We start from the raw sequence: 69672 nt of genomic DNA, 5'->3' as shown, positions 1-69672 counted from the left end.
CAGCTAGTGTCACCAGGACTCCAGAGGCTGGGGGAGGCCACACAGTGGTGGGAAGAGAGGTTGGTGGGGAACCTGGCTTCTCCCTTCCCACTTGGCACTCCAACATGCCCTGGCTGATGGTGGCTCATGATTCACCACCTTTAACCCTGGTTTCATCAGTAATCAGGAAACGCATCACGAGAGAGCTTGGGGCATTTTCTGGAGGGCCCAGTGCCCTCCCAGAAACTGGGGAGCAGTGCAGGGGAGAGGAGAAGGAAGAGGTCCAGCCTCAGAAAATTTGCATAATGTGTTCTTTTCTTTGAGGAGACTGCGAAAGCTTCAGGACCTGACATCCCTGGAAACCATTCACTCATTCATTCTAGTTTACTGAACCCCTTACACTGCGCCAGTTACCACAGACCCAGAGAAATAAAGCGAAGTTATCCAGAAGCTTCTGATATGGAGATTACTGTATTATCGGCTAATTCCTGCACAATGCAGTGAGGCGCAGGTTTACCAAATTCAGAATCCACAGAGGAGAGAGCCATTAATCTGGGGTTGGGTGGTTGTGGCATGGATCGGGGAGCAGGGTGAGATATTGGCAGTTCTGAGGCCCACATCGGGGAAATGACAATGTGGGCTGCAATCAGATGCTTCTGCCACTTCTGAATGGTTCTTCTCCCATCTGGGCCTCAGTTTTCCCAGCTATGAACTGGACACAGTGATGGAGCCTTTCTCCTTGGGCTGTTATAAGAGTTAAAGGATTTCACTCATGTAAAGTACTTAGAACAGCCCCTGGTGTGTGGTCAGCACATGGGTCACAGCGTGCCTGGCATACAGGGAGAGGGATTTCCAGTGAAGGAGCCTGTCTATGCATGGGCCCAGGAGTGTGCTGCACATGGGTGTGACGGACATCGGTTGGGTGGAGTGAGAGGTAGGAAGGATCACTGGAAGTAGTGTCCTTTCCTGTGGACACTTTCCTTAGGGCAGTGGGGAGCTACAGACAGTTTTTGAGCAGAGGACGGACGTTTGCAGACCTGAGCACCAAGGCTACACACTGGTGATAAGCTGGAAGGCCAGACTGGGGCAGGGAGACCAGTGAGGAGGTGATACCAGGGTCTTGGTGAGACACATGGAGGCCTGAATGAGTAGCTGTGGGATGGAAAAACCTGGAGATGAGGACCAGTGTCAGGGGGACACATAGCTGAATGGATGCGATGACATTGGGTTGGCCAGGAAGTTCATTTGGTTTTTCCATGACATCTAACATCATCAGTCTTCCCTGGTGGCTTAGAAGATAAGGAATCTGCTTGCAATGCAGGAGACCCAGGTTTGGTCCCTGGGTTGGGAAGATCCCCTGGAGAAGGAAATGACAATCCACTCCAGCATTTTTGCCTGGGAAATCCCAAGGACAGAGGAGCCTGGTGGGCTACAGTCTACAGGGTCACAAAGAGTCAGACATGACTGAGCGAGTAGCATGAACAACATCAACAATACAATGAGTGAATAGACACCACCCAGTGGGCTGGGGGGAATGGAGGAGTCCAGGTGTGTTGGGAGATGCTGATTCAGAATATACCAATATTCTTAGGAGAGGGTATCAGGATAGGCCTTAAGGGGTGTATAGGAGTTGTCCAGGGGGCCCATGAGGGAAGGGCTGCCCGGACAGATGGAACCAAAAGCAGAAGATGCTTTCACAGTGGGCTTGGGGAGGAAAGAGTGGGGTTCAGGAGTTGGGGGGCCTTGGGTGTCATCTGTAGGCCACTGGGGTTGGGGGGAAGTTCAGCAGACAGAGCAGTGGGAAGAGAATTTCAACGTCTCTGTTAGCTTCTCATGGCTGTTGAAACAAATGAGGTACCGCCTGGGTACCTTAAGGCATTCTGCTTTAAAGCAGTGGTGATTTATTCTCTCACCGCAATGTGGGCAAGGCTGTGCTCCCTCACAAGGCGTCCAGCTTCCAGTGGCTCAAGGTGTTCCCTACCTGTGGCTGTAAAAGTTCAAACTCTGCTTCTGTTTCCACATGGCCTTCTCTGAGTCAGCATCTTTTCCTATGAGGACGCTTGCGACTGGACTCAGGGCCCACCTGGATAATCCAGGATAATCTCACCTCAAGACCCTTATCTGAATTACACCTACAAGGACTCTTTTTCCGAATAAAGTCACCCACAGGTTCCAGGTGAACCTATCTTTTGGGGAGTGGGGGTTACCATTCAACACACCACAAGGTCCTAAACTCTAATCCCAGCGCTTCATCCCAGATGGAGAGTCTTTCCTCTTTCCCCTTCTTCAGGACTCCCGGTCCCTCCAGTCGTGCCTCAGGCAGGACGCCCCACTGTTCACCCTTTCATTCCCAGGGCCCAGAAGTTACGGACACGTGTGCAGAAGTAGCTCCTGCCCCGCCTCCCTTCTTCCAGCAGCCAACGCCCTGAGGCGGGGACCTGGCTAAACCTGTTGGGGTGAGCGCCACCTTGTGTTCATTTGTAGCGCTGCAGTCCGAGGCTCCAGCCCGGTCCTTGCCCTGCGGACAAGTGGAGCCGTGCGTCCACAGAGTTCCGGCTGTTCCCCGGCTCCACACAGGTGGGTTCTGCTGGCCTCGATGTGAAGTGGGGGACATAGCCCCCAGACCAGGAGACCTCGGCTCAGAGAGGCAGTGACTTGCTAAGGTCTCACAACTTCGACTCCCGTCTGACTCCAAAGCCGCACCGCACAAACTAGACTAGTGCACCGGGCTAGGGGCGGGACCTGTCCACTCTGGCCGCTGCGAGGCTTTTCCGGGTCTACGTTTGCCCACATGAAAGAGGAGCAGGGATGCACATGAGCACCCCTGGGCAGCCCCTTGTAGAGAAACCCGAAGAACCCAGAATTTAGTCTTTCACTGAAATGGTCTGTGGACCTCATTGCTTCTCCATACTTTCCAAACATTGGTCTTAAAAAACAAAACAAAGCAATTAGGTGTTTATTGTTTTTCTCTAAACATTTTCATGTGTGTGAACTATTTAATAACTTAAAAAACATACTTACTTGGATTAGAAACTTTATGCAGGCTTCCAGTTCTCCTCTGAAAGGCAATAAGCTGAGCTGTTTCTTCCATATTCTTCCAGGAATGATCCCTGCATGATTATATATAGGTATGTATATATGCACATATACACACCCTTGCATGTATATTCCGGAGAAGGCAGTGGCACTCCACTCCAGTACTCTTGCCTGGAAAATCCAATGGACAGAGGAGCCTGGTGGGCTGTAGTCCATGGGGTCGCAGAGTCAGACACGACTGAAGCGACTTAGCAGAAGCAGCAGCAGCAGCATGTATATTCACACACTCCCATTTAAAAAACAGTGGCAAGCAATCAACATTCTACATTTGCTCTGTCACTTAATGACACTTTTACATTTGATCCATATGATTTTGTGTGTGTGTGTGTGTGTGTGTGTGTGTGTGTGTGAATGAGTCATTCAGTTATGTCTGACTCTTTGCCACCCCATGGACTGTAATTCACTAGGTATGAATACTGGAATGGGTATCCATTCTATTCTCCAGGGGATCTTCCTGACCCAGGGATCGAACCAGGGTCTCCACCGTTGCAGGCAGATTCTTTACCATCTGAACCACCAGGTATCTATATCTATATCATAAGTGTATACAGGGTGAACACAACAGGCAGCCAGCACCCAGATAAATACATGAGCACACACACACACAAAACACACGAACACAACCAGCTCCCCGAGTCTCCTCAGTGCCTCTTCCAACTCCCCACGAATGGCACTAACTGTCCTGACCGCTGAGGTTTTGATGTCTTTGTTCCCCATGTAAATGGCATCATGTCCTCTTTTGTAGGCAGCTCCTTTCACTCAGCCTTTTGTTTGTGGGATCCAGTCACATTGTTGCCCGTGGTTGTACATTATTTATCCTCACGGCTTGTGATGCCCCACTGTGTGACTACACCACACTTTATTTCATCTGTTTTACTATTAATGGACATTTGGGTAGTTTCCAGGTTTTGCCCATTACAAACAGTGTGCTATGAATATTCTAGCTGAGTATGTGTCTTTTTGGTGAAAGTGTTGGATCTACACCTAGAGGCAGAATTTCTAGGTCAAAGGCCTACACGCGTTCTGTTTTGGCTTCCCAGGTGGCTCAGTGGTGAAAGAATCCACCTGCAGACGCAGGAGACCCTGCAGACACAGGGTCGGGAAGATCCCCTGGAGAAGGGAATGGATACCCATTCCAGAGACTTGAACCTGAGTTTGATCCCTAGGTCAGGAAGATCCCTTGGAGGAGGAAATGGCAACCCACTCCAGTATTCTTGCTTGGAAAAAATCCCATGAACAGAGGAGCCCGGTGGGCTACAGTCCATGGGATAGCAAAGAGTTGGACACGACTGAGCGACTGAAGCACGCACCCACGCACTTTCTGTTTTAGCAGAAGCTGCCAAAAGGTTTTCCAAAGTGATGGTAACAGTTGACATTCCCACCAGTTTGGATTACTCCATATCTTCACTCACCCTTGATATTTTTGCCTTTTTCATTTTAGCCTGTGTATTGTGCTATGGCATTGTGGTTTTAATTTGCATTTCTCTGATTACTGATGAAGCCGAACACCTTTTCATGTATTTATTGGCCGTTTGGGTATCCACTTCGATCTGTTCAAGTCTTGCCTATTTTTCTTTTTAAAAAGTTTTGTTGGTGTATAGTTGATTTATTTTGCTATTAGGATGTCATGTTGGGTGTTTTTGTATTGATTTGTAAGAGTTCTATGTATATTTCAAGCAGAGGTTTTTTTGCTGTATATGTTCATTACAAACATCCTTTCCCATTTTGTGGGTCATCTTTTAACTCTTCAAAATGTATTTTTTGTTAAAGGAGAGTTCTTAGTTCTGACATACTCTGCTAAAAAATTATTAGCTCCTTTGTTTTTTGTTTAAGAAAACCCTGCCTCTTTCAAGGTCATGAAGATGTTCTCTTAATGCTTTCTTCTAAGTCTTTATTATTTCACTCTTTCACATTTAGGTATGGAATTTATTTCTGTTTATGGTGTGAGGTAGGGGTTACGTTAGGCTGAAAAAATGGTCTCCCAATGATGCGTACCTCCTAATTCCTGGAACTGTTACCATCTATAACAAAGTGTGTGCAGAGTGATTAAATTAAAGGTTTTGAGTGAGAAAGATTATCCTGAATTATCTAGTTGGGTCCTAAATGCAACCATGTGCATTCTTGTAAGAGGAAAGCAGAGGGAGATTTCACACACACACACACACACACACACACACAAACACACGGAAGCCCCTATGAAGATGGAGCAGACAGAGATAGATTTGAAGTTGCTTGCCTTGTGACTAGATTGATATAACCAGGAACCAAGCAATGCCTGCAACTCCAGAGATGGGAAGAGGCAAATAACATTCTCTCTGACAGCCTCCAAGGTGTTGGCTCTGCTAATACCTTAATTTTGGCCCAGTGATACTGATTCTAAACTTCTGATCTCTAGGACTGTGAAGGTATAAAGTTCTATGGTTTTAAGCTACAAGTTTCTGGTAATTTTTTTTACAGCAGCTACAGGAAGCCATTAGAGGAATCAAGATGCATTTTCCCCACAATATTCTATCTAGTTGACCCAGCACCATTTCCTGAAAAGATCATCCTTCTCCCATTGCACTGCTATGTCATATGTGCCACATGTGTGGGTTGTTTCTAGACTGTAGTGGTGATGATTGTACAATTTTGTAAATATACTTTTTAAAAATCCCACATTTTTCGTTTGCCACGCCACATGGCTCATGGGATCCTATTTCCCCAACCAGGCACTTGAACCCAAGCCCTCAGCAGTTAAAATGCATGATCCCAACCACTGGACGAACAGGGAATTCTGTTTGTCTGCTCTTGAACCAATGCCACACTGTTTAAATTCTCGTTTCTACAGTAGTTCTTGATGTCTGGTACAGTAAGTTCTGTGGTTTTGTTCTTTATTTTTTTTATGTCAATGGCTTTTCCTTTGCATCTCCATATACGTTTTAGAATCAATTTGTTTAATTTCAGGGGGAAAACTCTGGGATTTTTGAATTGGGATTGTGTTGAATCTTGCAATTAATTTAAGAAGAACTGATATGTTTAAAATATGGAGGCTTCTAGTCCATGAAAATGATATAGCTCTCGGTTTATTTAGATCATATTTAATCTCAAATAATGATGTTATTAAAAAATAAAAAATTGAGATGCAGTTCAACATACCATACAATTCATTCATTTAAAGTAGACAGAGTGGGAATTCCCTGTGTGGCTAAGAATCTGCCTTCTGATGCAAAGGATGCAGGTTCAATCCCTGGTCAGGGAATAAAGACCCCACAGACAACAAAGAGCCTACACACTGTAACAAAGACCTAGTGCTGCCAAAAAAAAAAAAGAAGCATACAAGGAATTCCCTGTTCGTCCAGTGGTTGGGATCATGCATTTCAACTGCTGAGGGCTTGGGTTCAAGTGCCTGGTTGGGGAAATAGGATCCCATGAGCCATGTGGCGTGGCAAATGAAAAATGTGTACAATTCAGTAGGTTTTTTAAAAAGTATATTTACAAAATTGTACAAACATCACCACTACCTAATTCCAGAATATTTTTTATCACTCCCCAAAGAAACTCCGTCCCCATTGGCAGTCATTCTGTACACTCCCCTTCCCCCAACTCGGCAACCACGAATTTCTTTTTGTCTCTACTGGATGTGCCTATTCTGAACTTTAAATATATAGAAGTGGAATCATAAAAATGTGACCTTTTGTGTTTAGCTTCTTTCACTTAACATCCTGTTTTCTAGGTTCATTTATGTTGAAACATTTATCAGCACTTTCTCTCTTTTATGGCTGAATAATATTCCATTATTCAGGCAATGCCAAAGAATATTCAAACTACTGCACAATTGCACTCATCTCACATGCTAGCAAAGTAATACTCAAAATTCTCCAAGCCAGGCTTCAATAGTATGTAAACCGTGAACTTCCAGATGTTCAAGCTGGATTTAGAAAAGGCAGAGGAACCAGAGATCAAATTGCCAACATCCGCTGGATCATGGAAAAAGCAAGAGAGTTCCAGAAAAACATCTATTTCTGCTTGATTGACTATGCTTTATTGACTGTGTGGATCACAGTAAACTGTGGAAAATTCTTAAAGAGATGGAAATACCAGACAACCTTACCTGCCTCCTGAGAATTCTGTATGCAGATCAAGAAGCAACAGTTAGAACCAGACATGGAACAACAAACTGGTTCCAAATTGGGAAAGGGGTACACGAAGGCTGTATATTGTCACCTTGCTTGTTTAACTTATATGCAGAGTACATCATACGGAACGCTGGGCTGGATGAAGCACAAGCTGGAATCAAGATTGCTGGGAGAAATATCAATAATCTCAGATATGCAGATGGCACCACACTTATGGCACAAAGCGAAGAAGAACTAAAGAGCCTCTTGATGAAAGTGAAAGAGGAGAGTGAAAAAACTGGCTTAAAACTCAACATTCAGAAAATTAAGATCATGGCATCTGATCCCATCACTTCATGGAAAATAAATGGCAAAACAATGGAAAAAGTGACAGACTTTATTTCTTTGGGCTCCAAAATCACTGTAGATGGTGACTGCAGTCATGAAATTAAACGATGCTTGCTCCTTGGAAGAAAAGCTATGACCAACCTAGATGGCATGTTAAAAAGCAGAGACATTACTTTTCCAACAAAGGTACATCTAGTCAAGGCTATGGTTTTTCCAGTAGTCATGTATGGATGTGAGAGTTGGACTATAAAGAAAGCTGAGCACCAAAGAATTGATGCTTTCAAACTGTGGTGTTGGAGAAGACTCTTGAGAATCCCTTGGACTGCAAGGAGATCCAACCAGTCCATCCTAAAGGAAATCAGTCCTGAATATGCATTGGGAGGACTGGCGCTGAAGCCGGAATTCCAATACATTGGCCACCTGATGCAAAGAATTGACTCACTGGCAAAGACTCTGGGAAAGATTGAAGGCAGGAGGAGAAGGGGATGACAGAGGATGAGATGGTTGGGTGGCATCACTGACTCTATGGACATGAATTGAGCAAGCTCCAGGAGTTGGTGATGGACAAGGAAGCCTGGCGTGCTGCAGTCCATGGGGTCGCAAAGAGTTGGACACGACTGAGTGACTGAACTGAATATTCCGTTGTCTAGATATACATTGTTTGTTCATCCATCCATCAGTTGATGGATATTTGGGTTATTTCCACTTTGGGGCTATTATTAATATGAGTAAAGCTGCGAACATCATGTATACGTTTTAATGCGGGCATATATTTTCAATTCTCTTGGGTATTGTATATCTAGGAGTGAAACTGCTGAGTCATAGGGCACCTCTATGTTTAACTGTTTGAGGAGCTGCTAAACTGTTTTCCAAAGCAGCTGCACCATTTTACAATCCTACTAGCAATGTGACAGGGTTCTAATCTCGCCACATCCTGGCCAACACTTGTTACTGGTTGTCATTTTGATTATAGTCATCCCACTCGGTGTGAAATGGGACCTCACTATGGTCTTTATCTCGTTTTCCTAATGACTAACACATAATAATATTTTGTCTTTTTCAGGGTAGTGGTCTTGCATACCTTTTGTTTGATTTCTTCCTAGGAAATTGATATTTTGGATGCTCTTATAGATGGCTTCATTTCTTAAAAATAGAATTTTATTATTTTCCAGCAATTTTAGGTTCACAGAAAAATTGAGAAAAAGTACTGAGAATTCTCATCTATTCCTTGCCTTCATATGCATAGCTTCCCCCACTATCAACATCTCATTGTTTTAATCAATGAAACTATGGTACATCATCACCCAAAGTCTGTAGTTTACATAAGGGTTCACTCGGTGTTGTACATTCTGTGGGTTTTGACAAATGCATAATGACATCCATCCATCATTATAGTGCCACACAGAATAATCTCACTGCCCTAGAAATCCTCTGCGCTCCATTTACCGTCCTTCCTTCCCCCAACCACTAACCATTCTGCTATCGCCATAGTCTTGCCTTTTCTAGAATGTCATAAAGTTGGAATCCCACAGTATGTAGCCTTTCCAGATTGGTTTCTTTCACTTAGTAATATGCACTTAACTTTCCTCCATGTCTTTTCATGGCTTGAGAGCTCGTTTCTTTTTGGCACTGAATAATATTCCCTTGTCTGGATGCAACACAATTATCTAACTGTTCACCTACTGAAGGACTTCTTGGTTGCTTCTAAATTTTGCCAGCTATGAATAAAGCTGCCATAAATATCCAGGTGCAAATATTTGTGTGCACTTAAGTTCTCAGCACTTTTGGGTAAATATTAAGAAGTAAAGGATTGCTGAATCATATGGTATAAGAGTATGTTTAATTTATAAGAAACTGTTTTATGAAAAAACCATCTCCCAAAGTGACTGTGCCCTTTTGCATTCCCATCAGCCAAGAGAGAAAGTTCTTGCTGCTCACCAGCACTTGGTGTTTTCATCGTTTTGGATTTTGGCCATTTTAGTAGGTGCACAGCAGTGTTTCATTGTTGTTTCAATTTGCAAACCCCTACTAACACGTGATGTTGAGTGCCTTTTCATATGCTTGTTTGCCATCTGTAGATATTTCCTGGAGGTGTCTGTTCAGATATTTTGCTACTTTTTTTTTCAGTTATGTTGTTCATCTTCTTATTCTTTGTATTTTAAGAGTTTTGTATATTTTGGGTAACAGTCCTGTATCAAATATGTCTTTTAGCATATTTTCTCCCAGCCCTTGGCTTGTCTGCTCATTCTCTTAACAGTGTCTTTTACAAGTTTTCAATTTTAATGAAGTCCAGCTTATCAATGATTTCATCACTTATGTCTTTATGTTTTATCAAAAAAGTCATCACTGAACTCCAGGTCATCTAAATTTTCTCTTATATTATCTTTTAGGACTTCAGTAGCTTCAGTTTTGGAGAAGGCAATGGCACCCCACTCCAGTACTCTTGCCTGGAAAATCCCATGGATGGAGGAGACTGGTAGGCTGCAAAAGGAGTCACTAAGAGTCGGACATGACTGAGCGACTTCACTTTCACTTTTCACTTTCATGAATTGAAGGAAACGGCAACCCACTCCAGTGTTCTTGCCTGGAGAATCCCAGGGACGCGGGAGCCTGGTGGGCTGCCATCTATGGGGTTGCACAGAGTCGGACCCGACTGAAGCGACTTAGCAGCAGTTTCAGTTTTATTTTTGTGGTCAGTGGAGAGAAATATAGTTGATTTTGACCCTATTTCTAGTTTTGCTAAATTCACACAAATTGTTGAAAGATGTGTGTTAAAGTCTCCTACCATGATTATAGACATCTCTTTCTCCTAGTTTTGCTTGCATTTTTTTAAACCACGTACTCTTTTTCTTTTTTTTTTTCTAATTAGTTATTTGGCTGCACTGGGTTTTCACTACAGCATGTGGGATCTTTAGTTATGGCATACAAACTCTGCAATATATGGTATCTATTTCTCTAAGCAGGGATCAAACCCCTGGCCCCCTGCATTGGGAGCACAGAGTCTTAGCCACTGGACCACCAGGGAATTCCTCTTCACTTGGTTAATTATAATCCACTACCAAAGTGGATTCCATGCTCATCTCAGTACTCCATTTTTGAGTTCCTTTATTTATTTTTAAAAATTTATTTCTTTGGCTGCACTGTGCAGCATGTGGGATCTCAGTTCCCCCACCAGGGATTGAACCCTGGTCCCTGGCATTTAGAGCATGAAGTCTTAACCCCTGGACCACCAGGCAAATCCCAAGTTCCTTTATTTAGCATTGCCTCTTTGCTGCTTGCACTCTAGCAGGAAGGGCTTCGTAGTTTTTTTTCAAGGGCACATATATGCTTTAAGTTTAAATTTAACAATACGTAATTACCTCTAAAATATAAACATATAAAATAAAGCAAAACCAACTAAAACAATAGCAAGATATTCCAGTAGACTCCCCCTTGTACATAGTATTGGCTTTCATTACATCTCACCTTTGATCTGTCTTAGAAACGATGACCTGTACTGAGATTTCATTCCAGAAAAATGGTTTCCACTTCACCTCCGATAGACTGAGTAAAATGAGATTGCCTGCATCAAGTGTTGGGAAGCATGTGGGCCTCTCACAAACCACCAGTTGGAGTGCAAAATGGTCAAGCACGTGGCAGGACTGCTTGGCACATCTACTGAGATTGTACATATGCCAACCCGATGACCAAGCCAGGCGACTCTTGGCTGTGAATCCAACAGAGGTGCGTAAACATGTGTATTAGAAGGGCATATGAATAGTCATAGCAGCGGCATCTGTAATAGCTCCCAACAGGAACTACCCAGCTGCCCATTCAGTTCAGTTCAGTCGCTCAGTCGTGTCCGGCTCTTTGCGACCCCATGAATCGCAGCACGCCAGGCCTCCCTGTCATTCACCAACTCCTGGAATTCACTCAGACTCACGTCCATCAAGTCCGTGATGCCATCCAGCCATCTCATCCTCGGTGGTCCCCTTCTCCTCCTGCCCCCCAATCCCTCCCAGAATCAGAGTCTTTTCCAATGAGTCAACTCTTCGCATGAGGTGGCCAAAGTACTGGAGTTTCAGCTTTAGCATCATTCCTTCCAAAGAAATCCCAGGGCTGATCTCCTTTAGAATGGACTGGTTGGATCTCCTTGCAGTCCAAGGGACTCTCAAGAGTCTTCTCCAACACCACAGTTCAAAACCATCAATTCTTCGGTGCTCAGCCTTCTTCACAGTCCAACTCTCACATCCATACATGACCACTGGAAAAACCACAGCCTTGACTAGACGGACCTTAGTCAGCAAAGTAATGTCTCTGCTTTTTAATATGCTATCTAGATTGGTCATGACTTTTCTTCCAAGGAGTAAGCGTCTTTTAATTTCATGGCTGCAATCACCATCTGCAGTGATTTTGGAGCCCCCAAAATAAAGTCTGTCACTGTTTCCACTGTTTCCCCATCTATTTCCCATGAAGTGATGGGACCAGATGCCATGATCTTCATTTTCTGAATGTTGAGCTTCAAGCCAGTGTTTTCACTCTCCCCTTTCACTTCCATCAAGAGGCTTTTTAGCTCCTCTTCACTTTCTGCCATAAGGGTGGTGTCATCTGCATATCTGAGGTTATTGATATTTCTCCTGGCAATATTGATTCCAGCTTGTGTTTCTTCCAGCCCAGCATTTCTCATGATGTGCTCTGCATAGGAGTTAAATAAGCTGGGTGACAATATACAGCCTTGACGCACTCCTTTTCCTATTTGGAACCAGTCTGTTGTTCCATGTCCAGTTCTAACTGTTGCTTCCTGACCTGCATATAGGTTTCTCAAGAGGCAGGTCAGGTGGTCTGGTATTCCCATCTCTTTCAGAATTTTCCACAGTTTATTGTGATCCACATAGTCAAAGGCTTTGGCCCATTACACAGTATATTTACAAAACAGAACGCTATTCAGTGACAAGACCGGATAATCTACAAATACACAACAGTCTACAAATTTAAGTACCTACTACAAATATGGTGTTGTATCTATCACCTACTACAACTATATGTACCTACTCCAACTGTGGTGTTGGAGAAGACTCTTGAGAGTCCCTTGGGCCATGAGGAGATCAAGCCAGTCAATCCTAAAGGAAATCAGTCCTGAATATTCATTGGAAGGACTGATGCTGAAGTTGAAGCTCCAATGCTTTGGCCACCTAATGCAAAGAACTGGCTCATTGGAAATGACCCTGATGCTGGAAAAGACTGAAGGCAGGAGAAGAGGGAGATAACAGAGGATGAGATGGTTAGATGGCATCACTGACTCGATGGACATGAGTTTGAGCAAGCTCCAGGAGTTGGTGATGGACAGGGAAGCCTGGTGTGCTGCAGTCCATGGGATCGCAAAGAGTCGGACATGCCTGAGCAACTGAACTGAACTGAACTACACATATATGTACCTATGTGGAAGAACCTCATTTCCACGTGGTGAATGTGGTGAATGAAAGACTCCAGAGACAAAGGAGCACAAGTTGGACAATTCCATTTCTATGAAGAACAAAAATAGATGAAACTAATCTGTGGCGACAGAAGACAGAAGGGTAGTTGCCTCTTTTTGTGTTATTTTTTAATTGGAGGATAATTGCTTACAACGTTGTGCTGTTTTCTGCCATACGACAACATGAATCAGCCATAGGTATACATATGTCCCTCCCTGTCAAACCATCCTCCCACCCCATCCCACCCCTATAGAGCACTGGGTTGAGCTCCCTGTGTCATACAGCAAATTCCAACCGGTTATCTATTTTACGTATGGTTATCTGTTTTAGCTATGGCAATGTATAGGTTTCAGTGCTACTCTCTCAGTTCATCCCACCTTTTCCTCCCCCAGCTGTGCCCACAAGTCTGTACTCTATATATCTGAATCTCTATTCCTATGCTGCAAATAGATTAATCAGTATCAGTTTTCTAGACTTCATATATGTATGTTGCTGTTATTGTTTAGACATTAAGTCTTGTCTGACTCTGCAGCCCGCCAGGCTCCTCTCTCCATGCAATTCTCCAGGCAAGAATACTAGAGTGGGTTGCTGTTTCCTTCTCCAGGGGATCTTCCCGACCCAGGGATCAAACCTATGTCTGTTATGTCTCCTGAATTGGCAGGTAGGTTCTTTATCACTAGCACCACCTGGGAAGCTATATATACAGTAATATACTCTATTCTTCTGTTTTCCAAAAATATGGACTACTTCACAAATTTGCCTGTCATCCTTGCAGAAGGGCCACATTAATATTCTTTATATTGTTCCAGTTTTTTAGTATATGTGCTGCTGAAGCAAGCACGAGTAGTCGCCTCTTGATTGGGCAACGGAAATGGTCAGTGTCTTGATCTGGATGGTGATCCCCCAAGCGGAGACATAGGTCAAAGTCTTTTAAGTGCCCACGTAAGATCTGTGCACCTTATCATGTTTCATACCTAGGTAAATATTTTTTAAAAGCTTTGAAAAACGTTTTGAGGCATACAGTCACTTGACCCAGGACTTGGAGACTGAGTCTGCCACGCACAGGCAGAGCAGGCTCCACGGCTGACACCTTGCTCCAGCCCCAGTCACCTCCTGTGACAATACATTTTTAAAGATGTCTGGCGTGGTATTTGTCACCCCACACAGGCTCTGCCAGAAATCTGCCGCTCCCCCATCAAAAGGTACTGTCTAGGCCCTGCCCTGCCCTGGCACCCTCAGTCTGGGCGAGCCAGTGACTGTTTTGACCAACAGAGTGTGACAGCATTGACACTGGCTGACCTCCAAGGCCAGGTCATAAAGGGCGATGGACTCCTCGGGCTCTCTTTGGACATGCCATGTTGGAAGCTGGCCGCCCCAAGGCCGTGATGCTTAGAGACCATGTGGTAAGCCTGCTGAGAGGCAGAGCGAGGTGCCTGAGGAGCCCCAGCTGTCCAGCCTCTAGCTGCTTTTTGATCCCCACTGATGTCACATGAGCAAAGATGAGAAGCCCGAGTGCAGACTCATGGGCTACAAAAATGGTGGCTGTCCTTTGTTGTAGGCTATCTTTTGGGGTGGACTGACATGCACCAGTAGGTAACTGGAACATCTGGTAACTTTACTCTGCAGGGCTTTTCCAGGCCCCCTCTCTGCCACTCATCCAGGCACATCTGGGTACACTCAGTTCCTTATGGCACAAAGGCGTTCTCCTGCCTGTGGTGCAAGAATCTTCTCCCCCCCGGTTCCAGACCCAGCTTCTGCTCTGTCTCCTCCAGGAAGCCTTCCTGTTTGTTTATAAGCAAGCTGATGGCGGGCTTCCCAGGTGGCTCTTGCAGTAAAGAACCCACCTACTAATGCAGAAGACAGACATAAGAAACGCGGGTTCGATCCCTGGGTCAGGAAGATCCCCTGGAGGCGGAAATGGCAACCCACTCTAGTATTCTTGCCTGGAGAATCGCATGGACAGAGGAGCCTGGCAGTCTACAGTCCATGGGGACACAAAGAGTTGAACATGAGTGAAGTGATTTAGCACAGTGCAAGCTGATGGTGGGGGATGGTGATCATGAGGGTGGCTACACCTGTACAGAGGCAGAGGGTATATGGGAACTATCTGTGCACCAGACTGTGTCTGAGTTCAAATTCTAGAGTTCCCACTTCCCAGCTGGGTGCCCTTGGGCGAGGTACTTAACTGGAGCCTCAGTATTCTCATCCATAGAATGGGAGTAATAATTGTGCCTACTTCCCAGGTCTGTCCTGAGGATTAAAGGGATTAATCTATGGAAAGCACTCAGTGTGGCCTGGCAAACAACAAGCACGCTGGAATATTCATTGTCAAAACAACCCTATTTGATAGGTTCTATTCTCCCCATTTTACAGATAAGGAGACTGAGGCACTGAGAGGTGTTTAAATGCAGGCTCCAGAGCTTGTGCCATGCTGCAGGTTCATTTTATCAGGCTACATTTACTGCAGGGGAGTTGGAAAATGAGGTCAAGAAAGGAGGTTCCTGCTCCCCAAAGTACAGTAACAAATGAGAGGCCAAGTAAGAGTTAAACCTGGTTTTCTCATCCACACTGAGGTTGCTCATTCTCCCAAAAGCGTGTAGAAGTCAACATGTTCCTGGCTGGGGCGGGAAGCTCAGCCTTTGGCCTTACCTAAGCCTAGGGCAGTGACCGAGAGCGCCAGGCTACAATGGCACAGGAGCGGCTGAGAGGAGCTACCCCACATCCAAGCTCAGGGGCAACGGCCGAGAGGAGCAACCCCATGTCCAGGAGTGGCGGTTGCATGGGGAGGGCTGAGAGGAGCTACTCCATGTTCAAGGTCAGGAGGGGTGACCTCCTCCAAGGTAAGAAGCAGCAGCTGCACTTTGCTGGAGCAGCCGTGAAGAGATACCCCACGTCCAAGGTAAGAGAAAACAAAGAAAGACAGTAGGTGTTGTGAGAGGGCATCAGAGGGCAGGCAGTCTGAAACCATAATCACAGAAAACTAGCCAATCTGATCACATGGACCACAGCCTTGTCTAACTCGGTGAAACTAAGCCATGCCATGTGGGGCCACCCAAGACGAATGGGTCATGGTGGAGAGGTCTGACAGAATGTGGTCCACTGGAGAAGGGAATGGTAAACCACTTCAGTATTCTTGCCTTGCAAACCTCATGAACAGAATGAAAAGGCAAAATGATAGGATACTGAAAGAGGAACTCCCCAGGTCGGTAGGTGCCCAATATATAACTCCAGAAAGAATGAAGGGATGGAGCCAAAGCAAAAACAATACCCAGCTGTGGATGTGACTGGTGATAGAAGCAAGGTCCAATGCTGTAAAAAGCAATATTGCATAGGAACCTGGAATGTCAGTTCCATGAATCAAGGCAAATTGGAAGTGGTCTAACAGGAGATGGCAAGAGGGAACGTCGACATTCTAGGAATCAGTGAACTGAAATGGACCGGAATGGGTGAATTTAACTCAGATGACCATTATATCTACTACTGTGGGCAGGAATCCTTCAGAAGAAATGGAGCAGCCATCATGGTCAACAAAAGAGTCCGAAATGTAGTACTTGGATGCAATCTCAAAAACAACAGAATGATCTCTGTCCATTTCCAAGGCAAATCATTCAATATCACGGTAATCCAAGTCTATGCCCCAACCAGAAATGCTGAGGAAGCTGAAGTTGAACGGTTCTATGAAGACCTACAAGACCTTTTAGAACTAACACCCAAAAAAGATGTCCTTTTCATTATAGGGGATTGGAATGCAAAAGTAGGAAGTCAAGAAACACCTGGAGTAACAGGCAAATTTGCCCTTGGAGTATGGAATGAAGCAGGGCAAAGGCTAATAGAATTTTGCCAAGAGAACGCACTGGTCATAGCAAATACCCTCTTCCAACAACACAAGAGGAGACTCTGCACATGGACATCACCAGATGATCAACACTGATATCAGATTGATTATATTCTTTGCAGCTAAAGATGGAGAAGCTCTATACAGTCAGCAAAAGCAAGACCAGGAGCTGACTGGCTCATATCATAAACTCCTTATTGCCAAATTCAGACTTAAATTGAAGAAAGTAGGGAAAACCACTAGACCATTCAGATATGACCTAAATCAAATCCCTTATGATTATACAGTGGAAGTGGGAAATAGATTTAAGGGACTAGATCTGATAGATAGAGTGCCTGATGAACTATGGACGGAGGTGTGTGACATTGTACAGGAGACAGGGATCAAGACCATCCCCATGGAAAAGAAATGCAAAAAAAGCAAAATGGCTGTCTGAGGAGGCCTTACATATAGCTGTGAAAAGAAGAGAAGCAAAAAGAAAAGGAGAAAAGGAAAGACATAAGCATCTGAATGCAGAGTTACAAAGAATAGCAAGGAGAGATAAGAAAGCCTTCCTCCGTGATCAATGCAAAGAAATAGAGGAAAACAATAGAATGGAAAAGATTAGAGATCTCTTCAAGAAAATTAGAGATCCCAAGGGAACATTTCATGCAAAGATGGGCTCCATAAAGGACAGAAATGGTATGGACCTAACAGAAGCAGAAGATATTAAAAAGAGGTGGCAAGAATACACAGAAGAACTGTACAAAATAGATCTTCGTGACCCAGATAATCACGATGGTATGATCACTCACCTAGAGCCAGACATCCTGGAATTTGAAGTCAAGTGGGCCTTAGAAAGCATCACTATGAACAAAGTTAATGGAGGTGATAGAATCCCAGCTGAGCTATTTCAAAACTTGAAAGATGATGCTGTGAAAGTGCTGCCCTCAATATGCCAGCAAATTTGGAAAACTCAGCAGTGGCCACAGGACTGGAAAAGGTCAGTTTTCATTCCAATCCCAAAGAAAGGCAATGCCAAAGAATGCTCAAACTACCGCACAATTGCACTCATCTCACATGCTAGTAAAGTAATGCTCAAAATTCTCCAAGCCAGGCTTCAGCAATACCTGAACCATGAACTTCCAGATGTTGAAGCTGGTTTTAGAAAAGGCAGAGGAATCGGAGATCAAATTGCCAACATCCGCTGGATCATGGAAAAAGCAAGAGAGTTCCAGAAAAACATCTATTTCTGCTTGATTGACTATGCCAAAGCCTTTGACAGTGTGGATCACAATAAACTGGAAAATTCTGAAAGAGATGGGAATACCAGACCACCTCACCTGCCTCTTGGGAAACCTGTATGCAGGTCAGGAAGCAACAGTTAGAACTGGACATAGAACAACAGACTGGTTCCAAATAGGGAAAGGAGTACATCAAGGCTGTATAATGTCACCCTGCTTATTCAACTTCTATGCAGAGTACATCATGAGAAATGCTGGGGTGGAAGAAGCACAAGCTGGTATCAAAACTGCTGGGAGAAATGTCAATCACCTCAGATATGCAGATGACACCACCCTTATGGCAGAAAGTGAAGAGGAACTAAAAAGCCACTTGATGAAAGTGAAAGAGGAGAGCAAAAATGTTGGCTTAAAGCTCAACAATCAGAAAATGAAGATCATGGCATCCGGTCCCATCACTTCATGGGAAATAGATGGGGAAACAGTGGAAACAGTGTCAGACTTTATTTTGGGGGGCTCCAAAATCACTGCAGATGGTGATTGCAGCCATGAAATTAAGATGCTTACTCCTTGGAAGAAAAGTTATGACCAACCTAGATAGCATATTCAAAAGCAGAGACATTACTTTGCCAGCAAAGGTCCATCTAGTCAAGGCTGTGGTTTTTCCTGTGGTCATGTATGAATGTGAGAGTTGGACTGTGAAGAAAGCTGAGCCCCGAAGAATTGAGGCTTTTGAACTGTGGTGTTGGAGAAGACTCTTGAGAGTCCCTTGGACTGGAAGGAGATCCAACCAGTCCATTCTGAAGGAGACCAACCCTGGGATTTCTTTGGAAGGACTGATGCTGAAGCTGAAACTCCAATGGTTTGGCCACCTCATGCAAAGAGTTGACTCATTGGAAAAGACCCTGATGCTGGGAGGGATTGGGGGCAGGAGAAGGCGTCGACAGAGGATGAGATGGCTGGATGGCATCACTGACTCGATGGACATGAGTTTGGGTAAACTTGAGGAGTTGGTCATGGGCAGGGAGGCCTGGCGTGCTGCGCGGACAGGACTGAGCGACTGAACTGACTGACTGAGCCTGGGTTTCTGCCGCAGCTCTGTAGGGTAAGAGGCCCCGCCCCCTGATCTGGGTCCTGGGAGAGTAAGAGGCCCCGCCCCCTGGGCAGGGTCTTGGAGGAGTAAGAGGCCTCGCCACTGGGCTTACGTGAGATGGTCCGGTTCAGCAGGGGTCTGAGCTCTCTCTGTGAGCACTGCAGGCCAGTGGATGATTATTCACCAGCTTTCCTGGTAGGACCGCCCCCACACCTCACCTCCTCCTCTGGGGTGGGGTCTGAGTCATGGGGACCACGGTGAGTAGAACTGATGGCTCGAAATGGTGCAAGTCCCAGCAAGTGAGGGGAATGAGGGCCCTGTGGGAACAGAACGTGAGATTTCCTGCCCCTGAGTCTTTGCACTAGCTGTTCTTTCTGCCTGGACGGCCCTGCCCTCTCTTGTCTCTTCCCCAGCTTTAGGTTTTGATGCCCCCAGGGCAGAAGACTTGTTCTTCTTACCTTTGGGAGCAACTGAGTCTAAAGGGCTTGGCCCAGGGCACGAAACAGACTGCGGACAGAGACTGGGCAGGGAACAGTGTGTGCAGGCGGGCCTGGGGGCGCGGGGTGGAGGAGAGAAGGAGCGACTGTGGGCGGGCAACCCCACACTTAGCACAGCACCAGCAACACCGTCCATGTGACTCCACATGTCTCGCTGTTTGTTAATTAGGAGCTAATTCTGGAAATTTTTAATATATAGATGTCCTGTATATAATAAGAGCTCAGAACTATTTGGTATTGTTGCTGTTGCGTGACAGCTTTGTGTCAAGCCTGTTACATACTCATTCATTTAATGACACCCTTATTGTCTCCACTGTCCCAGGGCACGACCTCACTGGAGTGGCCTGGCTAGAATTTGAACCCAGTTCTGCAGAATCCCTCATTTGGTTCCAGCAGCCCGCAGAGGAAGGCACCCAAGTCAGTGCGGCCCCAGTGACTCAGAGCTGGCGGGTCCCCTGGCCCGCCCTTTCCTCCTGACTCAGCCCAGGCAGTTCAGCAGGCCTTTCTCTGGAATTCAGGGCCCCCAGGCAACGTTCCTGAGTGGCTGTCTCCTCTGGGATATGCTCCCTGGAGAGCTGGTGGATGGCTGTGTTCCCATGGAAGCCTTGGCTGTGTCCTGCATCCCCCTTGGGGTCTCCATCTTCTCTCAGGAGGGTGGTCAGTGACTTGCTGGGGTCAACATCTCCCTCCCAATTTCCCTGTGATGCAGAGGGGCAAACCGAGGCAGAGGGAACCCGTGGTGTGGCTGGGTGATACAGCCATGGTTGAGGGTAGGCATGGGAGTAGGAGAAGCTCATATTCAATTTCTGGCTGCTTTTTTCTGTCTTTGCCCAACCCAGGACCCCTGAACTGGACCCTTCAGCCCAGCCCAGCTCCCAGCCCTGGAGAGGCGAAGGTCAGGCACGCACAGACCTCTGTAACTGACCTGAATGGGGACAAGTGTGAGTTGCCTTTCTACTCCGCTGCTGCCAAGAGAAAGTAGGGACATGGCTACCTCTTCTCCTTCTGGTCCCCCTGGAGTCTCCAGCTCAATAATGTGATGCTGGAACACGGTTCCTGCCAGCCATTCCCTGCAGCCATTCTGCCTCAGGTTGCCCTGCGGTCACTGTCTTCTAGAACCCAGGCTTACCCAGGCTACCAAAGCCTTGGCCCTCAGTTCCCCCAATTTCTATAAAATGATAGTCTTATTTCCCTAGTTTCATTCAGATATAATTTGGGGAGAGAGGGGAGGAATCAAGCCATTTTATTGAGGGAGAGGTGAAAGGCTGGGAGGACAGTGAGATCTGATATCCTGGGAGGGATCTCCCCCAGCCTCACAGTAGCTGAAAGTTCTTTCAGATATAATTGGTACACAACACTGTGTTAGTTGAAGGTGTGCAACACAATGATTTGATACATGTATAAATTGTGAAAGGATTGCCACAATAAGTTTAGTTCACATCCATCACCTCCCATTGCTGCAAAATGCTTTTTTCTTCCAAAGAGGACTTCAAAGATCTACTCTGGTAGCAGCTTTCAGCTATACAAAAGAGTATTGTTAGCTATAATCACCGTGTTGTATATTTCATCCTCAGCACTTATTTATCTTTCTAACTGGAAGTTTGTACATTTTGACTCCCTTCACTCATTTTTATCTGCCCCCAGCCCCCACCCTTGGCAACCACCGGTCTGTTCTGTTTTCATGAGTTCAGTTATTTTGGTTTCCACATACAAGCGAAATCACACAGTACTTGTCTTTGTCTGACTTATTTCACTTGATGTAATGCCCCCAGGTCCATCCATGTTGTTGCAAATGGTAGGATTTCCTTCTTTTTTTTTACAGCTAATGTAAGGTGATAGTTTTAAATACCCTTCTGGCCCAGATTCCTGTGATTGGTCAGAAAAGACTCCCCAGCCTCCTCCTTCCTTCCCCACCTCAGGGAAGCAGGGCCCCTCTGGCCTTCTGCACAGAGCGACCCTAGGGGGATCCCAGGCAGTGGGAAAGGAAGAGACATTGTTAGATGAATTCAATTGAGCATGTGCATTACGGCCCCTCAGATGAAGCATAGAGAAAAGTTAGATTGTGACTTGCCTAGAATCACTAGCATGTGTTATACTGGAATTGAACCCCGGGCAGTCTGGCTCTTGTGTCTTGAAGCCCATCAAAAGGAATTCTCCTTTTGCCAGGTCCATTCATCAGTCTCCTGCTGAGTACTTACCGTGTGCCAGGTCCCCTGCTGAGTGCTGCCACGTATGCATTGATGCGACCCAGGCCCTGCACTCGGTGAAGAGATGGCCGGACAAGGTGACATCAGTCTGGGCGTGGGGTGCGGAGCCCGGGTCCACCGCACATGCACATTTCCTGTCTAGCAGGCAAGAGAAATCAAGGCTCCAATTCCTGGAGTGCAATCAGAGGCTGCCTAAGAGGAATGGAGAAGGTGCGGGGCTGGGGCCCTTCCTGAAGGAGTGAATGAAAAACTGCATGCTCGCTTCTGTGGGCTTTGAGACTGATTTGAAGGAGACGATAATAATCTAGTACAGCTGATCTTTGAACAACGTGGGGGTTAGGGGCACCCACCCCTTTGCACTTGAAAATCCTCTTAGAACTTTATAGCCAGCCCTCCATATCCTAGGTTCTGCATTCTTGGATTCAACCAAAAGTAGTATATCAAAGGATGATATACTACTGTAGTAAATACTTACTGGAGAAAATCTGCATATACGTGGACCTGTGCCAGTTCAAACCCATGTTGTTCAAAGGCCCACTGAATTACTACAGATAAAAGGGAACGTCTTGACAGTCTCCTGAATGGCCTTCCGCCCTATATCTTTCCCCCACTCCCTGCCTTCTCTGATCTCCTCTCCTGTCCTCCACTTCTCATCCTCACTGTTCTTGGAACTTTCCAGTGTACTCCTGCTGACCAAGACATTTCTGTTCTTGGAGCAGAAGCAGGCAGCAAACAGGTAAAGTCACCCAGGAATGGGGAGATGTCTGATGGAGAAAACAAGCAGAGTGGCTTGAGGGGGTACCTAGGAGCCGTGCAGGGTGAGCTCTGCCTGTGTGCCTGTGTGCTCCTGTGCCAAGGGAGGTGACCTTTGATCCAAGACTTGAATAATGAGAAGGAGCCCTCTGCATGAGGAGCTGAGGGACAAGCATTTCAGGCAGAGGAAACAGGCTGAACAGAAGCCCTGAGGTGAGAAGAGCTTACCAGTTCCAGGAACAGAATGAGGCTAGTAAGGGAGGGGGGCAGCTGGCAGTGTCTAGGAGCAATTTACATTATATTCCAGTTTGGTAGGAAAACCTCTGGAGAGTATCAACTGTTTTTAAAGGGATCCCTCTGGCTGCAGAGTAGACTATAGTCTAGCATCCCATGGGTGGGCAGGTTAGCGGCTTGGACCATCAGCAGGGTCAGAGGTGGTGGGACATTGGATTGGTTTGCAATATGGGGCCTTTGCTAGGAAGCAGGAAGAGCACTGATTGCCCAGTGCCCATTTCACAAATGAAGAAACTGTAGCTTAGAGACAGTCTTTGCATAGGGGGAACCATTGTGTCCACTGTACAGATGTAGAAATTGAGTGGGAAAGGAATTTGCTCAAGGAGACATAATTAAAGTCAAATGTAGGCCCTTGGGCAATTTCTCTGCTCCTAAACAGTCTTGCTCTCTAGGTGTGGCTGGAATTACTCACCACCTGCCTTCTGCAGACAAGGAAATTGAGGCTCAGAAGAACAGCACTCATGACAGTGAGCCTGGGTTAGGACCCAGGGCCCCTAATGTGAGGTCTAGACCCTCTGTCTCCCTACCGCAGTTCCTGCCTTCCTGGTGTGACTGTAGTGAAATGAATGTAGCAAACCCACCAAGGACCTAACAGGAGGTGATGTTGAATTGCACGCTTCCACTCCCAGTGCTGGGGATGCCCAGGGACAGATGAATGAGGGGGCTTTGCCCTGTGGGGAGGGCAGCTGTGTGCCTTCTTGTCTCCCACTCAGCTGGAGGCCCACTGTGGGCACGTGCGTGTGTGTCGATGAGTGTGTGTAACTGTATGTGAGTATGACTGTGGTGCCCACAGCAACAACAGCCTCTCTGGGACTGCTGGGCATCCAGCAACCTCCTGCTGGTCACTTCTTTGTCCACTTACTTGCAGGCCTCTTGGTTTCTATGTCTTATCTCCAGGCTCGGCTTAGGCTTGTTAATGAGGAAATAATTAACCACAGAAGCATTTTCTAAGACTTTCATCCCATTCTCCTGGTCAAGTTAAAAAGTATTCACAATGAACAGGGTTGCTAGTGGGAGGATGACAGGAAGCCACTGGGAGGAAGGCCTGGTGTGTGCCTGGGCTCAGAGCCTGGGGCTGGGTCCTGGCCTGGGCTGGACCAGGCCAGACCCTGGGGACGGGGTGGCCTGGCTCCACACTGCATGGTCATTTCCTGAGACGAAGAGATAGAATTGCACTGGGGGTGTGGCATCTGCACGGGGCTGGGGTGATGTGTAGGCTGTGTGGGGCGTTTTAACTCCGAGTACACGGTTTGCTAATTTACACAATTTTCACTGTGTAAATTTGGTCAAGTTCCTTGCCCAACTGGGCCTTTGCTTCCTCCTCTGTGAACTGAAGAATTTGCACTAGAATCCAGTACTTCCAAAGCATTCCCCATTCCCCCCCCCCACCCCCACGATGAAAACCGGTGATCTCCAAACAAAAAAACAAAAATTGGTTAAGTTTGGGAAACAACAGTAGGGTATATAAAGGTAAGCCAGTTTCTTGACCAATGTTTTTGGCCTTCATTTGTTGAAAACTTTTATTTCTTTGGATACATAGCACAAATGCACATGGCATTAAATTCAGAGAGCATGGAAGGAGTTTGGGGAGCTCACAGCTCTTTCCTGCCCCTCTGCTCCTCACTTTCAGCAGGCCCCACTGGCAGTATCTGACCCATGAAGAGATGGTATCGCCATGCCAGCTGATGTGGGTGTTCACTTTATTGTGGTAAGTGATTACCACAAGGGGGTTGGGGAGTGTAGATTCCTTGCTTGGACTACAGCAACACTCCCAAGTGTTTCTGGGTCTAGCATCTAGAGGAACACCCGTTGGGAAGTGGGTCTCTGGATCTTCATGTTCTCCAGTGAAACTATGTAGGAGGGACCTGGCTGGTGCCCAGAGAGTTCCGACTCTGATCTCTGAGAAGGCAGCCATAACTCCTGTCTTTTGCTGCCCACCCAGGGGCAGCCCTTTAGCTTGAGAGGAGGTGCCAGAACTGACAATTTATTTGGGGACACAGAGACAAGGGTAGGTTGGAGGCTGGAGTGGGATCTGGATCTCCTGCTCCCGGAGCAGTGCTCTCCCAGCTGAGCCCAGCCACAGAAGTCCTCAGGGCCTGGGAGAGACCCTGGGGACGGGGTGTCCTGGCTCCACACTGCATGGTCATTTCCTGAGACGAAGAGATAGAATTGCACTGGGGGTGTGGCATCTGCACGGGGCTGGGGTGATGTGTAGGCTGTGTGGGGCGTTTTAACTCCGAGTACACGGTTTGCTAATGTGCCGTGTGCCGGAGTGACTGCTATGCCCTGTGGTCGCCGTGTACGCTGCGAGCCAAAGTCAGCGCCAGGTGCCAGGTGCGAGCGGCGGACTGGGCGCTGAGGAGCCGACGCCGTGTGCCCAGTGCCCCGTGCGCGCGGGAAAAGGTGTGTGGCGGCGCGCTGGAGGCTGTCAGCGTGCGTGTCCCGCCGGCGCCGCCCCGCCCCGAGGCCGGGCAGGTGTGGGCGGGCCGCCCGGACCCTGCCGAGCCAGGGCCGGGAGAGCCGGCGGGAAACAGGAAGCGGGGGGAGGCGCGCGGCGGCCGGACGGCAGGGAGCCGGGCTTGCGGGCGGACGTGCGGGTGGCTGGCCGTCCGGACGCTTGGCCCGGACCCGGGCGGCGATGTGGGGAGGTCCGGGCAGCCCGGGCGGTGGCGGGGCCGGGGGCGGGGCCGGGGGCGCCGCCGACCCCGCCCCCCTGCGCCGGAGGAGCCGCCGCCCGAGCGCCGACCCGGGAGTGCGAGGCGGCTCTGGCGTGCGGGGTGAGTCCCGGGGTTTCGGGGGCCGGGCATCCTCCGGGCGGACGGGGAGCGGGAAGCCGGGGGGATACGAGGGGTCCTGCGGACGACGCCCGGAGCTGGGATCGGTCGGCGCACCCCGCCCCCGGCGTCCGCGCTGACCCTCGCGCGCCTCTGGCCCGCAGACCCCGAGGACGCGGCCATGCCGGGCGGAGCCGAGGCTGGGGAAGCCGAGGAGGAGGCTGGGGCCGGGTCCGGGTCCGAGGCGGAGGAGGACGCGCTGTGGGAGCGGATCGAGGGCGTCCGGCACCGGCTGACGCGCACCCTCAACCCAGCCAAGCTCACGCCGTATCTGCGCCAATGCCGGGTCATCGACGAGCAGGACGAGGAGGAGGTGCTGAGCACCTACCGCTTCCCGTGCCGTGTCAACCGCACCGGTGAGCCGTGGGGGGCGCGGGGTCGGGCCTGAGCGGGCGGGGCCGGCCTTCCCTGGGGCCTTCTTGGGGCCGACCGGCCAAGGGCTCTGATCCCCGGGACCTTGGTGTCCACACCGGTAGGGTGGGATGGTTGCTGTGTCCGCCATCCTGCCTCCTTTAGCGTGTCCCCGTGTCCACACCGCGCCTGGATTTCTCTCCCGCCTCCTTGGCCCACCTTAGAGTAAGGGGGTGGCTGTAGTTGCGGTTCAGGCCGGGCTTGGGACCTCCCGGTCACAGCTGGTGGACTTGGCCTCGTTCCTGTGTCCTTTGCTTTCATAGGTTCCCCCTGTCCCCCGCTTTCTGTGTGTCACATACTTCTCGGAGAGTTATTTTTCTTTATTTTCCCATCCCAGTTTTTTGAGGGTGCCTTCTCCCGTAGGCTGTGCCCCTGAACGGAGCTGGCGAAGCAATGAGGGTCTGATGGTGGAATTTCAGGCACTGGTCAACGGGATAGATATTTTGGTTTGCCTTTGAGGATGGAGGGGGCTTTTCTGTGCCGTTGTAAAGGCAGGCTCTGTTTGCTGGCCCTGTATCTGTGCGGAGGGCAGGCAGGGGCTTGAGGTGCTGTTGAAACACACTTGCCACTGGTGATGGTGGGCGAGTGGGTCCTGATTCTCCTGGCTGCAGCAGACAGGCTATCTCCTCTGGTGTGTTGAGTCAGGCCCCAGTGTGTGTCACTGGTTCAGAGATCTGGGGAATGTGGGCCCTGGAGTAGTCGGGGGCGGGGGCGGGGAGCAGAGGGAGAAAGCAGCTAGGCGCTGGGGGCAGCCCTCACCTTGACCCTTGGACACCCACCCCTCATTCTCCAGGGCGCCTGATGGACATCTTGCGCTGCCGGGGGAAGAGGGGCTATGAGGCCTTCCTGGAAGCCCTGGAGTTCTACTACCCCGAGCACTTCACACTGCTCACTGGCCGAGAGCCTGCCCAGCGCTGCTCCATGATCCTCGGTGAGTGGGTCTGCTGTGGGTGCTAGCAGCATGGGTGCCAGCGCAGATTCCTTACCCCCTCCCTGTGAGGGGGGCACTCCCATTGTGGCCATTGAACAGGCAAGGAAACTGAGGCACAGAGACAGCTGAAACTGTCTGCCCAAGGCCTCCCCAGCCGGCTGAGTGTGGGGCTCGGTTTGTAATGCAGTTAGAGTCTAAATTCAGAGCCCACACACTTAACGTAGCTCTTTACCCCTGAAGTTGTTCTCAGACATGTATGTGGCCGACAAGTACCAGTTGGCAGTTTCTTCTGTAAAAAATTCAAACATGCCATGAGATGAGAATAAACAGCAAAGATCTTTACTTCTTCTGTCAGCTCTTCTCTGCTGGTAACACTTTGACAATTATGCACACACGCACACACATACACAGGGGATCATCTTACATGTCTTGTTCTGTATTTCATTTTTTCTTGGAACAAGTGATTTTTGTGATTCATTCCCCCCCCACCACCACCAGTGTTATTCTGTTATGCTTGTTTTTAATGACTGCATCATGTTTGTTAGTAATGTGCCATAGTTATTTAACACATCCTCTATTGATGTGTTATTTGCAAATATTACAGTGTTGGGAACACTTTCTAGATGCATCTTTGTGCACATGTGTGTCTCAGGAGAAGTTCTGAGAAGTCATATTTCTTAGAGAATGTGTAGCTTCCCTGGTGACTCAGTCTGTAAAGAATCTGCCTGCAGTGCAGGAGACCTGGGTTCCATCCCTGGGTTGGGAAGATCCCCTGGAGATGGGAATGGCAACCCACTTTCAGCATTCTTGCCTGGAGAATCCCATGGACAGAGGGACCTGGTGGGCTACAGTCCATGGGCTCGCCCAGAGTTGGACATGACTGAGCGACTAACACACACACAACATGGGTCCCTCCAGCAGTGTATGAGCACCCTTTTTGTTATACCCTCATTCATCCTGGGGATCATTTTAAAATATTTTTTGTGGTTAGATATATGAAAAATAATATGTTGTTGTTTTAAGTTTGCACTTTGTTGAGAGATGTACTCAGCTTACTCAACAGGTTAGTTAGCCTTGGGCAAATGGCTTGACATTTCTGTGCCTGGATTTGTCTGTCTTTAAAATGGGTGCAATAAATAGTACCTACCTTAAGTGTTGTGAAGATAACATAAATTAATATACATATGTAGCACTCTTGCCTGGAAAATCCCATGGATGGAGGAGCCTGGTAGGCTGCAGTCCATAGGGTCGCTAAGAGTCGGACACGACTGAGCGACTTCACATTCACTTTTCACTTTCATGCACTGGAGAAGGAAATGGCAACCCACTCCAGTGTTCTTGGCTGGAGAATCCCAGGGATGGCGGAGCCTGGTGGGCTGCCGTCTATGGGGTCGCACAGAGTCGGACACGACTGAAGCGACTTAGCAGCAGCAGCAGCAGCAGACCATGGAGTGGGACAGACCAGAGTGGGACACAGCTGAGTGACTAAGCACAGCTCAGCACAAACATAGGAAAATATGTTCCTCATTGCATATCTGCATGCATACATGCTCAGTTGTGTCCAACTCTTTGTGACCCCATGGGCTGTAGCCCAGCAGTCTCCTCTGTCCATGGGGATTCTCCAGGCAAGAATACTAGAGTGGGTTGCCATTCCCTTCTCCAGGGGATCTTCCCAACCCACGAATGAAACCCAGGTCTCCCGAATTGCAGGTAGATTCTTTACTGTCTGAGCCACCAGGGAAGCCCATGAATACTGGAATGGGTAGCCTATCCCTTTTCCAGGGTATCTTCCCTACCCAGGAACTGAATTGGGCTCTCCTGCATTGCAGGTGGATTCTTTACCAGCTGACCTATCAGGGAAGCCCTTTCCTATGTTTACCAGTCATTTTTTGCTTGGGAATTTGCAGTTTGATAGTTTCTGGTCATATTTTTATTTTGTTGTTTGCTATTGATTTGTAGGAGCTCTTTATATAGTGTGACTCTGTGTCATGTGTTGGATTTTCTCCTACTCTGTTACTTGTGTTTTAACTTTGCTTCTTACCTCTGTCATCATTTAGAAATCTCTTATAGTTTTTTTATTTTTGCCTTGTTTAGGAAGCCTTTCCCTGTCCTCATATTGTAAAAATGGGTTCCAATATTTTCTTCTAGTGTTTTTCCAGTTTGGGTTTTTCTGTGTGGTCTGCCATCTTGCTGGATTTTATTTGCCTGACCCGACTTTTCTCTGCCCTGTCCTTGGCAGATGAGGAAGGGCCTGAGGGCCTGACCCAGTTCCTGATGACAGAGGTGCGGCGGCTGCGGGAGGCTCGAAAGAGCCAGCTGCAGCGGGAGCAGCAGCTGCAGGCCCGGGGCCGGGTGCTGGAGGAGGAGCGAGCAGGGCTGGAGCAGCGGCTTCAGGAGCAACAGCAGGCTCAGGAGCGCTGCCAGCGGCTGCGGGAGGACTGGGAGGCTGGGAGCCTGGAGCTTCTGCGGCTTAAGGATGAGAACTACATGATCGCCATGCGCCTGGCACAGCTCAGCGAGGAGAAGAACTCAGCCGTGCTGCGCAGCAGGGACTTGCAGCTGGCGGTAGGCCCTGGGGAGGTTGGGGTGGGGTGTGCTACGGGAAAGGGGCAGCTTTGCAAAAAATGATGGTAATATGGTAGCCGGCTGGTGTCCCAGAGCCACCATCTGCTGGCTACTGGTCCATGGGCAAGTCCCTTCTCCACCCTGCGCCTCAGTTTTCTCATCTGAAACATGGGGATATTGATAGTGCTTATTTCATTGAGTTATGACTGTGGTTCTCAGCTGGGGTTGATTTTGCTCCTCCTGCCCCTAGCAACTTTTTAGCCATGTCTGGGAACACTTTTGATCATCACAACCTGGAGTGTGTTACTGGCGTCTAGTGAGTAGAGGCCAGGGACACTGTTAAATGTCCTTGGAGCCCAGGAGAGCTCCACAACTAAGAACTGTCCAGTTCTAAAGGTCTGCAAGTGCTGAGGCAGAGAGACCTTGAGGTAGAAGTATTCCTCAGATTTAAGATACAGAATTTAAGACATGTACGGGGCCTGGTGCAGGGTTAGTGCTCGAAACCTGGATTGGTCAGCCATTGTTATCGATATTATTAAGTATGACTCTATGCTATGTAGGTTACACGCATCACATCATGTAATCTCACAAACATACCACGTACCACGTTCTTGTTTTGAAGTACAGACACAGGTGTAGATTGTAAAGGGACTTGCTTAAGGTCATAGAGCAGCAAGTGGCACAGCCCGGATGTGAATCAGGGCTGCCTGGTGCCCCTGCTGGCTTCTGCCTCATGACGCTGTTCCTCTTGCTCCCATCCAGACGAAATCTCACCCAGTTCTCCCTATAAGTGAACGAGGCCATGCCTCTTACAAGCTGAGAAACTGAGCCTCTTTCTTGGTGTCTCGTTGGGTCTTCACATGGGGATAAAGCTGGGATTTTACCGCTGCAGAGCGCTGTCTCAAGGATTTGACAGTGCCTGCGGCCAAGGCAAGAGATGCAGGGTTTGGTCCCTGGGTGGGGAAGATCCCCTGAAGGAGAAAATGACAACCCACTCCAGTATTCTTGCCTGGAGAACCCCATGGACAGAGGAGCCTGGTGGGCTACGAGTGAAGTGACTGAGCACACAGGTGGCACACAGTAGGCTGTCCTTGGCAGTACTGCACAAGGTTCCACTGGGGGATTTTGATGGTGGGATCTGAAGCCCCCTGACCCCATGAGCCTCAACTGTGGCTGGGGCACCCCAGGGGGTGAGAGGTGGCCGTGGACAGTAGGTCGCATGTCCACAATGAGCGTGTTTAAGTGTGAGAGCACTGGTGTGCTAGAGCCTGTGACTGTGGGTGCCATTGCGGGTTGGGGGGGGCATCTGGGGAAAGGAGTCCTGACTGGGGGTTGTTGAGGCCCCAGGTTCATGGACCCAGGCTGCCAGGCCCACTTGAGCCTCAGGTTCCTCATCCTTGAAGTGGGAGGTCAGGGTGCAGTGACATCATAGCAATATAGCATCGCCTGTGTAGTAGGCATGGTCCTCCGGGCTTGATGTCCATCAACTCCTATAATTTCCTGGGAACTCCACTGGAATGGGGGTCAGGTAGAGCCCTGTTATTATCCCCATGTATGAATGAAGAAACTGAGGCACAGACAGGTTGGTTGGAGTACTTTCCCAGGGTTCCAAGATGGAGAATTTCTGACTCTACTCTGGGCACTGCTGGGAGTGGGGCGAGGTGAGGAAGGAGCCTGGTGGGGAGAGCCTGCTCAGAGAGGACAGTGTGACGGCCACTGGTCCCTGGGTGCTGGGAGGGGCTGTGGCCAGCACAGTTTGTCTCGCCTTTGGGTTGCATGTGATTGTAAGTTGGGTCTGCTGAAGTGGTGGATATGTGCATGTGACTGGGTGGGGGGTGCCTTGTGTGTGTGTGCACCTGTCTGGAGCCTCCTGGGGTTGGGTAGAGGGATGATGGGGTGTTGGAGGTTCCCTGTGTGTCAGCATTTCAGCTCTAGGTGCTGAAATGTGCACAGCATGTGTGTGCTTAGTCACTCACTTGTGTCCAACCCTTTTGCGACCCCATGGACTGTAGCCTGCCAGGCTCCTCTGTTCATGGAATTTTCCAAGCAAGAATACTGGAGTGGGTTGCCATTTCCCTTCTCAAGGGGATCTTCCTGACCCAGGGAATCTTCCTGACACAGGGACCAAACCCAGGTCTCCTGCGTCCCCTGCACTGCAGGCGGATTCTTTACCGCTGAGCCACTGGGGAAGGTCTAGGATGGCCCTAGGGGTAAAGAAATCTGCCAGTGGGCAGAGAACAGCTGCTTTTTTTCCGGTTTAGCTGGTGGAGGGTAAGGGATGAAATTCAATTAATAGATAAGCTTTTCTTTAAATGTAGCTACTGTACACTTGCCTTAATTTATTGGAGCTTTTCTGCAATTAACAAAGGCTTTGCAGGTGGAGATGAACAGAGCAGCTGATCATGCTTTTTCCTGGCAGCTTGGGTTCCCTCCCCCCCAGACAGGTGTGTGGTGGCTGTTATTTAATACTGTATTTTATAAGGTGCAAATTTAATGAGCTGTTATTTCTAAGCAACATAAACTTAGAGGAATGAACGCTATAATTTTGTGCTAAGTGAGTTTGTATACCAGGATTAAATGCATCTGTTATTTCCTGGTGTTCGGCGGAGACTCCCAGGTGCCCTGGCTCCTGAGCTCATCTGGGAAGCCTGCCGGTCTCGGGTCAGGCAGGAGGTCGGGGTGTGTGGCTGTAGTTTGCTGGAGAGGGTGTGACCACATTTGCCCTTGTAACTAGCTGTCTTTCTCCAGCGGCTCACAAAGCGGGTTTTGTGAGGGGAAAGGAATGTGAGAGTCATGAATTTCTTTCTGAGTCCTCTGCGGAGGAGGAGTGGGCTGTTAATTCATGGAACTGCCTGACCCAGTCTCCAGATCCTTGCGTGTGTGGGGTGGTGGGGGTTGGAGAATGCTATGCCAGGCTGTGGAGGCTGGGAGGCTGGGAGTCCTTTCCAGGCAAGGCCAGGGTGCTCCTAGGGCACCAGACATCAGCATGCCTGAGTGTAGCCCCAGAGGTCACTGTGTCGTTTTCCAACAATGACTTCATTTCGTGGCCTGCCACCTGCTGCTCCTCACGTCGCTGTCTAGCCACCTCAGACCCCACATGAATTTGGAAAATCACTTGGGCTAAGTACACTCATAATCCAGCCAGCTGCTCATACATCTCTGCCGTGGCCACCACTCAGCCACCCACACAGCCCCCTTGATCAGTTTCTGTCTGCCCACACTGAACTGGTAACAGTGGGGGGAGGGATTTTATTCAAAGCTGTAAAAATAGCCACTGTTACACCCCCATCAGTTCTGTAGTTTAAAGGCGTCTGTCCACCTGCTTTCTTGTTTGATGCCTGCAATGACTTTGGGAGGCAGATGGTGGAGCAAGAGCAGGGGGATTGAATAGGTCCATTTTACTGATGGGGAAACTGAGGCCCAGAGGAGGTAAGTGAGTTGCTCAGGATGATGGAGGGTAAAATGGTACAATTGAAACCTGGACCCCAGATTTGGAATTTGTGTTGGGAGTGAACCAATAGCATAACCATCCCTCATGGAGGCTCTGATAGGAATATCTCTAAGGGAGGATCAGACTCATGGCTGTTCTGTGCATGTATGTTGAGCAGGGAGGCTTTCTGAGGGGGGACGTCCTGGCTCTTGGGCTGGGGGAGACCCTCAAAACTGTCTTCCTCCTTATTCCCCTGGGAGATGAGGAGACTGAGGCACAGAGAGGGGCCATGACTTGCTCAAGGCCACACGGAGTTAGAGGCCGAGCTGGGCCCAGCCCCTGGGTCCTCCTGTTCTTGGTGCAGCCCTCCTTCCTGTCCATTATGCTGGTGCTGAGCTCAGTTGCCTGTGCTCAATGTCAGAACTGCAGGACAGACAAGTGTGTTGTGATCTGGCCCATCCACCCACAAGTCCTTGAGGCAGATTCCCCTGGGAGGGTGGCTTGGCCTTGTCATATTGGTCCAGCCTGTTGCTTCTTTGTAGACATGTCCAGGAAGGATACCTGCTTGGGCCCCTCTGGGAATGGGGGAGGCACCCTGGACTGCAGGAGCGGGACCTCTGTCTGCCCTCTGGCCTGGCTGGTGCTCCCTCCCTGAGCTGACCCGTGTCCTGGGCTCCAGGTGGATCAGCTCAAGCTCAAGGTGAGCCGGCTGGAGGAAGAGTGCACGCAGCTGCGAAGGGCCAGGGAGTCACTCCCTGGGGCTGAGGAGAAAGAGAAAGAGCCCGACAGTGCGGATCTGGTTTTGGAGCTCCGTGCTGAGAACCAGCGGCTGGTGGCCTCGCTGCAGGAGCTGCAGGAAGGCCTGCAGCAGGTACGGGGGGAGGGGAGACCCTCCTGCTCACTTGTCCCCCTGAGGCCTGGAAAATGAGGATTCTAGATCCAGGGATCTGAGATCTGGCTGGCCTCTTAAGCTCTTGAGTGGAGGCCCTCAGCTCTCCCTGGGTGTTGAGTCTGGGGTCTGGGGCTGGGGGAGGGGGGACTCAGGAAGCCTCTGAACTCCTTGAAACTGATTTTGTGCATCTGATTTTGTGTGTGAGCGCTTTTTTGGGCAGTGGGCCCCCAGTTTTCCCTGGATTTGTAAAGGAGTCTGACTGTGGAAAGGTTGAGACCTCTGAGGTCTGGGTGGCCCCAGGGCTTGCTCAGTGTCCTGTGGCAGGTCAGGGACAGCATGGGCCTGCCAGCTGGCCATCACTCCTCACAGGAAGTTGGGGAGGAAGCTAGGGCTCTAGTGTATTTTATAGGGTTGGGGGTGTCTAGCTAGGGTGTGGGTCTGGGGACTGGATCTTTGGCCCATGGTCTCCCTGCCTGGGCCAGGCTCAGACCCTGTGAAAACCCCTTGTCAGGCCAGAGGAGGAAGGTAGAAATAGGTCTTGGAAATATTATCCATCTTCTGTCCTGGCTAGTGGGTTGGGGCCAGAGCAAGAGAGAACAGGCCTGGTTCTTGTTGAGGAATAAGATCCTGGTCCAACTTGTCCAAGCACGCCCTCATCCACTTACCTCATTTGTACCCCAGATGCTCCCTGGAGGGTGGGCAGAGCTGCTGGGGCCACACCCACTCAGCAGAAGGGGAAGCCGGAGTTCAGAGAGGCCAAGGCTCTCGGCCAAGGGGGCAAAGCTAGTGGGCTGGGCCTGAGGGCTATGTGTTCCCCCTCACCCTACACTCAGGATGGGCCCGGAGCCAGGGCTGAGGCAGCACTGAGCTCTGACACCCGCCCCCGCAGGAGGCAAGCCGGCCAGGGGCCCCAGGCTCCGAGCGCATCCTCCTAGACATCCTGGAGCATGACTGGCGTGAGGCGCAGGACAGCCGGCAGGAGCTGTGCCAGAAGCTGCATGCTGTGCAGGGGGAGCTGCAATGGGCCGAGGAGCTGCGGGACAAGGTGATGTCCACGTTCCCCATACACCCCCTGCCTTGCCCCACTTGCCTTTTAGCTCACAGCCTGGGGAAGCTCCTGGGGAGTTGGGGGTGGGGGAATGCGCATCCCCCGTTTACTTCAGCCAGCTTTCCCCGAGCATCTGCTGTGTGCCAGGTCCCGTGCCAAGAGCTGTGCATTCGTTTGTTCTCAAATATGTGTTGAGGTCCATCTGTGAACAAAACAAAGGTCCCTTCTCCTGGGGGGACAGATTCTAGCAGGGGAGACAAACAGGACGCTCTATACGTAATCCACAGTCCCTCACTTCATGTCATGGAGGGTGATGAATGCTGTGGAGGAAGCGGAGTGGGTTAAGGGGGCAGACTGCAGTTGCAATGAGGAGGCCCAGGTGGGTTGGGATGGGTTGTTGTCCCCATTTTACAGATCAGGCAGCTGAGGCCCAGTGAGGAGATGTCAATTAGCAGCCCAGGCCACCCAGCTGGGGAGGTGGGCATTCATTACTGGGGCTCAGGCCTTTCCCTGGACCTGCTGGGCTCCTGCCCATGGTCCCCAGCCCTGGAGTCTGACCCGGGTGTGTCCCATCCCGCTCCACCCTGCTGCACCCACAGTATCTGCAGGAGATGGAGGACCTGCGGCTGAAGCACCGTACGCTGCAGAAGGACTGTGACCTGTACAAGCACCGCATGGCCACCGTCCTGGCCCAGCTGGAGGAGATCGAGAAGGAGAGGGACCAGGTGAGCCCTGCCTGCTGTGTGCCCAGTCCTCGTTCCCATCCAGGGGAATATGGGGAGAGGCAGGTGGGACTGGAATCGCAGACAAACAGTATACTGGTCAGTTTAGGATGGGGCATGTAGGCCAGGAGAAACAGACAGGGGACCTGAGCGCTGATGTATGCCAGCCCTGCCCTCTCAACACATCTGCCTCGCTGGGCTCCTGGGACAGGTATGAAAGCTGGTGTGGGTGGTCTTTGCATCTGAATCCTTGTTCTCCTCACATCAAGAGTAAGGCTTTCAAATGTTTGTTGGTGAAAAGATTCTCAAAAGTTCTGGCTCCCAGGCCCTGGGTACCAGTCCTTCACCTCCTGAGGGGTGGGCCAAGGCCCCCAGCCCTCCTCGTCTGAGCTCCCCATGCAGCGGGGAGGGCAGCAGGTTTTGTCCTTGTTCGAATCCCTGGAATCCCTGGAGCAGTTGGCATCTACACATGAGCCTTGGGGGGCCTGGTGAAAAAGCAGATTTCAGGTTTCAACCCCGGTCTGGGATGGTCCCAAGAATCTGCACTTCACCTGGTTGCTCCTAGCCCCTGAGACTCTCACCCCTGCTCCCTCTGAGACAGTGGGTGGTAGATCCCCATGGGCATGGACCCAGCTCTTGGGCACCCTGGTCTACATTGTGTGGAAAAGTTCTTTGGGTGCACTGGGCTGGGTTTTGAACCCTGGAGGCTGGGAATAAAGTCCCCCATACACAGTGTGTCCCATAGAAGAGTTTTGAGTTGTTTCTGGGAAATGGTACGAGCCTGGACTCTGCAGCTGTGTCTCTGCTGGCTTGGTGTCCCTGCCTGTAAAATGAAAATAAGGAGGCTCTCTAACTTGAAGAGTTAGTGTGAAGATTAAATGAGCCAATATTTAGCACAGGGCACAAGCGTGCAGGAAGTTCTTAATAAACATTAGCTGCCGGTCCTGTTGCTACCCACCCCGCCCCCCCACCCCCTGGCCTGATCTGAGAGGTCAGAGGCCAGGACAGCTAAGCTAGCATGTCACCTTCGGTTCCTGGTCCCAGTTCCCTCCTTGCCCACTCTTGCCAGGCCATCCAGAGCCGAGACCGTATTCAGCTGCAGTACTCGCAGAGCCTCATTGAGAAGGACCAGTACCGGAAGCAGGTCCGAGGCCTGGAGGTGGAGCGGGATGAGCTGCTGACGGCGCTCACGAGCCTGGAGGGCGCCAAGGCCCTGCTGGAGGTGCAGCTACAGCGGGTCCAGGGGGGGCCCCATCTCAAGGTGAGCAGGGTCAGGAGTCCAAGCTGGAACTCTCGGCCAGAGTAAGACCTGGTGAGAGACCTCAACCAGGGGTGGGGACGTGGGGGACTCATTGGGAGTGCTCACCTGGGCCTGGGAAGATGCAGGCTCTGAGAGGAAACATGTGGGTCCTGGTTGGAGTCATCATTCGAGGTCAAGAACATGCCAGTCTTGGAGGGGGCTGTTGGCCAAGGTGGACAAAATGCAGCTCGGATGGGTGGGGGTTGGTATATCAGGGAACAGGACAGGAGTGTAGGGCCCTCCGGGTTTCTGAGGTTACACCTGGGGCTCGAAAAACAGTTTGAAGCTTGTCTTAGCATACACTTGGAGAACCCCAGCTCCCTGAGGGCTGGTGAGCATCTTAGAATGCAAAATGTGTGCCCTAGAAGTTCCTCAGAGACCGACTAGTACAGCTGCCTCATTGCACAGGGCCCAGAGAGGGTCAGAGGCTTGCCCAGGATCACATAGCTGTCCAACAGTGGAGCCGAGCCCCCAGATCCCTTATAAATCAGACTCTGGCTCTCAGATCTCTGTCAAGATAGGAAAAGAAAGGCTTTTCCTATTTTGTGTGTGTGCTTAGTTGCTCAGTTATATCTGACTCTTGGTGACCCTTTGGACTGTAGCCCACCAGGCTCCTCTTTTCATGGAATTTTTCAAGCAAGAGTGCTGGAGTGGGTTGCCATTTTCCTCCTCCAGGGGATCTTCCTGACCCAGCGACTGAACCCACATCTCCTGTGTCTTCTGCATTGCAGGCGAATTCTTTACCCACTGAGCCATCGGGGAAGCCTCTTTCCTATCTTGGGTTTGCTTAAAGAGGATCAGTCCACCAGGAGTGTACTACCTAAAGAAACAGAACAAAAGAAGCATAAATCTGTGATTTTTGACTTTTAAATATCCTCAGTGGCTTACTTTGCCCTAGAAGTCCTACAGGGTGGTTCCCTTAGTTGTCTACCTCGAGCCTGGTTCTCTCAGTCTCAACTTTTTTTTTTTTAATTAAACTTTTTGTTTTGTATTGGCATATAGCCAATTAATAATATTGTGATGTTTTCAGGTGGACAGCAAAGGGACTCAGCCGTACATATATGTGTATCCGTTCTCCCCCATACTTCCTTCCCCTCCAAGATGCTACAGGACATTGAGCAGAATTCCACATACTGTACAGTAGGACCTTGTTGGTTATCCATTTAAAATATAGCAGTGTGTACATTGTTGATCCCACACTATCCCCTAGTCGCAGCTTTTTGATTCCTAGAATGTGTCAGTCCTGCCTCAGGCCCTTTGCTCTGACTGTTCCATCTGCCTCCCCGACTTGAACACGTACTTATCCTTGAGTTCTCAGTTCTAACCACACTTTCCCTGGAAAACACTTTGATGGCCCCCTGGCCGGGTGGGCCCTTTGAGTGCCTTCCCCACCCTAGGTAGCTTCCTTCCCAGCTCTTTTGGAAGCTGAGCCTTAATTCCTTCATCTGCCTGCTTGTTTATAGTTTGTCTCCTCCACTAGGCTGTGAGCTCCATGAGGGCAGGAATGCAGCTCCCTCCTTCCCCACGTCATCCCTGTTTCCAGCACTCGGGCGTTGAGCAAATGGTGGTGGCTGGCCCCGGCCCAGCGCTGCTGACCGCTCCCTCTCCTTTTCCTCTCCAGGCCTGCGCCTCTTCCCATTCCCTGTGCTCCAACCTCAGCAGCACCTGGAGCCTCAGCGAGTTCCCATCCCCGCTGGGAGGCCCAGAAGCAGCGGGGGAGGCGGCTGTCGTGGGAGGGCCCGAGCCCCACACCTCGGTAAGATGCCTGCCCTAGCCCAGATGTGGGGGGTACAGTGGCCATCATATTATTACTGACACACAGGGGGCTCTCCAGTTTGCTGACCATTCCATTTCCCATGAGAGGAAATTGAGGCCCACAAAAGCTAAGCGCCTTGTTGAAACTCCCAAAGAAGCTGGCTCAGTGCTGGGCCTAGGCTCGGGCGCCAGGAGACCTGGGGAGCCATTCACATACCAAAACTTCGCAGAGCCCGCCTGTCCACTCTGGACTCAAGTTCCTGTCTGTGAAATGAGCACAAACTTGGCACAATGAGCTGTGGGCGGGTGCTGTGGGGGTGACCAGGCCCTGCTGTGACTTTGCAGGAGGAGGCCATGGACAACGAGAAGGAGATCAATCGCCTCTCCATCCTGCCCTTTCCACCCAGTGCTGGCTCCATCCTCCGCCGGCAGCGAGAGGAAGACCCTGCGCCCCCTAAGAGGTAAAGGAAGAGGCCCGGGGTGGGAGGTTACTACTCTTGCCTCCCAGAATCCCTGATGCCAGGGTCAGGTCTAGGCTGTCACCTCCCTTTGCTGCCCTTAAATGACTGGAGCTATGGAAACCCAGGTCCCAGGAGTCATATGCGTAACCAAGGGGTTAAGACAAGGTCAAAGGGCAGAGTGGGCTCAGTCCCTGCTGAGTACCCTGACATAAGAGTCACTGGAGGTTAAGCGTCAAAGAGCCTTAATCCAGGGGGAAGCCTGGGTGTTCAGGACTAGGAGACACGGAGGAGGTTCTCAGGGGTCAAGGATCTCAGGCAAGAAAGGCTGCAGGTTCAGGCAGCAGCAGAAAATGGGGGCCAGATAAACTGAGCCATATGATTGGTGCCAGGACTGAGGGCGGGAGATAGCCTGCCACCTGGCATGTGTCCCCCGTCATTGGCTTGATGTAATGAGTGAACCCGCCATGATGAGTGTGCGATGGGAAGATCATGGTCTAGTGTGGGAGGCAGACCCTGGAGCTACAAATGACAGTAGAAAGTGGAGTTGGGATGAGGCATGAGAGGTCAGGGCAGGCTTCCTAGAGGGAGAGGCGTTACAGACCAGAAGGGGTGGCCTTCTAGGTGGAGGGACATGGGCACAGTTGCACGGTCAGAATATTAGCGTCTTGCCCTGTGACTTTAGGAGTCTAGCGTGCATGTGCTTGGGGGTTGCCAGACACTGGGGCAGCACGGGCACAGGAGCAGGGGGTGGGGCTGGATGCCCACCGCGCTCAGTGCTGGCCCCTCCCGCCCTCTCTCTGCCCAGGTCCTTCAGCAGCATGTCAGACATCACAGGTAAAGGCCCCGGGGCTCCCCGGGGAGGGCTCGTCTGGGAACCCACCTGAGGCCGGTGCTACCTATGCTGCCCTTGGCCTGCGCCCCCTCCCTGAGGCTCTGCTGTCCCCTAAGCAGGGAGGCTCTGCTCAGGAGGCCCTGGGGGAGTTGATTCCCACCTCTCATCCTGAGCCCATCCTGATCCTCTCTCCTGGTCTCAGCTGTGCTCTGTGGAGCTACTCAGTTCCAGCCCGCCCTCCACCTTCTTCCAGGAAACTGAAGGGTCACCCTGCTCGACCCAGGCCCAGCCCTGAGCCCTGTGAGTCCAGTGTGTTCCCAGGGCCTCCAACCTGCCAAGGTCTCTGGGCCCTGAGCCATCTCTGGGCTCAAGGGGCTCAACCCCTTCTCATGGACCCAGCCCTCCCTCCCTGGTCTGCTGGCGCCCCTGAACCTCACCCCTCCTCCCCAGGGAGTGTGACGCTCAAGCCCTGGTCCCCGGGCCTCTCCTCGTCCTCGTCCTCCGACAGCGTGTGGCCTTTGGGAAAGCCGGACAGCCTTCTGGCCAGAGGCTGTGGCCTGGATCTCTTCAACAGGTACTGCAGTCACCTGCGGCAGGGTGGAGCTGGGGGGCTGGTCCGGATCCCCAGAGAAGGGTGAGCAGGGGTGAGGTGGGAGGGAGCAGCAGAGAAGCCCTTGCTCATGCCTCTGTCAGACTGTTGGGTTTTTGCACAGAGGCAGACGTTGAATTCATATGCTGTCACCATTGTCTGGGAGGCTTGGGCTGGTTGTTTCACCTCTCTGGGCCTCAGTTTCTTCATCGGGGTAAAGGGCACAGCAATGTCTTCTGCAGGTGGTGTTTGGAGGCTTAGGATTTGTGGCAGCCAAGCACCCTGCTTTGCCAGGCGTGTGGTGAGTGCTTGGTAGGTGGCAACTGTTACTTGTACTGCGTGCCTGTCCCTGCTCAGATCTCCCAGCAGGACTGAGCCTCCCAGCAGACTTTGTGCTGAGGGTGGGGTGGCGTGGTGGTAGTTTGTCATTTGTGGCTCCCTGCAGCTGAGCTGGCCCCATGCCCACGACTGGAAACACGAGCCTTGGCGGCTCCCAGCATGCTGCAGGCCATGTGCTCTGTGCGTTTGGGTGGGTGCATGGCTCTCCTGGTCCATGATCTCAGGAGGACAGGCGATGGAGGAGGCTGATCTGATTATGTGGCCTATGAACGCAGCCAGGAGAGAGCAGGCCAGGAGGGCAGCTGGGTGATATGGAAAGAAGAGAACAGAGGCTGTCCAGGGTCAGGCCTGGCGTTCGGTGGTGACTGGAGCGTGAGGGCAGGGAAGGGGGAAGGGGGAAAGATGAAAGTCGAGGCTAGGGCAGGCTTTGTGAGTCAGGCTGGAGAAGTGTGGTGCTGTGCACCCTGGGAAACCTGGGCGGCGAGGGGAGGGGGGATGGTGCTTAGCTATTACTAAACGCCAGGCCGGCTCCTGGCTGCTTTACAACATTCCCTCTGTCCTGGGAGGTAGGCTCTATTATGATTACCCCTTTTTTATAGAGGAGGAAACTGAGGCTCAGAGAGGTTAAGCGACTTGCCCGAGGTCACACAGCTAGGAGGTGCCAGGGCCAAGCTCCAGAATGACCTGACCAGATTTGGGTTTTGGGGAGGGCATAGGAAGCACTGAATGTCAGAGCTGGAATGTGGGGATGCTGCTTACAGAGGACAGGTCGCTCAAGAAATCAGGGCAGAGCAGCACCGGGAGCCTCCTGCCTCCTGGAAGCAGCTTGGCCAGGCCCCTGCCCCCACTCTCACGGTTCGGCACAGGGCCCAGTGTGACATTGTTTCTCACTGTGCAGGACGTGCTTCTGGGGGAAGGGGCGGAGGCACCTCCCTTCCTGCCTGCCTCGGCCCTTCCTCCCTTCCTCTGCTCAGGCCTGCAGCAGGGGTCCTGGCTGCTATCCAAGGGCCTCCGCCACAGAGGGAGCTGGAGGTTCTGGCCCATGTGATCATGGGACCACCTTTGATGCCCACGCAGTTCCTGGGGAGGAGGGAGATGGGGGAGGAACACATATTGAGGGGTTGGGGCAGGGTTGGGGGACTGAGAGAGAAGGGGGTGGTGGACTCATGGGGGTTCAGGGATGTGCGAGTCCTAATGGACTGGGGAGCACTGTTTGCACATGGCCTGGGCTGGAGGCAGGGCTACAGGTCAGAGCACAGGCGGGATCCAAACAGACTTGTGAGCCAGCTGAAACCCTGGCTCTGTCACTTGCTACTGTGGGGCCTTGAGCAACTCGTTTAATTTCTCATTACCTCAGTTTTCTGCTCTGTAAAATGGGCTCGCAGTAGTACCTGTCCCTTGGGGTCATTGTGGAGGTTCTCATATTCTTACTAGAGTGCTAAATGCAGTGCCTGGCTCGTAGTGAGTGGGAAATTAGCTCTTAGTTATTGTTGGTGCTGTTGTGGCTTAATCCTCGGAGTAGCCCTGCAAGCCCCATATACAGATGATAATGAGGCTCAGAGTCAGGAATGTGTCCCATGGCCACTTGGTGGTGGAGCTGGGGATTCCAGAGTCCCTTCCTCTCGTCACAGCTACTTGAGTTTTTAAAAAAACTTTTATTTGTTTTTGACTGTGCTGGATATTCATTGCAGCACACAGGCTTTCTCTAGTTGCAGTAAGAGGGGGCTACTCTCCAGTTTTGGTGTGCAGGCTTCTCATTGTGGTGCCCCCCTCTTGGAGCTCAGGCTCAGTAGTCGCGCACAGGCTTAGTTGCCTCATGGCATGTGGATTCTTCCCAGAACAGGGATCAAATCCGTGTCCCCTGCCTTGTCAGGCAGATTCTTAACCACTGTACTACCAGGGAAGTCCCCACTGAAGCTGCTTTAACCTCCACCTGTGTTGAGTGCTCCCTGTGTGTTGGGCGTTGTAGCTCTTTGGTCTCCCCTGCCCCTCTTGGCTCCCAGAACCTTGGGCCAGGACGGAGGATGGTAAGGCAGGTGGAAAAGAATGAAAGCGACATGTTGGGTGGGGAGGACACTGGGAGAGTATTGGGGTGTTATCTCCTGGGAAGGGCCATACCTGCCCGCTCTTGTCACAAAGACAGGATCTCCGGCATTGGCTGACCTCGCACAGGGAAGGTTGGGGTAGGTCATTGTCTAACTCCACCACCCACCAGCTGTGTAACCCTTGGCCATTGTAACTTCCCCTGGCTTCAGTTCGCCTCTTCTCTTATGTTGGGGTAATAACAGATGGCTTCCGTAGGGTGGTTGGGAGGATTCAGTGAGGTAATCTGTGTGACACGCTTACATCTCAGCTTCATAGGTCCTTGACCTATGAACCTAGGGATCTTCCCACAGTGCCCTAGGGTGTAGGGCAACACTCACCCAAGCCACCTAACTCATGATGCTCAGGGTTGGCAGAGTGAAGGACTTGGCCCAGTTCCTGTTGTTCCCCTGTGACCTGACTCCTGAGCTGACACTGGGGGATAGGATTGGGAGCCCTCTCCTGGTGGATGGGGACCCGCATCCTTCCCACAGGCAGGACTGGGATCAATTAGATCTTGTTGCCAGAAACCTAAGAGCTCCTGAGAGGTTGGAGCAGGTAACCCCTGCCCTCTACCATGTTCCTTTTTCTTCCCCACCCGCTTGTCTGCTGAGGTCTGAGTCTGAGAGACCTGATCTGGATCCTACCCTGTGAGCCCCCAGGTAGTAGCCTGGGGCTGTGGAGGCTCAGAGAAGTCACTTGGTCCCTCAGGAAGGTGGGCAAGGGCATCCTGAAGGAGAGGATGCCCAAGCTGGGTCTCTGAGCCTGAAAAGGTGAAACGACTAAGGAATTGCCCTGATGCTGGAATTGCAGGGAGGGGGCGTGGCATGCAGGCATGGGTAGGGATTGAGCAGATGGACCTGGAGGGCCTGAATGCAGTCTTCTCACTGGGCCCTCAACTGGAGAAGCCAACAGTGGTCATCTGTCTGTGGGTTTGAAATTGGGTGAGGGGAAGCTGGACCACAGAGAGGTGACTTGTCCTGAATCACAACTGGTGATAGTGAATGTCTAGTTTTTATTGGGCACTGTTCAGCAACATCCAGTGTTTAAACTTACTGAGTTGTACAACGAGGTAGATAGACACAGATGGGACTGCTGAGAACCAGAGGCCTCCTGGCCCCAGAGTTCCTGCTGATGCCCTCCACACCATGTTTCTCAAACTCTTCGCTGCAGGAGAAATCCAGTACAAGTGCCTGGAACAAAAGGGTCACAGGAAGATAGTTGGATTTACTTGAAGGGAGGCAGGCTTGTATTTTCTGTTCCATTCCATTCAAAAACAGTGCTGGTCATGACCCAGTGAATTTCATAACCCATTTAGTTGGAAAGCCCTGGAGCCCTCTGGTTTCCACCTCTACCTGCATTATCTCTATATTTGTCTAAGCCTCACACCCACAGTGGGAAATGAGTGTCATCATTGTCCTTGCTTTATGGATGTGGAGATAGAATCAAGTGGCCAGCTCGCTTACAAAGGCTAGAGCACAGTTAGTACTGGGGTTGCAGCTGATAGCTGTGGCTTCAGCCATTGGGCAGCATAGCCAGGCCCAGCCTCAGGCCTCCCATCTCTGCCCAGGCCTTTCTGTGCCCAATCGATATGGCCAGGACAGTCCCGAGGCTGAAGGAGCCTGTAAAGGCAGCCCAGATGTCCCCAGCACCCATGTCTATCCCTAGCCCCTGGGTCTTGGTCCTCTATGTTGACTGAGGGGGCAGGAGCCAGGCTAGACTCCCAAGGGCCAGGGTCTTCCCCTGCATGGGTACTGATTGGGTTAAGGTCTTTGCAGCCTTGCCCACCCTGGGCAGGCAGCAGGGGGCAGTATGGCTGTGTGGCTGAAGCTGCCAGGGTAGATGGGGAGGTGAGTGAATGACCAAGCTTTTCCTGGGCTCCCTCTCTATTTGGGGCACACCCACAGAGCCTGACCTCTCCCTTTCCCTAGAACCATGGAGGAGGGGTCATGGGGAGACTTGTGGTCAGTTCTCTCTGAGTCTGGCCACAGGGCTTCACCACTTCTCATCCAGGGATAGGCAGAGTCCTCCTGGGACAGGGATTTGGTGACTCTGTCCTGACGGTCAGTGGTACCCACTGACCACCAGAGGAAGGTCAGATACCTTCATTCCTTGCCCTCCGTAGGCTGGCTCCAGCTTGCCTTTCCTGGGAGCTGTTTCCCAGGATGTTAAATTAGTTAATTAGGGCAAGGAGTTTAGCATGGTGTCTAGTCATGGGAAGCACCCAGTAAGTGTCTGATGCTACTGTTATTATTGTTGTTATTAAATTCTTCTGCATTGTGTCCTATTCTCCACACTTCTGCCTATACCAGCTCTTTGGTCTGGAACCATAGGATTCTGTCTGTTCCAGAAGTACTTCTATTCTTCACCCTCATATAGCCTAGCTGCTGCTTCCTCTGGGAAGCCCCTCCCTTTATGCTCCTACTGCCAGCAGTAACCATCCTTGATCTGTTATGATTTAAGGGTGACCTCCTGCCCTAGACTATGAGCATAACAAGCTTTTATTAGTCATCTGCCAGATGTGCCAGACACTTGTGATTGGTGGTAGGGATCCAGAGCCAAACATGATAGAGGGCTGATTCTCAAGGCATTTTATTGAGGGAGGAAACCAAGGGGAAAATAGAAAAACAGGGTGCTCCAGCAAGAAGCTTCACCTCACTGTGTGCAGGGGTTTGAGGGTTTTGGGAAGGAGAGGTTGCTTTTGACCTGAACAATGAAGGATAAGCAGAATTTGCCAGGCAAAAAGAAGGGAAAGAGCATTCCAGCGGGTGCAGTGGCCTGGGGTGGCAGTCTTGGCATCTTTGGGGCATCACTATAGTTCTCCAAGGATATTGAACTGAATCAACATACTGACTAAACGCTAATTCATCTCCTTTCTCTCTGCTCAGGTCTCTGGCTATCCGAGTGTCTGGCTGGAGTCCCCCGGGGGGACCTGAGCCCCAGGACAAGGGCCCAGATAGCCTGTCATTCCTCGGGGACAGCTGGTCTGGGGCTGTTGTGCGGAGGGTGCTCTCTGGGCCAGGGTCGGCCAGGGTAGAACCAAGAGAGGTGAGGCCCCGCCCCTCTGAGCTGGGGGGTGGAATCGGTATATTAGCTGGGGCTGGGCACCCTCTGATTGGTGGATCTAGATCATTGGGCGGAGTTTCTGGAGATTGGTCGAAGCAGAGGCGGGCTCATCGGTTAGCCCCGCCTCAGCCAGCATTAAGTGAAATCTGATTGGGCAGGGGCTGGGAGGTGGGGCAGACTGATAGCACCTGGACAGATCCCCACCCTTACACGTGGGAGAGACCAGACTGAGCCACGCTGGGTGGGGAGGCCAGTTGCAGGGAGCAGGGTCTGGCTGGGCACGCACCCTGTAAGGTGGGAGCATCAGAATTTTGAGACATGGTCACCCCCACACGCGGTGTTCTTCGGCCTCAGGGCTGTCCTGGGAAGCTAGCTCAGTTCCCTCCCTGTCTGGGTTTTCTCCCAGCCAAGGGCAGAGGCTGCTGGTTTGGAGGGGGCAGGGCTGGAAGGCGAGGCCCAGCAGAGAACCTTGCCCCGGAAACAGACGTCCACGCTCCCACTGATGGACTTCAAGGGTAAACCTGGCCTGGGGCGGGCAGGCACTGAGGACTTAGGAGTCCTGGAAGGTCAGAACTGAGGGCTCACGAGAAGGTTCCTCCAGTCCATAGTGTGGGTGGGACAGCCGCGGCCTGGGAGGGGGATGCCTCGCCTCCTGACTCCTGTTACTGCTCTTCCCTTCTACACCGCTCTCCCCTTGCTAGTTGTCTCTTCTTATGCTCTTCCTCTGTCTTGTCCTCAGTAAGCAACTTACAGTGAAAGGAGCTCTGGATAGGAGTCCAGGAACCTGGGTTTGGGTCCTGGTTCTGTCCCCAGTGGGCTTGGTGGCTTGGGGCCAATCCCCTCCCTCCCTGGGCCTTGGACTCTCATTTTAAGAAGGGGAAGGTATGGCCTTTCTGAGGTTAATGCTTGACTTTCTCCTTCCCTTGTCCTTATTGCTGCCCCCTGCCTTGTCCACACTCAGCCTGCCAGTCCTTCCACGAGGCCCTGGATGCCTGGGTGAAGGAGCCAGGAGCTGAGCCCTTCTACATTCGAGCCAACCTCAGCCTGCCTGAGCGGGCTGACCCCCACGCCCTGTGTGTGAGAGCTCAGGAGATACTGCGCCTGGTGGACCCGGCATATAAGCGACGGCAGGAGTGGTTCTGCGCGCGGGTTGACCCCCTCACCCTGCGAGACCTGGACCGGGGCACCGTGCCCAACTATCAGAGGTGACACAGCCTGCGGCCCTGGGAGCCGGGACTGGGATGGGGGACTCTCGGCCCCCTCCCACAGTCCCTCGCCGTCCTCTGGGACAGGATTGGGGGAGGGGGCTGGAGGAGAGAAGGTGAAGAACTCCCCACCTCCCTGCAAACTCATGACATGACCTCCCTTTTCCCCCACCCCCTCCCGCCAGAGCCCAGCAGCTCCTGGAAGTTCAGGAGAAATGCCTGCCATCTAGCCGACACCGGGGCCCCCGCAGTAATGTAAGCTGGGCTGCGGAGGACAGGGTGAGGGCTTCGGGAGGGGGAGCCAAAAGGGAGAGGACAGGCTCCATTCTCTGGAAGTTGGGGGAGGAGACCCCAGCCACTTGGTTGCTCATCTTCTTGGTGAGCATTTTGGTTGCATCTTCACCTAGACTTGGTTGATCCTATTCCCAGCGTGTCCATCAAAGAGAATAGCAATAGGGCTCCAGTCCAGGTAGTTGACAGGGGGAAGTGAGGCATTGTGCCCGGTGCTCAGAAGTATGGGTGGCATGTGGTGAGCACTTAACAGAACAATAGTCACACTCCCTTTTCTGATCCCTGGACCATGCGCCTAGGCAGAGCAAGGCTCGGAGAGGTTAAATATTTCAAGAGACCATGGTACTAAAGAGAAGGTGGAGAACCTGGGCTTTAGAGCCAGGCCTCCAGAGTTTGCATCCCAGCTCTGCTCCTTCTTTGCTGTGTGACCTTGGCCGACCATCTGACCCTCTCTTGAGGCTCTGTTTTATCATCTGTAAAATGGGGAACCCTTACCTGTCTTGTGGGTTCATGCATGTGGGATCTAGTGAGCATTTGTCCCATTGTCACGTTATTTAACACCTGTCAACTACTGATATCCATGGGGTCGCAAAGAGTCAGACATGACTGTGCAACTGAACAACAACAACCACGATTGTTATAATTAGCAGTGTCGATTTTGGTGTTTCTATATCCATCCTACACTGCTGATTAATTGGAAGAGACCCCAGAGTTTGTCTCTTACATCTTATTAGGTCCTTCTTGGCCTCGATTTCTGATCTGTAACTTGGGGGCAGACCTAAGGCTCTTCTAGCTCTGACTAGCTCTAGCAGCCTTACTTCCCTGGATTCCTAGTAATGGTCACCCGCCTCTGTCTCGGGGGCTGTACTGAGCCAGGCGGGGGCAGGGGACAGCCAGATAGAGAGGGGGTTCTTGTGATGACCTGCCCTTTCTCCCTGAGGATGGGACGGAGCTGAGCTCTCAGGTGCCCCTCTTTTTCTACTCTCTCACCAGCTAAAGAAGCGTGCCCTGGACCAGCTGCGACTGGTGAAGCCCAAGCATGTGGGGAGTCCTCCTGGGGACTCCCCAGAGCAGCTGCTGCTGGAGCCCTGCTCAGGTGCGTGCCCAGGTGCAAAGGTGCAGCCATTGCCTACGGGCTCCAGGAATGTGCCCATCTGGGTGTCCTTTGGCCTTGGTGTTCCCTTTGGCCTTGAAGGGCTTGTGGGAGGGTTCCAGTCAGGGGCAGGGTGCAGGCCAGGGACCTGGTGGGAGATGGGCCACGAGGATGGAGGGAGCTGGTGTGTGTCCAGGTGTGACCAGGGGTGAGGCACGGGCAAGCATGGGCCTGTTTTTGTCTGGCGCAGTGTGCACAGCTGTGCCTTTTGCCTGAGTATGGTGGCAGGTGCCGTGATGGCCCCAGAGAGAGTTCCTGGAGGAAGGAGGATGGGGGGTTAGGGGAGCCCAGAGGAACAAATAGCAATTCTGAGGGTAAGTCTGGTTAGGTTTCCTGGAAGGGAGATTGTTTGAATTGGAGCTTTCAAGGATGAAGACTCCATGCGAGGCAGAAGGCAAAGACTCAGAGGCATAGCTGTGTGTCGTATGCTTGGAGGACACGGAGTACAGCAGGCACATAACTCTTGTCATGCATTGTGCCAGAGGGGAGTGGGGAGGTAGGAGGGGTCCCTGCCCACCTGGGAGCTTGGGAAGGCATGACCTAGGCTCTGACAGGAGAGTTAACTGGGCCACCAGGGTATGCAGAGGTCCTGTGATTACAGCTGCTGATCTGTGAGGTCAGAATAGAGCTTGTAGTGAGGGGATCTGTGGCTTGCTGCCTCCCCAGCTCCGGCAGGGCTGGGTCACCCACGTGGAGGATGTGGCCTTCTTCCTGAGAGTTGTGGGAAGTCACTGGTGCATTGAACACAGGGGAGTTACAGGATCTGACTTCAGCATTGAAGCCTGCCTCAGCTGCCAAGAGGAGAATGGCCTGTAGGGGGCACGGGTGAGGCCTGGGATGGGGAGGAGGACAGTCCCAGTGAAGTCCAGCAGCGGGTGTTAGGAAGGGAAAGAAGATAAGGGCCTTGAGAGGAGGCCCTGGGGTTCTGAGTATTGAGGGGGCTGGCCATCCCAGCAGCGAGGAGCTGGGTCCCTGCCTGCACCCTCATCTCGTCTACATCCTGTCCCCTCCCATGCCCAGAGCCAGAGCAGAGCCTCAAACCCTACAGCCTGGTGCGGCCCCTGCTGGTGTCTGCCCTGCGGCCTGTGGTGCTCTTGCCTGAGTGCCTGGCGCCCCGGCTCATCCGCAACCTCCTAGACCTGCCCAGCTCCCGTCTGGACTTCCAAGTGTGCCCAGCAGGTGAGCCTGCGCACTTGAAGATGGGAGGGCAAGGTGGTACCGTGGGGCAGTCAAGCCCACTGGCCCTTCATTTGTGCCTTTCTCTGCTTTGCAGAAAGCCTCTCCGGAGAGGAACAGTGCACACTGTCAGCACCCGGAGCCCCCAAGGCTCGGCCTGCTGCCCCTGGTCTGGGCAGCAGGATCCGTGCCATCCAGGAGTCTGTTGGGAAGGTGGGTGCTTGGGGTGGGGTATGGGGGTGGTGCCCTCTGGGCCCAGGAGCAGAGGGTGACCCTGGGCAAGCCCCTTCCCTTCCATGGGTGTCTTTGCACCTGTGAAATGGGTAGCCTGGGGCACTCTGCCTCAAGTGGCTCACCCTGGAGAGTTTGGCTGATACATCTGATCTGTTCATCCTTGTCTCAGACTTGCCGCTCCCCTGGGAGCCACCTGGGGCTGCCAAGGGTGGGGTCAGCGCCCTCTGCAGATCAAGGTCTAGGGAAAGTGACTTATTTCCCTGAGTCTTGGGCTTTCCCTTCCAGTTCTTTCCTTATTGCCAAGGTGGATGGGGAAGCTGAAACCTGTAGGGGGCTGTGTTATGGGGGCCCAGTCACGGGGCAGGGAGGCTAGGGTCTCTGGCTTGGGAGTAAAATGTAGCCTTGACCACCCCTACCCTGAGAAGAAGCACTGCCTGTTGGAGCTGGGTGCTCGGGGCGTGCGGGAGCTGGTCCAGAACGAGATCTACCCCATCGTCATCCACGTGGAGGTGACTGAGAAGAATGTCCGGGAAGTCAGGTGAGTTGGGCCAGGAGGAGGGGTGGGGACCCTGCACTTCCTCCTGTTTGGATGCCTTGCTCTCTCTCTCTCTCTCCATCTCTTCGTTTGCCTTCTGTCTGTCACTCTGACTGCCTCTGTCCGTCCTCCCTCTCTGACTCTCCATGTCTTAGTCCATTCCTTTCTCTCTGTCTCACTGTCCGTCTTCATCCCCCACTCTGACCACGGCCTGCTGTCCTCTCTTGGCAGGGGTCTGCTGGGCCGGCCGGGCTGGCGGGACTCCGAGCTGCTGCGGCAGTGCCGGAGCTCGGAGCATGTGCTCTGGGCTCTGCCCTGCTCCTGGGTGCAGGTGCCCGCCCACGAGTGGGGCCACTCAGAGGAGCTGGCCAAGGTGGTGCGGGGACGCATCCTGCAGGAGCAGGCCCGCCTCGTGTGGGTGGAACGTGGCAGCACCAGAGGCGGCGGCAGCAGCAGCAGCAGCGAGGCCTGAGGGCCCCCCTGGAATGCCTGCACCTTCCTCCCTCACTCCAGAAGCCACCAGCAGGGACCCTGGTATCTGCAGTGGAGCAGTGTCCTCCCATCCTGAGCCTTCCTCAACCCTGGGACTGTTGACATGGGGCCCTCGGCTGTGGGCTCTCTCACCCACAGGAGCCCCTGGCCAGAGCTCCCTCCCACCCCTGGACTTGCTGCTCTGGGCCTTCCCCTGGCCCTGTGTCTCCACGGACCCTTCTCGTGGGTCTCAAACACACATCTGTGTCCTGTCCCTCATGGCGCTCCTCAGAGCATCTGCGTTCTCAGTCCTGTGCGTTGGTTTGCACACCCAAGATCCCACAGGGTGGACTCGAGTCTGCCCCTCCCCTCGGCTCACAAGGTCTCCTGGCTCCACAGCCTCTAATTTTTTTTTTGGCCTCACTGTGTGGCATGCAGGATCTTTGTTCCCTGATCAGGGACTGAACCTGTGCCCTGTGCAGTGGAAGCACAGAGTCTTGGTCGCTGGACCACTGGAGGAGTCCTCCACAGCCTCTTCTGTTCACAGGAGCCTCTGAGCCTGTCGTGTGTGACACCCACCCATCCAGCTGACATTTCTTGTGTTTACCTCCACGGGGGCGCTGTGGCCTCCCCAGTCCACCGTCACCTGTGACCCTCGTGTCACATGTGTGTCTGTGGTTCTCCCCTGTGTAAATGTCATGTCCCCACCCCCGTGACCCTTAGGCACTAACCCGCGTGTGTTCCTGGTGAGCACACTCGAGGACCATGTTCTCACAGCACCTGCGCCCCTCCCTGTCCTGCCTCTCAGAGGGATGGCTGGGGAGGGGGCCAGCCACTCTGTTACCAGAATGTACAGCTTGTGGATTTTTAATGGGCTTTTTTTCCCCTCAGAAGCTGCACATTATGGAACATTAAACAGTTTGTCATAGAAGCTGGTGGCCTTTTGCTTGCTTGCCTCCCTGGCCTGGGCCCCCTTCCCCTCGTCCCACTTGTTGCCACCCCCAGCTCAGGTTGATGCCACCTTTCAGGTTCCTGCTCGCTCATGGGGAGGGTCAGATTTCTCTCCTGACTCATCCTGGAGCTGCCTACCATCTGTGCCGGCATCACCTTACCTGCCCCCAAATGACCGGAGAAGGGCCCCACAGATGGGCCACCCCTGCACCCAGCCCTGCCTGTGTCTGATCATCAAAGAGATGTCTCCTGGAGAGGGGATACCTAGCCAGCACGGTCGGGTCTTAGGCTAAGGGGCTCGGCCACTGAATCCAGAAGACTAAGAGCAAACCGTCAGTCAGTGTGCTACCAAGCCCGTGAGACTGCTTCACTGTGGAGAGGATGAGAACTTCCAGTGGGAGAAATCTAGGCAGGCTTACTGGAGGAGGTGTTGCTTGAGCTTGGGGTGTGGGATTCCTTTCTTCAGGAAGCACGTAAGGGACTCACATGCCTATGTTGTTCCTGGTCCTCCTAGGACTCTCCTCAGTCACAGTGATGAACTTGGGCAGGCTCCTGGGAGTTGTGGGGAGTGGATAGACTAGGTGGAGGGAACCTCAAGAGCAATGGCTCAGTGGCAGGAAATAGGTTGAGATTGGCCACTGGGGAGTGGTAGGAAATGAAGCTGAGAGGTCCAAGTCCAGGGGTTGGGGGCTGCTTACATTTGAAGTCTGGCTCAGATATCATTTCCACAAAGCCTCCTGAGTTTCCCAGGCCTTGGGAATTCTGGGCCATGCCATGCTCTGCTTTGTGGCCAGATGGTGGGTCTCTATGGGTGGCTATTGGCTCCCTGGCCATGGAGACTGGATTATGCTCATTGGGGTAAGCAAACCACCCCCTTCTTGGCCCAGTGCTTGGTCTATGGACATACGAGCCTGGGTGAAGTTGCAGGAGCCCAGTGGCTGGTCCCATGTTAGGTGCCCTTTGCATGGGGGTGGAGAAGCCCACCAACCCCAAGTCTTATTTTTGTCCCCATCTTACAAATGAAGGTGAAGTTCAGAGAGGTGAAGTAACTTGTTCAGAGTCACACAGCTAGGGATTTGAACCCTGGTCTGTATGGCATGAAGCATGGGTTTATCCCTTGGAGATGCCATTCTGAGAAGATGGGCTGTGAGGGTGCCTGGCACAGGGCTGGGCCATAGAAGGATGATTCAGAAGGGCTGGTTTTCCTTTTCTCTCCCTCTAATACAATTCTCCACGCATCTGGTATTTCCTGTGTTTAACAAGAAAAGTTTGAGTGCCTACCATGTTTGAGTGCCTACCATGTTTGAGTGCCAGGTCCTGTTCTAGGTACTAGGAATTCAGTGAATAAAAAGAAATCCGTGCCCTGATATTCTCATGAGGAAGACAGACAATAAATATATAGGATGTTGGAAGATGAAAAGTACTTTTGGAGAGAACACTGCAGAAAAGGGGCCCTGGGAAAGAGCCTGGAAAGTTGGGAAGGAGGGGGGAGGAGCTGCAATTTAAATAAAGTGGTCTGGGAAGGCTTCGTGTAGAAGACATTTGTGTAGACTTGAGGGAGGTAGGGTGATGGGACAGTTAGATCTCTGGATCTCTAGACCTGGCAACCTGGGTAGAACTAATTATTTTGGAGTCCATAGAGTTGGGTCACTGATTCATTTTATTAACTTCCAGTGAATCTCATTTTTCATTTTAAAAAACCCTAATTATTTTGATCCCTTCCTTACAAAGAGGTAAAAATCACTTTAAAATACTTAGTAGTAGTATAGTATGAATTTATTGTCTCAAGGTCAGTGATTTTCTATATAATCATGAAACTGTAGCTTAAAGAGAATTGTCTCTTCCATCTAGTCTGAGATGTGAATGCTAAGGCTTTCAGGTTTTTTGGTAGCATGTTGGTAGAACCAGTTGATTTGTTTCTCCGGACCAATATCACAGGGGGTTCAGTGGTAAAGAATCTGCCTGCGGTGCAGGAGACGCAGGAGACTTGGGTTTGATCCCTGGGTTGGGAAGACCCTCTGGAGAAGAAAATGGCAACCCACCCCAGTATTCTTGCCTGGGCAATCATCCATGGACAGGGAACCCTGGCGGGCTACATTCCATGGGGCCGCAGGGTTGGACACAACTTAGCGACTAAACAGAGAGAGGCCCAGGCAGGAACCATGGGCAAAGGTCCTGAGGTGGATGTGTCCCTGAACTGGTCAGCCCACTGGGTCTGGAGTGAGGAAGCAAAAGAGCAGGAGCTGGGACTGGAGGTAACAGGGGCCACCCTTAGAGGGTCTGCAGGTGTTGATCCTTGGCGTTTGTGAAGCCATCAGGGTTCCAGCAGAGGGAGGACAAGACATGAATGACCTTGTACCAGACAAGGTGGAGGGATTTCTTTGGTGGCCCAGTGGCTAAGAATTCACCTTGTAACACAGAGGACACGGACTCGATTCCTGACCTAGGAAGATCCCACATGCCAAGGAGCAGCTAAGCCCATGAGCTGCAACTATGGAGCCTGCGCTCTAGAGCCTACTAGCCGAAAGGAGAGAAACCCCTGCTCACTACAACTAGAGAAAGCCTGAGCACCACAATGAACAGCCAGCACAGTCAAAAATAATAAATTAACTTAAAAACCCAAGACAGAGGTGGTAGCTGCAGAAAGTCCTCTGTCCATTGGGCTGGCTGGGAGAGTAAGTAAAGTCACTCAGTCATGTCCGACTCTTTGTGACCCCGTGGACTGCAGCCCACCAGGCTCCTCAGTCCATGGGATTCTCCAGGCAAGAATACTGGAGTGGGTTGCCGTTTCCTTCTCCAGGGGATCTTCCCGACCCAGGGATCGAACCCGGGTCTCCCACATTGGAGGCAGATGCTTTAACCTCTGAGCCACCAGGGAAGCAGGAAGCAGTAATGACTGCCAAGCAAGATGGACTGCAGTTGGTCACAGCAGGACAGGGACCCTCAGGGGCCTTCTGTGGGCCAGACAAGGGCCAGAGACCTGGGTTCACCACCTCTGTGGCTGAGCTGCTGGCTTAGCTTGGACCATTCTGAGCTTTGTATGTTCAGCTATGAACTGGAAATAAGTTTAGCACTGTTGTGAAGATGGAAGAAACTGGGCTAACCACCGTAGGGGCCCCAGAGTCTGGGAGACTTCCTGGAGGAGGGCCACTTGAGCCTAAGCCTTAAATGGATAAAGACCTACTGTAGAGCACAGGGAACTCTGTTATGTGGCAGCCCAGAGGGGAGGGGAGTTTGGGGGAGAATGGGTACACATGTATATGAATGGCTGAGTCCCTTTGCTGTCCACATGAATCTATAAGATATTGTTAATGGGCTATGTGCTTAGCTGCTCAGCCGTGCCGTGCCCGACTCTTTGTGATCCCATGGACTGAATCCCGCCAGGCTCCTCTGTCCACGGGATTTTCCAGGCAAGAATACTGGAGTGGGTTGTCATTTCCTCCTCCAGGAGATCTTCCTAACCCAGGAATCAAACCTGCATCTCCTTTGTCTCCTGCATTGCAGGCGGATTCTTTACCCACTGAGCCACTGGGGAAGCCCTTAAAAGGCAAATAAAACTCAGCCCGGTAAACGAAACGTGGGTGAGGATGGCCAGTGCTAGAGGAGGGAGGGGTGCACCGGGGAGGAGGAGCTGTGTGGAACCAAACCTGGGAGGCTGGCCACCGAAGATACTGGGTGTTGAATGAGCTAAGCCGACGGTCTCTGGGAAGTGGGAAGGCTGGAGGGCCCCTCCCTTCCATCTGGCGCGGAGGGGTTGTCGTTGCCCCCACCCCCACCGCAGCAGCTGGCAGAGCCAGGCGCTGTGCCTTCTGCGGGTGCCTTTTCCAGCCACCTCTGGGCTCCCCTGGGCCGGCCCCGCCCCTGGGCTGCGCTGGAAGCAGGGGCGGGGCCAGGCGCCCCAGAGCCGCAGGCGGGAGGGCTGGGGAGCAAGCAGGTGGAGGGCTGGCGGCGGCGGGGCTACGGTGGCTCGGCCTGCGGGTCCGGAGCTCGACTCCCACCTCTCCCCTCCCGGCCCGCCCGCCATGCCTGCCAGCCCTTTGCCTTTGCCGGGGCTCCCTCCTGACCAGCCTCCCCTCCCCGTCTGGTTGGGATTTGGGAGCTGAGCCGTCTGGGTCCCTAGGGCCAATGCAGTGCCGGCTCCTCCGGGGCCTGGCCGGAGTCCTCCTCACCCTTCTGTGCATGGGGCTCCTCTCCCTACGGTACCGCTCAAGCCCGTCCCCGCAGCGTGTGCCCGACACCCCCGAGCTGAGCCCGCCAAGCCCTCGGCCCTCCGAGCTGCAGCTCCACGATGTCTTCATCGCAGTCAAGACGACCCAGGCCTTCCATCACTCCCGCCTGGAGCTGCTGCTCAACACGTGGGTCTCCAGGACCAGGGAACAGGTGACAAGCGGGGGATTGCGGGTCCCAGGAGTGGCCCCTGGTCTGAGTGCTCACAGAGGCCTTTCTACCACCGACCTGGGGTTCTCTGGCGGCCCCACAGGAGAAGCTGCCCTCCTACCTGCCCTGCCTGGACTGTGTTCCCGCTCCTCCTTCCTCCCAGGATGGGGGTCTCCTGCGGCTGTGAGTCCCTCACTAGCCCAGGAGCCAGGCACTCCTCAGGCCCACTGCTTGGTCTTTTGGGGGCCAGGCTACTCTGGGCTCCTACGTCCCTTCTGGGGGTCCCTTCATTCCCTGGTTGCTCTGGAGCAGGCTTAGTGCCTGCCCACCCTGGCCTTGGGGGCAATGGTGGGTGTTGGGCAGCTGGACAGAGGCCTCTGCGAGGTCCTGAGTTTTGACAAGAGCCCTGGCCAGGCTGCCCCCAGGCCAGGCCCTGGGTGCTGTCCTTTGCCCTGGCTGAGGGTGGAGCACAAGGGCTGAGCCTCTGAGGATGGGATGGTCTGGGTGGGGCCTGTTTGGGGAGAGGGGTGGGGGGCATCCTTTCAGAATTCCTGACAGCCCCTGCCCCCATCCTCTGCTGCCAAGGGTGTGCCCCGGGGCAGTGGCATCTCACCTCCTGTGCTCCATTTCCTGTGGGGCAGTTTCTGAGGGATGGACGAAGTGGGTGTTTGCTGTGGTGAAAGCAGTGATGAGCGAGAGGCCTGCCTGGCATGTATGGTGGGGATGTGTATGTGTGTTCACATGTGTGTGTGCTCACACGCATGGAGCCAGTGTCAGTATCAGACGTGCCATGACAAGAGGCGTGTGTGTGACGGAGTGTGGCTTTCTGGGGAGGCAGCTCTGAGTCCCCTCTGGCTCTTCCAGCCCCATACCCAGTGCCCTCCTCAGGCAAAGTGAGTGATCTGGGGGTGTTGAGAGTCATCTCTAGTGGGGTAGAGGGGCAGATTCGCGTGCGTGCGCACGTGCGCACACACACACACACATACACTGTCCCTACTTTGGCGGCTGGCTCAGTGGGAGGAAGTGACGAGCCTTTGGGGGGGCGGTGGTTGGAGGTTCCTGGAGACCAAGGAGGGGGGAGGTGGTGCTGGAAGAGGCCAAGGCCAACTGGGGAGGGGGCACCTTTACCCTGATTTCCTGGTCCTGATATCCCGGCACCCTGGATTAACCTTTTCCTTGCTGGAACCCCCAACACCCCTCAGACTCTTCCCTGGGACGCTGCACAGCTTCTCATCTTAGGGAGATTCTAGTTCCGCTTGCGGAAGCCACCAAACCTGGCCCTCCCTGCAGACCTTCCTGTTTATGGTGCTGTGTCTGTGTGTACCCGGGAGCATGGCCTCACGTGGTCGGAGTCCCTTTCCTGTTTCATCTTGATCGCTACGATGGTGCCCTTGCTCCGGATGAGGATACTGAGGCCAGAGAGGAGGAAGAGCTTGCCAGCATCACCCCAAAGGCCCAAGAGGGCAGAGCTTAGTGGACCCACCTCTAGGCTGGGGTCCTTCTTTCTCTGCTGAGACTGGGGACCTCAGGGCTGCCTGGTCGCTTGGGCTTTTAGCCTGGGCGTTCAGGCCTGGCAGGACTAGGCTGGCAGCGGAGAGGCATGCAGACACCCTCTCTGTGCTCTGAGCTCAATCCCAGATGTTAACCAGGCCGCCAGAGTGAGTACCTGGCAACTGCTCAGCATCTAAGGGACAGCATGTCGGTGCATCACTCTACTGAACCCTCACAATAACCTGAGTGGTAGGTATTGATATTCCCATTTTTCAGAGGGGGAAACTTAAAAATTCCCATTTGTAAGCAGAGGTAGGAGATGTATTTACTCAGCTGGACATTCCCACTTCCTCCTCCCCTGTCCCTAGCAGAAGGGGCAGACTAGAAATCTTGTCCTTTAAGGCAGATCTGAAAAAAAAAGGCAAGACACTCAAACTGAGGAAGAAGAGAGGAGACAGGGAAACCCACCCTCATCACTACATCTGGGCCCCCTTCATTTCCACCCTTTGGCTCATCTCTCCCTGTGACCTCGGCCAAGGCCGTCCCCTTTTCAACCCTCGGTTTCCCCAGCCGCACAGGGTAGGAGGGTATTAGAGCCTCTCTCAGCTCTGCCATCAGGAGCAGGCCTGAGCTGGTTAACTCCAGGGCTGGGCACCCGCTCCAGCTGGTTAAGGGCAGCCGGGTGGCAGGTGGGCCTTTGTGGCAGCGGGCTCGGGCTCGTGTGTGGCCTTTGTCCCAAGCACAGGGGGCGGGGGCTTGGGGGAAGCATGTTTTGCGATGCAGAGGAGCCTTTCTCTTCCTCACATTCCTCGAGGGCAGGGGTGGGGGTAGCAACGAGAACCCCACATCTCCCCTCCTCTGCAGCAGATGGCCCCCGGCACCCCCTCCCCTGACCCCAGCAGGCTGTCTGTCCTTTTGTTTTCCTGCAAGGTTTTAACCATTGTCAGGATCCCTCCTAGAAACAATCAAATGCAACCCTCTGCTCAGAGAAAACTCTGCCCACTGCTCTGTGCCAACCTCAGAATTCCCAGGGACTGAAACACCAGCCTCATGAGCCCTGCTCAGCCCCCAGACCGTGCTGCGGGGACCCCTCCTTCCCCCTCTCCCCACTAACTCATTCCCAGGCCTTCCCTGGCCCATTTGGCCCACACTCCAGACTGGAGAGAGTTCCACTATCTGGTGACTGTTTGGTGGCACAAGTTTGCCGGAGAGCAGGGCGAGAAAAGTCTGACTTACTTTACAGGCTCCCCCGGGGGCTGTGTTGAAAACAGCCTGGAGAGGAGCAGGACGGAGCAGAGAGAACAGGGAAAAGGTGACTGCAGGAAAGCAGGCAGGAGGTGACGAGGAGGGGATGGACCGTGGGCTGACCGTGGAGGCTGTACCCCAGGGAGAGGGTGTACCCCAAGCAGTTTGAAAGTTCAGTCAGTTCAGTTCAGTCACTCAGTTGTGTCCGACTATTTGTGACCCCATGGACTGCAGCATGCCAGGCTTCCCTGTCCATCACCAACTCACAGAGTTTACTCAAGCTCATATCCATTGAATCGGTGATGCCATACAACCATCTCATCTCCTGTCTTCCCCTTCTCTTCCTGCCTTCAATCTTTCCCACCATCAGGGTCTTTCCCAATAAGTCAGTTCTTTGCATCAGGTGGCCAAAGTATTGGAGTTTCAGCTTCAGCTTCAGTCTTTCCAGTGAATATTCAGGACTGATTTCCTTTAGGATGGACTGGTTGTATCTCCTTGATGTTCAAGGGAATCTCAAGAGTCTTCTCCAACAACATGGTTCAAAAGTATCAATTCTTCGGTATTTGGCTTTCTTTATGCCCCAACTCTCACATCCATACATGACTACTGGAAAAACCATAGCTTTGACTAGACGGACCTTTGTTGGCAAAGTAATGTCTCTGCTTTTTAATATGCTGTCTAGGTTGGTCATGACTTTTCTTCCAAGGAGCAAACGTCTTTTAATTTCGTGGCTACAATCACCATCTGCAGTGATTTTGGAGCCCCCCAAAATAAAGTCTGACACTGTTTCCCCATCTATTTCCCATGAAGTGATGGGACCAGATGCCATGATCTTAGTTTTCTGAATGTTGAGTTTTAAGCCAACTTTTTCACTCCTCTTTCACTTTCATCAAGAGGCTCTTTAGTTCTTTAGTTTGAAAGTTGTGTGGATAGAATTTGCTGACAGACTGGATGTGGGTGTGAGAGAAAGAGAGGAGGCATGGTGACCCCCAGATGTTGGGTCCCAGTAAGATAGGGTAGAGTGAGAAGAGCTCAGGTCTGGGGGTGCTCAGGTGCTCAGTGTCCTCAGGCTGGGTCTGAGTGCCTGCTGGGTGGGGCTCCTGGGGCGATGTCTGGCTGTGCTGGGAGCTAAGAGTGGGGAGAGGTCCTTACCTCTTGCCAACCACACAGCCTTGTTTCATCACTTAGCCTTCATTTTGCCATCTGCAAATCACAACACCTGTCTGGAGAGTCAGTGAAGTCATGGGGGACCAGACATGTAAAAGCTGTGGGTGGGGCACCTCTTCAGTCTGGGAGGCATGTGAGGGCCCCAACACTTGCACACGGAGGTTGGGTAACTGTGAAAGTTGTGACTGTCTCCCTCAGTGGTTCGGTGTCCCAGAATCTGTCTGCTGACACACACGTGTATACGTGATTGTGGAGTGGCCAAGTGGGACTGCGATGTGTGTGTGGTTGAAGAAGGTGTGATTCTACCAAGGGTGTGCGACTCTGGTCTGGTGGGTGCTGGTCTGTAAGGGGGCTGAATGTGAGACTGATGGGCTGATGTACAACTTGAAGTTGTGTGTCTACAAAAGCTGGGTTATGTGTGTTGTATGGGGGAGGGGGTTGGGTAGCTGAGAAAGTCCTCTTGCCCTAAAGGAGTGTGTGACTGTGACAGGAGTGCATTTCCATCACTGAAGGAGGACAGAGGTCTGCTGTGTGTGCATCCACCTGGACTTGGCTGTGGGCTGACCCGGGACTCTCCTTGGCTGACCCCTGCCCTGACTCTTTTCTTATTCTTAGACGTTCATCTTCACTGACAGCCCAGATGAAGTCCTCCAGGAGAGACTGGGTAACTCTGGGCGGGATGGGGACCCCTCAGTTGTTGTCAGGGAAAGCTGGGGTGGCTGCCTGGGGGTTCCCAGGAAACACGACTGTCTGCCCTTGGTATACAGGGATTCCCCCTTTGCCCAGGAGGGGAGCAGGAGTCTCCCCTGGAAATGGAAGGCCGTGAACGTCTGGGTCCCAGCTCAGCATGCTGTCCATTAGTTTCAGGATTCTGGGCAAGCCAGCCCTCCCTGTCTTCAGCTTCCCCTGTGTAAAACGGGAGTGGGTGGACTGCTCCAGGCTCTTTGAGGCCCTGCCTTGCTCTGCTTCTCACACTGTGCAGGGCTGTGGGGAGGAGCTGGGCTGACTTGTCCTTACTTCTCTAGGGTCCCACCTTGTGGTCACCAACTGCTCTGCGGAGCACAGCCACCCTGCCCTGTCCTGCAAGATGGCCGCTGAATTTGATGCCTTCTTGGCCAGTGGGCTGAGGTGAGTCTACCTTGGTCTTCACCTTGGTCTTAGGGGGCAGGCGTAACCTTTGCCTCAGGCCACTCAAGACATCCCATATCTAAATGGGATGTCTTATTAAAAAAGTAAAGTTCTGGATCCTGTGAACTGAATCACATGTAGATAGGGCCTTCTGGGATCTGCCTCTGGTCAGGCCATCTAGATTCAAATCCTGCCGTTCTGGCTGTGTGACCTAGGGCAAGTGTCTTAACCTTCCTGAGTCTTGGTTCCCACCTGAGAAATGGGCACAACTTCCTTATGAGCTTACAGGAGATGCTGCTTGGCACAGGGCTAGGCCTTATGTGTTAAGCCCACTCCAGCCCATATCTGTTTGTTGACTGACTGTGAGGGTGCAGGGGGAGTCTCCCTGACAGGCAGCTCATGGGAACCCCTTCCAAGTTCAAGGTCCCCCATTCCATCCCCACAGATGGTTCTGCCATGTGGATGACGACAACTATCTGAACCCCAGGGCGCTGCTGAAGTTGCTGAAAACCTTCCCCCAGACCCGCGACGTCTATGTAGGCCGCCCTAGCCTGAATCGGCCAATTCACGCTTCGGAGCCGCAACCTCACAACCGCACAGTGCGTCCCTCGCAGCCTCCTTTGTGAACTGGCCGCTGGGTGGCGGGGCAGGGCCCTTCGCGGGGCGGGGTCAGGGGGCGGGGCCCTGAAGGGGCGGGGTTCTGCAGGGGGCGGGTGGATTTTCTGGGTTTCAGAATTGCCTGCATCACTGTGTATCTGGGCTGGTGGCTTCTCCTCTGAATCCTGTCTCCTCCTTTATGAGACTGAGAGAGGAGAGAGAGGAGATTGACATAATGCAAGGAAAGCAAAGACTGGCACTGAGTAGGGCCTCAATTACTGAGGAGCAGTGGCTTGTCCTGGTCATACCGTGAGCATAGTGGGCTGAGCTGAGGTCTCCAGGCTCCACAATCAGGCTTCTAGCCACCTGGTATCACCATGTAGTTGGACGGATTGTTAAAATGCTGAATCTGTTGGGCCAGGTGGCTAATTGCGGCTGCCGGGAGACCCTGAACCCTCCCTTCCCCTAGACAGCTTTCCTCTCTTCAGATTTCACTAATCACCCACAGGGGTATTGGCACCTGGCACAAGAGGGTCCCCAGCACCCGCTTCAGCTCCAGACCTGAATGGACAGATTTAGGTTGCCAGATTTAGGAAGCAAATAAAAGCCCGGGATATTCATTAAATTTGACTTTTGGAGAAATAAGAATTTTTTGGTATACGTATATTGCATGTTATTCCCCCGGTCCCCAGAACCCACCTGGATTCTGGCTTGGGGTGACCCAGGCCCCTAGGGCATCCTTGGCCTCCATGAAAGCCAAGGGTCCCCCTCTCTAGAGGCAATGTCTGGAGCGGGAGCTGGGCCCACTATGGGGCTTTCTCCCTCTCAGGGTCACCATCTGCTTCTCGAGGGAAACCAAGAGCAGGAAACACAAAACCTTAATTATCTGCAGCTCATCAGCCTCTGAGCCCTAATTAAATCCTTCTGGGCCCTGAGGGGTGGTGTGCATGAGCAAGCTGATGCCAGGTGAGCCGAGGGGTCCCCTAGGTTCCCATACCACCTCTCCCTCATCTAAAGATTTGAGAGCTTTGCTCTGAAACCTGACTCCCAGAGCTCATTCCCTAGCCCCGCTCCCTCCTGGCTTTGTGACATTGACTGAAGTCACCTCGCCTCTCTGTGCCTCAGTTTCCTCATCTGTAGAATCAGTGAAAACAGTCACTACCTCACAGAGTGGATGTGAGCAAAAGAATTAAATGAGGCCACCTATTCAAGGGCCAGGATCTCCTGGAGAAGGAAATGGCAGCCCACTCCAGTATTCTTGCCTGGAGAGTCCCATGGACAGAGGAGCTTGGTGGGCTACAGTCCATGGGGTTGCAAAGAGTCAGACATGACTGAGCAACTAAGCACACACACAAACATTCAAGGGCTTGGAATGGGATCTGGCACATGGTAGATACTAGTGAGTGTTTTCCACCAGTACCCGATTCAGCTCCATGGGATTCTGAAGAGTCAGACATGACTTGGCGGCTGAGCACGAGCACCTGACTCAGCCCAGCCTCACCTCTGAGCAGTGTTTTTCCTATGCTAGGCACAGGACCCTGCTGGGCACATCCACTCCTCAAGCCCACAATGTGCGCCGATGCCCTCCTTGTCAGACACCCCACCAGCAGGATCTCAGGACTGCTCCAGAGTGTCCTGGCCAGTTCAGAATGTGGGTGTCCCCCCAGAGTCGGATGGCAAAGGGGGCAGGAGGTTTGGCTTGGGGTCAGTCCCAGCTCTGGGACCTTGGCAGGCGACCTTAGTTCTGTGTACCTCAGTCACCTGATCTGTAGCACAGGGCTTGACATGGCCAGTGCTTGGGGCAAGGAGCTCACATGGTCGCTGCCGATGTTACTGTGGTTACTCTGGGAGTGGAAGCCCCGCTCTCATTAATTCATTCAGCAAGCATTTATTGGGTGCCTCCTGTTAGGTCCCAAAGAACCCATTCATTCTGCCTAGTTGAGGCCTGACTTCTCTCTAAGAGGGCAGAGTTTCCAGAAGTAAGCTCATAGAGATCTCGGAGGAGGAGGACACCTCTGGGCCTGGAGAACCATCGGATTTCAGAACTGGAGCCAACGTTGTGCTCGCAGGTGACATATCTGAGGTCCAGAGAGGGGCAGGGACTCTTTCAAGGTTACACAGCTGTACACTGGAGGGGGGAGCCCCGTGTCAGACTTTCCAGCTTCCTGTCCAGTGCTCGTCTCACTGCTGAATCATGGGAGATAGCCCAGCCCGAGGCCACATACATCAGTGAAGCAGCAACTGTGGACTTGGGAGAAGGTAACCTTAGGGCACTTTGACTAAGAGATGGTACAGTTGAAAAGGTACAGTGTTTCTCAAAAGCCTTGAAGAAATTCCTGGGTGAATTCACAGGTCCTCACAGAGGAGGTAGAAGAGATCTTGGGCCATGGTGGTGCTAGGCAAGGGCAGAAAACGGTTTACACCCTAAAAGGGTGGTATTGGTTCAGATGTCAAGGGCTTTACAAGCTGATCGATAAACCCACTAGTGTTTACCACGTGCTGGATCCCATTCCAAGCCCTTGAACGTTTGCCTTCCCTTCTCTTTTTCCTTCGTGGGCATAATTTAAGGTTGTAACAAGACTCTGCATGCGTACTAAATCGCTTCAGTCGTGTCCGACTCTTTGTGACCCTATGGACTTTAGCCCGCCAGTCTCCTTGGTTCATGGGATTCTCCAGGCAAGCATACTGGAGTGGTTTGCCGTGTTCTCCTCAGGGATCTTCCCATCCCAGGAATCGAATCTGTGTCTCTTACATGTCCTGCATTGGCAGGCGGATTCTTTACCACGAGCGCAGTCTGAGAAGCCTCATAGCAAGACTACTAGAGATGTGAAATATAAAGCTTTTGAGCCGTGTTGGTTGTGAAGAAGGGGAGGCCTGGCTGTTGCTCCCACCCCTAGGCTCACCCTACATTTTGGCTTTCCCCATCTTCCCCCACAGAGGCTGGTACAGTTCTGGTTTGCCACCGGGGGTGCTGGCTTCTGCATCAACCGCAAACTGGCTTTGAAGATGGCCCCCTGGGCCAGGTAAGCAGAGACCTACAGGCAGATGGGGGAGGTAGAGGTGAGCAGAGAGGAGGAATCGGCTGGTGTGTGGGTGGGGTGTTTGTAGCAGGAGGGGCTTGTGTGTGAGCTCAGGAGACACTACCTCTCATTCCCACTGCATCAGAGTTACACAGCTAGTGGTGAGCAAGTCACCTGTTGCCTTGCCCTTGGGGGTACACTGCCTGGTGCACCCTGCTACACACAGGCAAGCTGTGTAACCTCTAGGAGCCTCAGTGCCCCGTCTGTAAAATGGACCTGATAATACAGTGGCCAGTGGTCACTGTAAGGGTTAAATGAGAAAGTGCTTGGGCTGGCACCTGGTAGGAGCCCAGTCAATATTAGGTTCTGTTTTCAGCCCTCTTCTGACCAATCACTGTCACAAGGGAGGTGAAGGCCAAGTGGAGGAACACTCAGAGGAGGGAGTAGGGCCTTCTACCTGGGAAGAGGAGGGAAGGCTTCCTGGAAGAGGTGGCATTTGAGCTGGAATGGTCCTAGAAGAGTGGTGCCAGACTGAGGGGGATTGTGAGAGTAGTGGAAGCCCTCAGTACTGGGTAGGAGTACTGGCATTCTAGAGAGGGCATGACAAAGGTCTCTTGAGGTCTGCTGGGCAGGTGTTACTAACAGCCACATCAGTGTCACCACCTTGAACTGAGGGTTGACTGAGCCAGGCCTGTACTTTGCTAAGATTATCACAGCCCCCAGGGAGGAAGGGGCGTTGGCCTTATTTCTACTTGGCTGAGAAAACTAAGTTGCTGAGAGCTTAAGTAAGTGATTGGTTCAAGGTCACCCAGGCCTGAGGTCTCCCAGCTGCTGGGTTTGGCTCTAGGGCCTGCATGATTTGCCTCTGCAGCAACCTACCCTGCCCTGCCCTGGATGGGGGTGCCCTCAGGAGGAGGCAGGAATGCTGTCCTAAGGTCTGTTGATAGAGGTGTATACACATGACCAGGGGTCTCCCTGTGACCTGGATACCCCATCTAGGCTTCTGTCCCCCTCTATGGTGCATTTGTGTGAATTAGAAAAAAGTACCCCCTCTGGGCAGCGCAGCCCCCAGGCACAGCCTGGGGAAGGTGACAAAGGATGGGATTCTGTACCTGCTGGACCCCTCTCTCAGGCATCTTGTGCAGTGGGGCAAGCTGCCCAGCCTAGTCTCTAGGGCGTTCGTGGGGTGCACAGTCAGGTGATGCCCTTGCCAGGAACAGTGCTCCTCCCCCGCTTGGCACCTGGCTGACTGCAGATCATCCTGTAAGGCTCTGTTTAGAATCTGCTACTGCCATGATTAAATAAAGAGCAAAACAAAAGGCTGCCACCTCCTCTGGGAACCTGCTTTGCCCTCCCTGTGTCCCTAGGCCTCGTGCTTTCCTCTGACTTAGCACCAGTCCTCTGAAATGACCTGCTCATCTGTCTGACTCCCTCCAGCACAGAGGCTGCTGTTGAGGGCAGGAAGCATTTCTTTCCCATCTCTGTGTCCTCAGCTTCTGTGTCATCAGTGGCTGGCACCAGGTATATGCTCAAACTCAAAATGAATGAATGAGTGGATGAATGAATGGATAGAAAGAGAGAAAAGGAAAAGATACATTTATAAAAGGCTTCATTTCACCATTTTGCCACTTAAAATCCTCACAACAGCTCTGGCTATTATCATGCCCATTTTACAGAAGAGAAAACTGAGGCTCTCCGAGGTTTATAATTTGCATGAGGCTACACAATATGCAGGGGACAGATGCTAGAGCTGCACTCTTCTCTTCCAGCTGGCTGTGGTGGAGGGAGGGTCTTCTGGGAGGCAGGAAGGGCTCTAGGTATCAAGGGCCTTATGCCACCGGCTGCAGCATGTCTCTGTTCCTCAGTGGCTCCCACTTCATGGACACATCTGCCCTCATCCGGCTGCCCGATGACTGCACTGTGGGTTACATCATTGAGTGCAAGCTGGGCGGCCACCTGCAGTCCTGCCCCCTCTTCCACTCCCACCTGGAGACCCTGCAGCTGCTGGAGGCTGCCCAGCTCCCAGAGCAGGTGAGCCAGCTATGGGGCAGGTGGCAACAGGGGAGGTGTGTGTGTGTGGGGGGGGGGCTCTCTCCTTTAATGGGGAAACTGAGTCCCAGCATGGCAAAGGACCCCCTTAAGGGCACGCAGTGACTCAGTACTCTCCACCTCTGACCCTTATGGGTTGGCATTTGTGGTGCTAATGTCCTTTGATCTGGTTCTCAAATGCCAGCTGGAGGGACCTGCACAAACGAGAGGAAGCTCATCTTGAGATTCAGACCACTCAGGTCCCTGAACGCTGCATTCTTCCTTCTCACCTCTCTTCAACCTCCCATCCTTACCACACCCTCTGAAGGGGCCAGTCCTGCACTTTTCAACGGCCTCCTCCTTCATCAGAGCCTACCTGGCCACTGCTTACTGCTTTTCCTTCCCACACAGGTGTTACTGGGAAAGACCAGGTCTTCAGTAGGGATGACCCATGTGTAATGTCAGGCTGGGGGAGGGGTAGGTGCCCCTCCCATCACCTGGCAGGTAGTGACTCTGCTGAGGTCCAGCTGGCTCTGCCTTGCAGATACTGCCCTCCAACTCATGGGTGTCCAGTCCCATAGGGGGTCCTTGCTGGGAAGATCCCCAGGGAGGTTCTGTCTCATGGTATGAGTCAGAGCCCTTCTAGCTGCAAGGGACAGAAAGGCAATGGACTAATTAAACAGAAAAGGACATTTATGGGCCCGTGTACCTGAGAAGGTGCGGGTGTGGATGACTTGCTAGATCTGGTGAGATCTGGGTGCTCAGATCCCGTCCCCTCTCTCGTGTGTCCTCCCCTATGCTGGCCTCTTTCTTAGGCAGGCCCGCTGCTTGTGCTGGCAAGATGGCAGCCCCACCCCACCAGTGAGAAGAGAGCTCCTCCTTCTGTCAGACTGCACGGCTGGTGCTCACTGGTCACATGGCTCACTTGGGACACATGACCTGTTTCCTACCAGAGCCTAGAGCTAGTGTTGATTGACCAGACCTACAACTGGGGTGCAGGTTGGTCCCATTAGGGCCACAGCCAGGAAAGAGGGGCAGATTTTGGGTTGCCAAAACCGGGGTGTTCCCTAAAGTTTGGGGTTTGAGCCCCTGCTGTGCCAGATACCACGCTGGGGGCCTTATCTTTTTTAACTCTCTAGTTCCTCATAACATTCATAGGGGATGATTCTTAACATTATTCTCATTCTACAGATGGAGAAACTGAGGCCCAGAGAGTGGAACTAACTGTGGCCAGTTCAGGACAGAGAGGGACTTGAACCCTGGTGGGTGGCCCCCAAATCCACAGTCTTTAATCACGGTGCTTGACTGTGTTTTGACTGGAGTCTTTATCCGCAGCCTCATTGCTTGTGGAATGACCTGAGGAATTGCTAAGGCCTTAGAGTAGGTCTCAGGAAACCTCCATCCAGGTGCGCAACTTTCTGGAAAGGCACCTTCCCCTCTTGAGCCTCAGTTTCCCAATCTGTAGATGAGGGGATCATTCCAGCTTCTTTAGTAAATGAGACTGTTGGGGGCACCAGTGGGATTATGGGAGAATGGGAGGGGATGGACCCCCCAGTGAAACACCAATTACTGATGGTGGAATTTCAGGTGCAGAGACAGACTTTCTGTGCCACTCAAAATGTCTTAGACACCTTCTCTGTTTCTACTAAAATGCTGCCCCCTTGTGGGGTCCCTGGTGAGACACTCCTCCCTGCTGCCCCGCCCTGCTTCATTGCCTTCTCTGCTTCTCTCTGCGCAGGTCACCCTTAGCTACGGCGTCTTTGAGGGGAAACTCAACGTCATTAAGCTCCATGGCCCCTTCTCGCCTGAGGAGGACCCCTCCAGGTGGGTCTGCGGGCTGATACTGTAGGATGGGAGGACTGGGGCCTGAGGCCAGGGATAGAAAGAAGGGAACCAGGAGTGAGGGAAGTGAGAGAGGCTAGTAGCTGATAGCAGAGCTGGGAGTGGATTCCAGTCCCTGCTCTGCCATTGGCTTACTGTGTGACCTTAGGCAGGTGCCTGCCTTGCCTCTCTGTACCTTAGTTGCCCCATTTGTAGCACAAGGAGGCTGGGCATCAAGGATCTGAAGGGGATCTCCCAGGCCTGATCCTCTGGGGTTCTTCAGGAACCTCTAGAAGACTTACCTGTGTTCACTGAGCAAAGGAGATGCTCTCATGGAGAAATTCCAGGCACCCACTGGAGAAACTCCACACCCAAGGAAATTAAAAAAATTTTTTCTTAGACTCTTCATTTCTTGGATGATACTTTTCCATGGACAGAGGGTTGGAATGAGGGCTAAAATGCCACCTAGGCACCTCCAGTTCTCCCCCCAAACACACTCCAGGGAGATTAGGGCTGCTCAGCTCAGCCCCCTCCATCCCACTCCTAGCCCCGATTGCTGTGGAGACGTTTAGAGCCTGGCCTGTGACATATTGTGGCAGGGGAGTAAGACCTACTCAAGGCAGTAGAAGAAGCCAGTGTGACTGGAATATGGGAGA

At 52.2% G+C, this 69672-nt stretch overlaps 2 protein-coding genes across 2 annotated transcripts in view; both read left to right on the top strand.

Moving 5' to 3' along the window:
• On the top strand, nt 25550-52122 carry CARD10 (caspase recruitment domain family member 10). Its single transcript, XM_018048310.1, has 21 exons — nt 25550-25646; nt 25808-26059; nt 26908-27045; nt 29285-29610; nt 33720-33911; nt 34822-34977; nt 35580-35705; nt 36772-36963; nt 38624-38758; nt 39103-39218; nt 40024-40052; nt 40501-40624; nt 45949-46108; nt 46533-46641; nt 47088-47331; nt 47517-47586; nt 48616-48718; nt 49796-49954; nt 50049-50164; nt 50611-50723; nt 50952-52122. The coding sequence occupies exons 2-21, from the start codon at nt 25825-25827 to the stop codon at nt 51190-51192; spliced, it is 3084 nt and encodes a 1027-aa protein (XP_017903799.1). The 5' UTR covers nt 25550-25646; nt 25808-25824; the 3' UTR covers nt 51193-52122.
• MFNG (MFNG O-fucosylpeptide 3-beta-N-acetylglucosaminyltransferase) overlaps nt 55970-69672 on the top strand; it is a 15683-nt gene continuing 1980 nt past the window's right edge. Inside the window, exons 1-7 of the mRNA XM_005680678.3 lie at nt 55970-56522; nt 61038-61086; nt 61448-61550; nt 61996-62149; nt 65085-65170; nt 67033-67198; nt 68934-69019. Of these exons, the coding sequence (XP_005680735.3) occupies nt 56268-56522; nt 61038-61086; nt 61448-61550; nt 61996-62149; nt 65085-65170; nt 67033-67198; nt 68934-69019 (899 nt within the window). The 5' untranslated portion in view covers nt 55970-56267. The remainder of the gene's footprint in view (nt 56523-61037; nt 61087-61447; nt 61551-61995; nt 62150-65084; nt 65171-67032; nt 67199-68933; nt 69020-69672) is intronic.

The sequence above is a fragment of the Capra hircus genome, chromosome 5 (assembly GCF_001704415.2).
Source record: "Capra hircus breed San Clemente chromosome 5, ASM170441v1, whole genome shotgun sequence".
NCBI lineage: Eukaryota > Metazoa > Chordata > Mammalia > Artiodactyla > Bovidae > Capra > Capra hircus.
This window is presented reverse-complemented; position numbering and strand designations above follow the sequence as displayed.

Bases quoted from the DNA above. Each gene is read 5' to 3' on its own strand.
- CARD10 (XM_018048310.1), top strand. From the start codon at position 25,825: ATGCCGGGCGGAGCCGAGGCTGGGGAAGCCGAGGAGGAGGCTGGGGCC. The intron at 27,046-29,284 runs GTGAGTGGGTCT...TGTCCTTGGCAG, and splicing joins GCGCTGCTCCATGATCCTCG to ATGAGGAAGGGCCTGAGGGC. The intron at 48,719-49,795 runs GTGCGTGCCCAG...TCCCATGCCCAG, and splicing joins GCTGCTGGAGCCCTGCTCAG to AGCCAGAGCAGAGCCTCAAA.